Source organism: Ranitomeya imitator, chromosome 6, assembly GCF_032444005.1.
Source record: "Ranitomeya imitator isolate aRanImi1 chromosome 6, aRanImi1.pri, whole genome shotgun sequence".
NCBI classification, from domain to species: Eukaryota; Metazoa; Chordata; class Amphibia; order Anura; family Dendrobatidae; genus Ranitomeya; species Ranitomeya imitator.
In genome coordinates, this window is record NC_091287.1 from 18,422,448 (window position 1) to 18,494,536 (window position 72,089).

General features: G+C 46.8%; 1 protein-coding gene and 1 long non-coding RNA gene across 3 annotated transcripts; both read right to left on the reverse strand.

The window, feature by feature from the left end:
* Nucleotides 1–34,867: 34,867 nt before the first annotated feature.
* LOC138641674 (uncharacterized) lies at nucleotides 34,868–50,449 on the reverse strand. Of its 2 annotated transcripts, none has more exons than XM_069729255.1 (7): nucleotides 50,253–50,449; nucleotides 49,371–49,456; nucleotides 47,085–47,153; nucleotides 43,610–43,723; nucleotides 39,099–39,752; nucleotides 37,007–37,069; nucleotides 34,868–35,943 (listed from the first exon to the last, which is right to left on the reverse strand). In XM_069729255.1, exons 2-7 carry the CDS (start codon nucleotides 49,441–49,443, stop codon nucleotides 35,213–35,215), a joined length of 1,704 nt encoding a protein of 567 aa, XP_069585356.1. In that variant the 5' UTR covers nucleotides 49,444–49,456; nucleotides 50,253–50,449; the 3' UTR covers nucleotides 34,868–35,212. The 2 variants fall into 2 exon arrangements, with proteins under 2 accessions (XP_069585356.1, XP_069585358.1); XM_069729257.1 differs by having other exon boundaries at nucleotides 43,610–43,720; nucleotides 50,253–50,386.
* Nucleotides 50,450–61,946: 11,497 nt separating this feature from the next.
* On the reverse strand, nucleotides 61,947–66,286 carry LOC138643541 (uncharacterized). Its single transcript, XR_011314172.1, has 4 exons — nucleotides 65,772–66,286; nucleotides 63,783–63,809; nucleotides 62,676–62,749; nucleotides 61,947–62,269 (listed from the first exon to the last, which is right to left on the reverse strand). It is a non-coding gene; the product is annotated as an uncharacterized lncRNA (long non-coding RNA).
* Between the last annotated feature and the right edge of the window lie 5,803 nt (nucleotides 66,287–72,089).

A 72,089-nucleotide genomic window follows, 5' to 3' on the forward strand; every position in this document is an offset into this window, starting at 1 on the left:
ACAATAAAGGTGAAAAGGTTATGGAGTTATTTCTTCTTGGTCAATTTTTTTTTTTTTTACATGGCAAACCCCTGGCATTATATCAGGGGCGTGAAGACTTTTATATCCACCCACTCGTCACCAAGTCCTGTGCAAAACTGAACTTGGCAGCATCCTTCTTATAATAAGTATTGGCGCTGGCACTATCACATTTATTAGAAAATAAAGTCCATCTACCCCTCCAGTAGATAAATTCTGGGGTCTGTTGGGGGTTCGGGTTGGGTCTGGCATATATCGCTTTTGGCGCCATACGTGACACAACATAATCGCACTAGAAGCAGGTGACCGCTGCCTGGGATCGGTGCACTAGAAGCAGGTGACCGCTGCCTGGGATCGGTGCACTAGAAGCAGGCGACCGCTGCCTGTGATCGGTGCACTAGAAGCAGGTGACCGCTGCCTGTGATCGGTGCACTAGAAGCAGGTGACCGCTGCCTGTAATCGGTGCACTAGAAGCAGGTGACCGCTGCCTGTGATCGGTGCACTAGAAGCAGGTGACCGCTGCCTGTGATCGGTGCACTAGAAGCAGGTGACCGCTGCCTGGGATCGGTGCACTAGAAGCAGGTGACCGCTGCCTGTGATCAGTGCACTAGAAGCAGGCGACCGCTGCCTGTGATCGGTGCACTAGAAGCAGGTGACCGCTGCCTGTGATCGGTGCACTAGAAGCAGGTGACCGCTGCCTGTAATCGGTGCACTAGAAGCAGGTGACCGCTGCCTGTGATCGGTGCACTAGAAGCAGGTGACCGCTGCCTGTGATCGGTGCACTAGAATCAGGTGACCGCTGCCTGTGATCGGTGTACTAGAAGCAGGCGACCGCTGCCTGTGATCAGGGCACTAGAAGCAGGCGACCGCTGCCTGTGATCGGTGTACTAGAAGCAGGCGACCGCTGCCTGTGATCGGTGCACTAGAAGCAGGTGACCGCTGCCTGTAATCGGTGCACTAGAAGCAGGTGACCGCTGCCTGTGATCGGTGCACTAGAAGCAGGTGACCGCTGCCTGTGATCGGTGCATTAGAAGCAGGTGACCGCTGCCTGTGATCGGTGCACTAGAAGCAGGTGACCGCTGCCTGTGATCGGTGCACTAGAAGCAGGTGACCGCTGCCTGTGATCAGTGTACTAGAAGCAGGTGACCGCTGCCTGTGATCGGTGCACTAGAAGCAGGTGACCGCTGCCTGTGATCGATGCATTAGAAGCAGGTGACCGCTGCCTGTGATCAGTGTACTAGAAGCAGGTGACCGCTGCCTGTGATCAGTGTACTAGAAGCAGGTGACCGCTGCCTGTGATCGGTGCACTAGAAGCAGGTGACCGCTGCCTGTGATCGGTGCACTAGAAGCAGGTGACCGCTGCCTGTGATCGGTGCATTAGAAGCAGGTGACTGCTGCCTGTGATCGGTGCACTAGAAGCAGGTGACCGCTACCTGTGATCGGTGCACTAGAAGCAGGTGACCGCTGCCTGTGATCGGTGCACTAGAAGCAGGTGACCGCTGCCTGTGATCGGTGTACTAGAAGCAGGTGACCGCTGCCTGTGATCGGTGCATTAGAAGCAGGTGACCGCTGCCTGTGATCGGTGCACTAGAAGCAGGTGACCGCTGCCTGTGATCGGTGGGATCCGGAGATCATTACATTCCCTTCCCACTATGGAAATACTTGGCCAGCAGAGAAAGGAACTTTCCCCTTTAAGAAGACCCCCATTCACCCCCTAAGAGTTATGCACAAGGAGAAGTAACGCAGGTAAGATTTGCGCTGTCAATATGCCATTCTACTAACATGTGACAGTGTTTGGAGGGCGATGAAGGGCACACCGTGCGTTGGATGTGTCTACAGCAGGCGATGGAGCGTCTCTTGTCAGCGCCCCCCACGGGACCACCACACCTGTCATCGCTAATATGTCTCATGTTAGAGGGGATGAAGCGGAAAAGATGAAACCTGGCACAACCCAAACAGCGAGTCTGCGTTTCGCACCCGTGTCCATCCCATGTATCGGAATTCTGATATATTCTTCTTCTTCAAATAAGGGAATTGCATCTCGAGCAATTCCCAAATACAAAGATTTATATCAAAATACATCTAAATCTGACATCCGCAGCCCTGAAGGTTTATCCATGCAGTCGCTCAGACTGCAATTCCCTAACATATAAATTAAAGGGACAGTCCGATTAAATCTCATTCATTGCATAATAAAATGATTTTTATATTTTTTAAGATCTGTTTGCCGTCATTGGAAGGAATAAATTGATACATTGTTCCTCTTCATACATGCGTCCTCTCATGGAAATTTTGGTAAAGTCCTTTTAAAAAAAAAAAGGGCTCTGTCCTTCGCTTTTGTCAAGGATTAGCCAAGGTTCCATCCTTTTTTTTTCCAGGAACCTCCACATGTGCATGTGAGTGCGTGCAGGGTGCATGCGCCACATCCATCCATGAGTTGTTTCTGATCTTGCAGCCTGTTTATACCTCACACAACCTGTGGACGGGGGTGGCGCTGTTGAGACCGATTAAAAGTCTGCACTAAGAAAGGACGGGAAATATTGTTTAAGCTATAGAGCCCTGTTTCTATGGTGCGCAACCAAGGAAAACGGGAAAATTTCCCTTGACGGACACTGTCAATCACTGAAGTCCCCCGTAACACTGACGCCAAAACTGTGGGTCTGTGGAAAACAATGGAAACACTTTATGATTTATGAGGGTCTGACATCTGGAACCCCCGCCGATCCTGAGAATTAAGCTAGCCATCCAGATTGGACTGACCTCCGAGGAACACACTGATGTACTATTAAAAGATTAACTGAAATACCCGTTATATAGATTTTTTTTTTAATTTAGTCCAGCATGGAAAGTTTTGAAACTTTTAAAAACTTTTAAATCACTTTATTTGGAGATTTGTCTGAATTCCTGTGAAAAAACGTGCACGTAAGTACCGTTCACCCCCCGAGCCCGGGTATTTGCTGCCGTCTGCTGCATTCCTAGATCCTGCTCATTTGGAGTACAGGTGATGGGTCGCCCCGTGTTTTCCTCTGGATGTTGTGCTTAGCAGAGCCGTGTCCTGCAGAGTCAGGCTACTTTCACACTAGCGTCGTTTTCAATACGTCGCAATGCGTCGTTTAGGGGGAAAAAAACGCAAAATTGTTTGCAGGATGCGTTTTTGCCCCATAGAGTAACATTACCGACGCATCGCGACGTATTGACACACGTCGCAACTGTCGTGCGACGGTTGCGCCGTGATGAGGGGGACCGCCGGGAGCAAAAAACATTAAATGTAACGTTTTTTGCTGCCGACGGACCGCTTTTTCCGACCGCGCATGCACGGCCGGAACACCGCCCCCCCGTCTTCCCCGCACCTCACAATTGGGCAGCGGATGCGCCGGAGAAATGCATCCGCTGCCTCAGTTGTGCGGCGCAACAAACGCTAGCGTCGGAATCTCGGCCCGACGCAATGCGACGCTAGTGTGAAAGTAGCCTCAGTGACCAAGGCGCTGAGCTGACCCATCACTGCCATTATCTGTACTCCCAATAGACCGGGGATTAGCCGGAGATTGGAAACCGCTTACATGCAGTTTTGTTTTTTACAGGAATGACAGCAACTCCCTTAATAAAGTGATTTGTAAATTGTCATAACTTCCCATGCTTCAGAAAACTATAAAAAAAAAAAAAAAAAAGTTTAGTTACTTCTTAATGTATGCGAGGGTGTCCTGGCAATTCCTTGTTAGATAATGTAAAAAAAAAAAAATAAGGTTCAGGCATGTTGACTTTGCTTGGAAAGACCAGGAGCAGCCTGATATATCTGCATTCAGAATAAATGCACGCTCAGACAAAATGAGCATGCATGTGTATGGGTGGGATGGGGCTGTCAGAACAAGCGACTCAGTAATTAAAGGGAAAGTGGCGGCATTTGATCTATGGAATATTGAAACGGTCATAGCACTGTACCAAGTCCCTCATTGCTTAGCACAGCGCCATACATTTGGTAGTGGTGGTTCCAGGTATTGCAGTTCACAGCTGCCTAGTCCTAGTTCTGTACATAGGACAGTGCAGCAGCACCAGACACAGTCACACAGAAAAGTACAGGCCTGGTAAATGATGAGGGGGACATGACAATGCCCCCCATATATATGGCTTATCCTTGTCGTCGTCACTAATATTAAGCAATCAGGCCCCAATCAGTCATTTCTTGGTATTTGTGGGCACCAGATGTAGGTAATTCTGTTCCAGAAGGATTCGTTGTGGTGTGTGCGGTGACTGTCCGCCCCGTCCCCAGCGCCTCTCGCTGAGTTATTATTGTCTCCTCCGATGTTCCCAGCACTTTCACACTTTTTGTATTAGGCCTCACTTACACCGACCTTGTTGTGCATGAGAACTTCTCCCCGAGAGCGCAGCCGCTCCCTCCTGGCAGCAGCCATTATACTGGGAGAAGCTGCACAAATATTTTATTTCAGAGACACCTTAATGAGCAAAATCTCCATAAATTACACAAATCCTCAGTCCCTGAGTGTTAGGGCTAGCGGAACGCACCAAATAATAAGATAGGTAGAATAAGGTGCGTTCGCAGCCCGGGGTCCACCGTGCAGAGATGGAACCTGCTGCCAAGTAATGACGGACTATATGGCGGTACAATGTGAATACACACGGGTTAACTTCACCCTGTGTGAAGGAAGCGAACCCTGTTAAGTCACAGGGCCGCGGTACCGCACACAAGAGCACAAGCAAGGAGTCTCCGAGCTCAGTCCTAAGACTTGGGATCTGAGTCTGTGAAGACTACTTGCGGTCGACACCGCAACTGGGGTGTCAGCGTAACCAAAATAATAACAAAGGAATGCATGAGAGTGCGTGCGGTGCCGCACTGCCGGACGCCACTAACCACCCAGGCTTGGGTCAGGAAAGCGCTGTGAAAGCGCACGGCACCACACTGGCGGACACAGCAACTAGACGATGTATTACTGTGTGTTACGTGCTGTTGGATAAGTCGGGCGCTAGATAGCAAACATACACCTTCCGCGAACAGTCATCCAATAGGGAGGGTTATTTAAAGAGCGACTTTCACTCACAACACACACACACATTTACAAATGTACACTAGCGCATGGCCGTGCGGCAATGCGAGCCTTAAATAGCTGCAGCACGTACAGGACCCTTCAAAGAAGGACCAATGGAATTGATGCAGTACCTGAGCATGTGACCCTAGATCTCCACTGAGAGATCTTGCCCTGGGCATGCTCAGTGTGTGCAAAGTAGGACTTAGCCCCAGAAGCGTCTGCTCGCCGCTGCCCAGCACTAGCTTCAATGGCAGAAGCTGGAAAAGCAGCAGTAACTCTATACACAGAGTGAGACTGAGCAAGACGCTGGGACTGACGTCCTTGCTGAGTAGACTCCACTGCGGCTGGAGAAGAATGGGAGACCGCAGCAGAGATTCCCCCTGTGCAGAGGCGGGAACTCGACTTCTAACACTGAGTTTAGTAACTTTTTCTAATTACGCTGGGCTTAACTATTACATCTCCAGCATCGGCTGCCACCCATCTTTCCCAAATCAACAGCTATAGAGTCCTGCAGTTCAATAGCGTGGCTCTAGGGCGCGCACTCATCCAAACACCACAAAACATCAGGATTTGTAAAGAATCTCCCCACCCCCTCTTTAAAGGACCATGACTGTTGTCAAATATATGTGACATGAGGACAATGGGGAACTGTGGCTGTTGGAGTTAACAACAGCTGCAGGCTTATGTTGTGCAGGGACTAGTGATGAGCTAATATACTCGTTGCTCGGGTTTTTCTGAGCACGCTTGGGTGATATCCGAGTATTTGTTAGAGTCCGGAGATTTAGTTTTCATTGCAGCAGCTGAATGATTTACAGCGATTAGCCAGGGTGAGTACATGTGGGGGTTGCCTGGTTGCTAGGGAATCCCCACATGTATTCAAGCTAAATAGTATGCCGGGATGAAAACTAAATGTCTGAGCAGTCATAAATACTCGGAGACCACCCGAGCAACGAGTATACTCGATCATCACTAGCAGGGAATAGTTTTAGATAGTGATGAGCGAGTGAGTCGCCCCACCAGGGACGTGGGGTACTCGGTACCAGGTCCGGTCTTAAAGGGGATGTCACAGTGGCTGCGACCCGGTCCATGGCCATGGGACTCAATTAAAGGGGAACGGTCTTTAAAGGGGATTTATGAATAAAGTCTATTGCTCGTGACGCCACCTGTGGTTCTCGGTCATTAAGAACCGACGCCGCTTAAAAGGGGTCCTCTGGGGAGATGGTATGTCGGCTGGATGGTGATACTTCCCACAGGTGAAGCGGGTTCCCCAGGGCTCCCAAGGTGTGTGGCAAGCATGTTGTATGCCGACAAATAAGTGGAGGACACAAGTTGTAAAGTCTTTACCTGGTTTACTGGTAGTAGTTCCAACAAGGACATGCAATGTGTGAGACGTGTCTATCCTACAAGGACATGCAGAGAGAGACGCATCTATACTACAAGGACATGCAGCATGTGAGACGTGACTATCCTACAAGGACATGCAGCGTGTGAGACGTGACTATCCTACAAGGACATGCAGCGTGTGAGACACCACTATCCTACAAGGACATGCTGCTGTGATGCCCACAGGGTGTGACAAGGTATAGTGGACTCACTAACCCACTGATGGTGCAGTGGCGGCTGTATACCCAATACTCAAAAGACAGGAGAGTGGATCTCATAAACCAAAATATATTTATTATCAAGGTAAAAACAAAAAGGAAAACGGTGTCAGAGGGAAAGAACCTCTGGATCACAACACTGTAGCACGTAGTGGAGCACCGGGTATGGTGTACCCCTATACAGGGATTCCCCCGTCACAACACCGGGTGGCCTGAATGGAGGAACGCCACAAAGCTGCAGGCAGAGGGCCCCAGGCAGGGGTGGGATCCTGTCGGAGGCCTAGCACGAGACAGAAAGACACGGAGCTGCCCCTGCAACCCAGGAGGCAGCATCCTAAGGAAGGACAAGAAAGGAATTGTATTGTAGAAAGTGAGACACGAAGTCATAGCACAAGGAGAAAACCAGAAGGACTTCTGCCCTGAGAGAGGCTGCCTCCTTCTGAGGCGCGTAGCCGGTGGCCGGAACACTGAGGGAGTAATAGACTCTACACTTTACTTCAGAGACCGGCATTACAGTCAATTCCAAGTTGGCTGCCCGACCTAAATACCTAGGAAGACACAGTGGCAAATTGTGGGGGTCGGGGCATCTCTAGGGTCCCTATAAACAAGCCTTAGGCCATCAGTCATACGGGTTGTCCTATCCACATCATCTGGGGGACAGAGAGGAAGAAATAACATCTAGAACATCTACAACAGTTGTGAGGACCTTACCGAGAAGCTCAGCAGGGAGGTACTACAACACACAGGCGCTAGAGGAAGGCTACTGAATTCCACATGGATAAGGGGACTCTGAATGTGCCTTCAGACCGTCCGGACTCTGCCTACCCTGTGGTCCGGTGTCCAGGACTGTGGAAGTTGAAGCCTTCAGCAAAGGTAAAGAGACTGGAACGTTGTGTCCTCGTTATTCACTGCGCCTTACATTATCCATCATCTACCAACTAAACTCTGGGAAGCCCTGGGGACACACTTCACCTGTGGGAAGGTATACCATCTAGCTGCCATTCCATCACCCCAGCGGACCCTTAAGCAGCGTCGGTCACCCTGACCGAATACCACAGGTGGCGTCACGAACCTTATTCTATAAACTCAAAGGGCCACGGACCGGGTCTAGCCACCGTGACATCCCCACTGAGAACCGAAGGGCCCGGATCCGAGCACCCCATTGCCCTACTCTGGGGGCGATCCACTAGCAACACTGTAGAATACTTGGGCCTGCTGGTGGAGAGAATCCCAGAAGCTCCATGAAATCCAGAAAGGTTGATCCCACCGGTAGCAGGGTCTGGAGGGTTCCGTGAGGAGAGGCAAGACAACTAGGAGTGGGAACGGGAGAGACCAGAGGAGTCCAGGATGGGAATCGCCAGAAGAGGACTCTGAAAATAGAGGTATAAGTAAAGTGAGTGTGGTCTAAAGCTGGGGCAACAATCCAGAGAATGAACACGTTGCCCAGGCACCTCCCTTAAGGGGAGGATGCTTTTTATGCACAGAGCATCATAACACAGACAGCCCTAATAGCGAACAGGTGCCCTGCTGTTTCAAGTATGTGCAGTAATCGGGTCGCGGTTCCTAATTTCCAGAAGACCTGCCAAGAGAATGCAGGTTCTTAGTAGAGAAAGGAGCTGCTGATCGTCTAGAGCCACGGACAGGGTGAGTAAGGCTGTGTGATAGGCGCCGGTCTCCCTGCGCAGTGGAAACCGGACCTGCGGCTGAGGGCATGACAGCAGCGTGTGAGATGCATCTATCCTACAAGGACATGCAGCATGTGAGACACATCTATCCTACAAGGACATGCAGCATGTGAGACGCATCTATCCTACAAGGACATGCAGCATGTGAGACGTGACTATCCTACAAGGGCATGCAGCATGTGAGACTCATCTATCCTACAAGGACATGCAGCATGTGAGACGTGACTATCCTACAAGGACATGCAGCTTGTGAGACGCATCTATCCTACAAGGACATGCAGCGTGTGAGACGTGACTATCCTACAAGGACATGCAGCTTGTGAGACGCATCTATCCTACAAGGACATGCAGCATGTGAGACGTGACTATCCTACAAGGACATGCAGCGTGTGAGACGCATCTATCCTACAAGGACATGCAGCGTGTGAGACGCATCTATCCTACAAGGACATGCAGCATGTGAGACGCATCTATCCTACAAGGACATGCAGCATGTGAGACACATCTATCCTACAAGGACATGCAGCGTGTGAGACGCATCTATCCTACAAGGACATGCAGCGTGTGAGACGCATCTATCCTACAAGGACATGCAGCGTGTGAGACGCATCTATCCTACAAGGACATGCAGCATGTGAGACGCATCTATCCTACAAGGACATGCAGCATGTGAGACGTGACTATCCTACAAGGACATGCAGCGTGTGAGACGCATCTATCCTACAAGGACATGCAGCATGTGAGACGCATCTATCCTACAAGGACATGCAGCATGTGAGACGTGACTATCCTACAAGGACATGCAGCGTGTGAGACGCATCTATCCTACAAGGACATGCAGCATGTGACACGTGACTATCCTACAAGGACATGCAGCGTGTGAGACGTTTATCCTACAAAGACATGCAGCGTGTGAGACACATCTATCCTACAAGGACATGCAGCGTGAAACGCGTCTATCCTACAAGGACATGCAGCGTGTGAGACGCGTTTATCCTACAAGGACATGCAGCGTGTGAGACGCGTTTATCCTACAAGGACATGCAGCATGTGAGACGTGACTATCCTACAAGGACATGCAGCGTGTGAGACGCATCTATCCTACAAGGACATGCAGCATGTGACACGTGACTATCCTACAAGGACATGCAGCGTGTGAGACGTTTATCCTACAAAGACATGCAGCGTGTGAGACACATCTATCCTACAAGGACATGCAGCGTGAAACGCGTCTATCCTACAAGGACATGCAGCATGTGAGACGCGTTTATCCTACAAGGACATGCAGCGTGTGAGACGCATCTATCCTACAAGGACATGCAGCATGTGAGACGCATCTATCCTACAAGTACATGCAGCTTGTGAGACGCATCTATCCTACAAGGACATGCAGCGTGTGAGTCATCTCTATCCTACAAGGACATGCAGTGTGTGAGACGCGTTTATCCTACAAGGACATGCAGCGTGAGACGCGTCTATCCTACAAGGACATGTAGTGTGTGAGACACGTCTATCCCACAAGGACATACAGTGTGAGACGCGTCTATCCTATAAAGACATGCAGCGTGTGACACGTTTATCCTATAAGGACATGCAGCGTGAGATGCGTCTATCCTACAAGGACATGCAGTGTGTGAGACACAACTATCCTACAAGGACATGCAGCGTGTGAGACGCATCTATCCTACAAGGACATGCAGCGTGTGAGACACCACTATCCTACAAGGACATGCAGCGTGTGAGACACGACTATCCTACAAGGACATGCAGCGTGTGAGACACGACTATCCTACAAGGACATGCACCGTGTGAGACGCGACTATCCTACAAGGACATGCAGCGTGTGAGACACCACTATCCTACAAGGACTTGCAGCGTGTGAGACACCACTATCCTACAAGGACTTGCAGCGTGTGAGACCCGTCTATCCTATAAGGGCATGCAGTGTGTGAGACGCATCTATCCTACAAGGACATGCAGCATGTGAGACACGACTATCCTACAAGGACATGCAGCGTGTGAGACACGACTATCCTACAAGGACATGCAGCGTGTGAGACACGACTATCCTACAAGGACATGCAGCGTGTGAGACACGACTATCCTACAAGGACATGCAGCGTGTGAGACACGACTATCCTACAAGGACATGCACCGTGTGAGACACGACTATCCTACAAGGACATGCAGCGTGTGAGACACGACTATCCTACAAGGACATGCAGCGTGTGAGACACGACTATCCTACAAGGACATGCAGCGTGTGAGACACGACTATCCTACAAGGACATGCACCGTGTGAGACACGACTATCCTACAAGGACATGCAGCGTGTGAGACACCACTATCCTACAAGGACTTGCAGCGTGTGAGACACCACTATCCTACAAGGACTTGCAGCGTGTGAGACACGACTATCCTACAAGGACATGCAGCGTGTGAGACACGACTATCCTACAAGGACATGCACCGTGTGAGACACGACTATCCTACAAGGACATGCAGCGTGTGAGACACCACTATCCTACAAGGACTTGCAGCGTGTGAGACACCACTATCCTACAAGGACATGCAGCGTGTGAGACACGACTATCCTACAAGGACATGCAGCGTGTGAGACACGACTATCCTACAAGGACATGCAGCGTGTGAGACACGACTATCCTACAAGGACATGCACCGTGTGAGACGCGACTATCCTACAAGGGCATGCACCGTGTGAGACGCGACTATCCTACAAGGGCATGCAGCGTGTGCAGCGTGTGAGACGCATCTATCCTACAAGGACATGCAGCGTGTGAGACACGACTATCCTACAAGGACATGCAGCGTGTGAGACGCGACTATCCTACAAGGACATCATTAAATACTGAAACAATACTGCTGTAAGGATAGTGACTGAGCGTGTGCGACCACCAGCTCTCAGCTCCCTAGGTGGACATGCACATACCTATACTTTGAGAACACCAGGTGGCGCCATACTATATAAACAAATGGCAGAACTCTCCTCTCACCGTAGCCTTGGTCTGCCATACTGACTGGAAATAAATCTTCTGTTTGGAAAAAAAAATGATTTCTGAAAACAATGAAAAAATTCAAAGAATTAAACATATTTGAAATATTATTTTTCCAAGTTTCTGACCTGAGAATAGTTTGTATGGGTAGAAATCTACAGCCTCGAATGATCAATAGGGAGCAGGTTATCATTACTGTTGGGCTGGGTTAATTACAGCACCGTACGTCGCTTGTCGAATAATCAGGGGGAAAAAACTATAATTTGTGTAAATATATTCATGGATTCTCAGAATTCAGTTTTTTCTTTATTTTCGTCTTCGCCGATACCAATCTCCATGTCTATTTATCTCTGTGTGCTCTGACTCTCTCCAGATTATGGCTCAATTATTCATCTTTCATCCATGCGAGTCTGGCGCTAACACCGATATTAACCCTGCTGCTGCAAAAGGAAGGCCAGGGGGACCAGCAACGAGGAAACACGCAGGCCGGGGGGAATCAGCAATGAGAACACATGCAGGGCAGAGTGGATCAGCAACGAGGACACGCGCAGGCCAGGGTGGATCAGCAATGAGGACATGCACAGGCCCCCCCGCAACCAGGACACGCGCAGGCCAGGGTGGATCCGCAACCAGGACACGCGCAGGCCAGGGTGGATCAGCAATGAGGACATGCACAGGCCCCCCCGCAACCAGGACACGCGCAGGCCAGGGTGGATCCGCAACCAGGACACGCGCAGGCCAGGGTGGATCAGCAACAAGGACACGCGCAGGCCGGGGGGGGAATCAGCAACAAGGACACGCGCAGGCCGGGGGGATCCGCAACAAGGACACGGGCAGGCCAGGGTGGATCAGCAACGAGGACACACGCAGGCCGGGGGGGGAATCAGCAACAAGGACACGCGCAGGCCGGGGGGATCCGCAACAAGGACACGGGCAGGCCAGGGTGGATCAGCAACGAGGACACACACAGGCCGGAGTGGACACACGCAGGCCGGTGGGGGGATCAGCAACGAGGACATGCGCAGGCCGGAGTGGATCAGCAACAAGGACACATGCAGGCCGGGGGGAATCAGCAACGAGCACACTCGCAGGCCGGAGTGGATCAGCAACAAGGACACACGCAAGCCGGGGTGGATCAGCAACGAGGATATGCGCAGGGTGGAGAGGTTCAGCAAGGAGGACAAGTGCAGGCCGGGTTGGATCAGCAACAAGGACATGTGCAGGTCGGGGGGATCAGCAACGAAGATACGCGCAGGGCAGAGAGGTTCAGCAAGGAGGACACGTGCAGGCCGGGGTGGATCAGCAATGAGGATACGTGCAGGCCGGGGGTGATCAGCAATGAGGACACACGCAGAACAGGGGGGATCACAGCAATGAGGACACGCGCAGGGTGGAGAAGATCAGCAATGAGGACAAGCGCAGGCCAGGGGAATCAGCAATGAGGACACGCGCAGGCCGGAGGGGATCAGCAACGAAGACACGCGCAGGCTGGGGGGGATCAGCAACGAGGACACGTGCAGGCCGGAGGGGATCAGCAATGGGGACACGTGCAGGCCAGAGGGGATCAGCAATGAGGACACGCGCAGGCTGGGGGGATCAGCAATGAGGACACGCGCAGGCTGGGGGGATCAGCAATGAGGACACGTGCAGGCTGGGGGGATCAGCAATGAGGACACGTGCAGGCTGGGGGGATCAGCAGTAAGGACATGTGCAGACAGGGGGAACAGCAATGGGGACATGCGCAGGCCAGGGGAATTAGCAACTAGTACACACGCAGCCCAGGTGGGATCTGCAAAGAGGACACATCCCGTCCCTTGTTTGGATCAGCAACAAGGACTTGTGCAGGCCAGGAGGGATCAGCAAAGAGGAAATGCGCAGTACAGAGGGTAGGGATCAGCAACAAGGACATGCTCAAGTTGGGGAGGGAATCAGCAACGAGGACATGCGCAGGCCGGGGGGGTTCACCAATGCAGACACTCGCAGCCTGGCGAGATCAGCAACAAGGGCACGCTGACTGTGCTAGGTGACCGGATGGTTGCAACCTGGCTTCTCCAAGCATCTCCATGGAGCCAAGTGACTGGATGGTCCCAACCAGGATTCTCTGAACGAATCCATGGGGGATCAGGTGACCGGAGGGTCACAATCCTAGCTTACCTAAAGGTATTCATGGATTCAGTGATATTCAATAGAGCAGATTTGTGTACCTCCAGCTGCGGCTGTGGTCCCCTTAGCTGACATCCTGTACAAAGTTGAATCTGTGTCCCTCTTCATGGAGCCATGTTGTCCTGGCAACTGTTCTGTCAAGTCTCTTGATTCTTCTTACAGAGATCTATTTTTATACCCACATCTATGGCTCAGGTAATTATCCACAGGTCAGGGGGAGGTGGGATGAGTTTTAACTCACATTGTTTGAGTATTTAATAAATCTGCATAGTTTGTCCTTCGCACAGGTCAACAAACTAGCTGCCCTGGTACAATGTGTAATCAGCATATTAACAAACATCTATTGTTCCGTGACCCTGCGTCCCTGTCCTCCAGAGATAACAGACAATTAGTTACAACAAATATCAACTCAAGTGTCAACATTCAGACAATAGTCCACATTTCCTGACCAACTGTAGAAAAATATATAAATTTAAAAGTCAACATAAAGATCATAGCCTATGTCTCTGGGCCTACTTAATTTACATCTGGATAAATACTGCTGTGTCCTCAAACCATCTACAATTTTATATATTTTCTCTTGAAATATTTCCACATTCTTTTTTTCTTCTTCTATTTTATAATGTTATTAATGAAGTGTTTCTATGTTTTCATTTTATTTTAACTAAAGGGGTTGTCAGGTCCTAATCGACAAGTCTACAGTCACTCTGTGTGACTGCAGTCTTATGAATCCCCCAGTGCATGCACTGTCTGCTGTGAGGGATTTGGCATTTTCTGAGCTGGGACTGGAGGGTTTGTATGCGTTATACATTGTCCAGGCCAGGGCCTGTCTGGTGGGCGTGGCCTCGTTCCATACACTTGTATTGAGTAAGGCCGATCCCTAACTAGTGACGCTGCAGTCCGGTGGGCGTGGCTGACTTCAGGGCGTGGCCTTGCTTCAGATGAGTGTATGGAGCGAGGCCGCGCCCACTGGATAAGTCCTGGCCGGGAATATGTATAACTCATACATACTCTCCGTTTCCGGCTCAGAACCCGTTGAATCCTTGCTGCGCACAGTGTGTATGCTGGGGGGGATTCACAAGTCTGCAGTCACACAGAGTGACTGCAGACTTATCAATTTGGACCCGACAGCCCCTTTAAATGTGTGATCACGCCATACAAACAGTTGGCACTCATAGAACTTGTCCTCCCCACCATCCGGAGGATGTACTTTGCACTCCCATGAAGACCACCCACGGGCTTCAAAAGAATTCCTGTATACTGTGAAACTGCATTATTACAGTATATAGAACAAGCGATCAAATAATCGCAGGATGAAGATCCCTAAGGGACTAAGAGTAAGAAAACATGTATATAAAACTATAAATAACAAAAAATGTCACAGCTTTAATCAGAAAAAAAAAAACATACATACAGGTCCTTCTCAAAAAATTAGCATATAGTGTTAAATTTCATTATTTACCATAATGTAATGATTACAATTAAACTTTCATATATTATAGATTCATTATCCACCAACTGAAATTTGTCAGGTCTTTTGTTGTTTTAATACTGATGATTTTGGCATACAACTCCTGATAACCCAAAAAACCGGTCTCAATAAATTAGCATATTTCACCCATCCAATCAAATAAAAGTGTTTTTTAATAACAAACAAAAAAACCATCAAATAATAATGTTCAGTTATGCACTCAATACTTGGTGGGGAATCCTTTGGCAGAAATGACTGCTTCAATGCGGCGTGGCATGGAGGCAATCAGCCTGTGACACTGCTGAGATGTTATGGAGGCCCAGGATGCTTCAATAGCGGCCTTAAGCTCATCCAGAGTGTTGGGTCTTGCGTCTCTCAACTTTCTCTTCACAATATCCCACAGATTCTCTATGGGGTTCAGGTCAGGAGAGTTGGCAGGCCAATTGAGCACAGTAATACCATGGTCAGTAAACCATTTACCAGTGGTTTTGGCACTGTGAGCAGGTGCCAGGTCGTGCTGAAAAATGAAATCTTCATCTCCATAAAGCATTTCAGCCGATGGAAGCATGAAGTGCTCCAAAATCTCCTCATAGCTAGCTGCATTGACCCTGCCCTTGATGAAACACAGTGGACCAACACCAGCAGCTGACATGGCACCCCACACCATCACTGACTGTGGGTACTTGACACTGGACTTCAGGCATTTTGGCATTTCCTTCTCCCCAGTCTTCCTCCAGACTCTGGCACCTTGATTTCCGAATGACATGCAAAATTTGCTTTCATCAGAAAAAAGTACTTGGGACCACTTAGCAACAGTCCAGTGCTGCTTCTCTGTAGCCCAGGTCAGGCGCCTCTGCCGCTGTTTATGGTTCAAAAGTGGCTTTACCTGGGGAATGCGGCACCTGTAGCCCATTTCCTGCACACGCCTGTGCACGGTGGCTCTGGATGTTTCCACACCAGACTCAGTCCACTGCTTCCTCAGGTTCCCCAAGGTCTGGAATCGGTCCTTCTCCACAATCTTCCTCAGGGTCCGGTCTCCTCTTCTCGTTGTACAGCGTTTTCTGCCACATTGTTTCCTTCCAACAGACTTACCATTGAGGTGCCTTGATACAGCACTCTGGGAACAGCCTATTTGTTGAGAAATTTCTTTCTGGGTCTTACCCTCTTGCTTGAGGGTGTCAATGATGGCCTTCTTGACATCTGTCAGGTCGCTAGTCTTACCCATGATGGGGGTTTTGAGTAATGAACCAGGCAGGGAGTTTATAAAAGCCTCAGGTATCTTTTGCATGTGATTAGAGTTAATTAGTTGATTCAGAAGATTAGGGTAATAGGTCGTTTAGAGAACCTTTTCTTGATATGCTAATTTATTGAGACAGGTTTTTTGGGTTATCAGGAGTTGTATGCCAAAATCATCAGTATTAAAACAATAAAAGACCTGACAAATTTCAGTTGGTGGATAATGAATCTATAATATATGAAAGTTTAATTGTAATCATTACATTATGGTAAATAATGAAATTTAACACTATATGCTAATTTTTTGAGAAGGACCTGTAGATAATGCTCCCATAAAAGTCTGATTTATCAATATAAAATGAATTATGCCATTTGGTAAAGAGGAAAAAAAATAACACCTGTCCATAAAAGAAAAAAAGAAAAAGGTTACGGATCTTGTTAAATAACGACAGAAACATAAAGTCGTCCAGCCGGGAACGGGTTAAAGACAAACTGTTTCCAAACTTTTCTTCCACATTCCGGTCTTGTACAATGCAGATTTCCTGAGATTTTTTTTTCAGACTATTTTTGCAGATAGAACAGTCGTCATTTACGATTGAATCAGAGCCGACATGTCCAATAACGCTTCCTATCAATAATAAGTGGAAATTAGAAGAGATGACAGCGCGGAGAGCCGGCACCGCGCCACAGCTGGCACCGTGTCAGCCCCGCACACTGAGGACCTCCACCTGCGCCGGTGTCACACCGGCCTCTTAATAGCTGTGATTTCCATTAACAGGTACAGGGAAAAAACACAATTTTACAGTCTCAGCCAGACAGGATTTTCCCCAGCGTCCTGTCAACTATCGAGCCGCCTTCTGCCAACTGCACGTTTATTCTGCAGCCGCCTCCTGCTTTATGGCTTCCAACCTGACACTGACTTTATTAGGAATTCACCCTGTTAAATAACGTCTGCGGCAGAGATCTTCATAAATGTCATAGGGAAAGAGACGATAGATCTATAGAGAAGAATAAATACGAATATAGGATAATGGACACATTGTAATAAAACACGGCCCAGCTGATGAAGAACCTCTTTTTAAAGTGACATTTTTAAGTTTCATATAAATTGTTCAATTATATACTCGAAAGATGTACAAGAATCAGGGGCGGTTTTAGGCTATGTGCACACGTTGCGGATTTGACGCTGTGGATTTGCAGCTGTTTTCCATGCGTTGTACAGTACCATGTAAACCTATGGGAAACCAAATCCGCAGTGCACATGCTGCAGAAAATACCACGCGGAAACGCAGCGCTGTTTATTCTGCAGCATGTCAATTCTTTGTGCGGATTCCGCAGCGGTTTACACCTGCTCCTCAATAGGAATACGCAAGTGTAAAACCGCAGGTTTAATCCGCACGAAAACCGTGGTAAATCCGCAGGTAATCCGCAGTGCGGTTTACCTACGGATTTTGCAAAAACAGTTTGGGAAAAAACGCACACCAATCTGCAACGTGTACACATAGCCTAAGACAAAGTGGGGCCCTGGGCAAAAGTTTAATGTGGGGCCCCAAATGCTAACATATCGCACCATCACACAAATATTTCAGTTGCATTTACAAGTGCTGGGTTCAGGCCATTACACGAGTGCGATCGACAATATTGAAGTCATTCGACCCTTGTTTCCCATCCTCTTTACACCGGCTGAGGAAGAATGCTGGGCACAGAACGATCACTAATAGATTAATCTGTCCCCATACAGTATCATGTTATCAGCAGCACACATATAGTATGATGCAGCCCCCTCATAGAATATAATGCAGCCCCCTCATAGAATATAATGTAGCCCCCCATACAATATAATGCAGCCCCCTCATACAATATAATGCAGCCCCCTCATAGAATATAATGTAGCCCCCCATACAATATAATGCAGCCCCCTCATAGAATTTAATGTAGCCCCCTCATACAATATAATGCAGCCCCCTCATAGAATTTAATGCAGCCATCATAAAATATAATGCATCCTCCCCATATAGTATAATAGAGCCCCCAATATAGTATAATGCAGCCCCCCATAGAATGTAATGCAGCCCCCCCTTAGAATATAATGCAGCCCCCTCATAGAATATAATGCAGCCCCCTCATAGAATATAATGTAGCCCCCCCATACAATATAATGCAGCCCCCTCATAGAATTTAATGTAGCCCCCTCATACAATATAATGCAGCCCCCTCATAGAATTTAATGCAGCCATCATAAAATATAATGCATCCTCCCCATATAGTATAATAGAGCCCCCGATATAGTATAATGCAGCCCCCCGTAGAATATAATGCAGCCCCCTCATACAATATAATGTAGCCCCCTCATAGAATATAATGCAGCCTCCCTCATAGAATATAATGTAGCCCCCTCATAGAATTTAATGCAGCCTCCCTCATAGAATATAATGTAGCCCCCTCATAGAATTTAATGCAGCCACCATGTTGTTAGTTTAGTAAGTGACAAGGAGTCATGTCATGAAGCGACGCCGCCACAACATGGAGGACGATTACGGTGATTTACCGCTCTGCAGCTTTTATCCCAGATGAAACAAACAAGCGCAGTCCCCGGCAGCAGCTCGTAAAGCCGGTAATCTGCTGCATATTGCTGCCGGTAATCAGCCGCCTCTGGTGAGACGAGAATTTTTTCAGCTCCAATTCCTTTAATTTTCTTGCGCCGTTTTCTTCTCTCTGAGGAGTCGGAGGCCGCAGACGTCTTGATTACCTGCGGAGCGCAGCGGCGCGTGTTTACAGCCCCCGGATTATTTTGCTCTCTACATTAACCCCTTTATGGCCTTGTCAACTGGCAAAAAAGAAGAAGGGAAGATAAAGAGCAAAAGGAATGGACTGAATTCTTAAGGATTCTTAATCCATCTTTTGTTACCTTGTATCAGTTTCTCGAAAACTGGGTGGTCCTAAGGCGGGCAACCTGTCCGACTATTAATTGCAAATAGTCAATGTATGGCGGTATTCCTCAGTCCCTGCGCTATTAGATAAGTTAGTGCCTGAACCTTTAACCCCTTCTGTACATGGCGCAGGCTCAGGAGCCAGTATCTTCCTCTAGCAGCAGCGACTGGAGCTCAGCTCCGATTGCTGCTGTAAACCCCTTAAATGCTGCAGTCAATTTCTGGCAGTGGCCTATAAGGTGCGCTGCCAATGGATCTGCCATGTCAGTAGTGCTGCTATATTCATTCACAGGCTGGAACAAAATGATCAAAATGTCGCTTGGGTCCCAAAATGGTACCAATAAAAACTACCACTCATCCTGCAATTAAAAAAAAACAAACAACAAGTCCTCGCACAGCTCCATCGATAAAACAAGTTACTCTCAGAAAATGGCACAGGGATCCTGAAAAAAGAGTAAAAGTCTTGGACCCACTTGAAAAAGCATAAAAGCTCTTGTAATCCAGGTTTTTGATGCCAGAAGAGTCCAGAAGGCGGAGCTTATATGTCAAAGGGCAGTGAATGGGTAAGGAGTAGGTGCGGTCTGTATAAAGGGTAGGGTTACACTTTTTATCACATTCTCCTCCATCAGTCCTCCGGACCCTAGAAAGGTAGAGGAGGGGGAATGTTATAACTGGTGGAGACCAACATCTGGCTTGTGGGGGTCTTGTAGACTGGGCAATGAAAAATGGCATGCCAAGATGAATATATCGCATCCTGATCTAATTCTTCACACAGCTGAGGGTCTGGTACAATGTATCAGTCTGGACACTCCTGTGCACAGAGAAGCTGTGAAGCACAAGTTGCAAGGGTGAACATTTGTAGTGAACTTGCATTTGGCTTTGCTATGTCATTTTTGTCTGTGCACCCTTAAAGATATAGACACCTGTGGGAGACATTTTTTTTTACTTAAATGCATATATTTTGGACTATAAAAAAAACATTTTTTCTCCCCTCCCTTCCCCCTCCCCTAACCCTCGTCCCCCATTTTGATTTTGATTTTGTTTTTGCTGCTGTATTTGTCTTTTGTTTTGACTCGTGTTAAGTTTATTGCTAGTTTATCGGAACATAAATGACGGACAGTTACCCCTTCTTTATGGTGCAATGTACTATATGATAATATCAATGTTCCTTCTTTTCCTGTACCATATTTGCAAACTTCAATACAAATTTATTGCTATAAAAAAAAAACATTTTTGAAATTGTAATTTATTAAAAATATTCCATATACTCATTCTCCAGCCACCAAAAGACGGTGCAAAGCAAAGGCTATAGAAGGAAAGGAGTGCAAAATGTTGAATGAACCCTAATTGCAAAAATGATTTTTAGCCTGAAGCACATTGTCGCCAAAGGTGTCCATATTGTTTAAACACGAAACGATTCGCTTTTTGCAATAATTGAAGTTTTTACATAAAGAGTAAAATGTGCTCGTCTGCAGGAGAATAGACGGAAATATAGAAAACTCATCAGCCCTAGAATAATTGAGAGTGAAATATTGAGACATCGGGTTAGTATTTCGCCTGCAGTACCACTGTTCACCACCGCGTTCTTATCACTTGTCCTTATCATTAATTCCAGTGCAACAGCGCCACCATCTGTTATCCTGCACAAAACAAACATCTTAAATAAGGTGCAATAAATTTGAGAAATATTGACAAGTCGATCCAGTCTGACGGAATTCTGGGATTTTTATGTACTGGAGACACTTAGGCCATGTTCACACAGTGCGTTTTTTACTGCGGAACCGCAGCGTTTTTGCCGCTGCGGTTCCGCAGCTGTTTTCCATGCAGGGTACAGTATAATGTACCCTATGGAAAACAGGAACCGCTGTGCACATGATCCTGAATTTCAAAAAAAAAGCCGCGCTGAATAGCTGCGGGAAAAAAGAAGGAGCATGTCACTTCTTTTTTCGGAGCCGCAGCGGTTCTGCACCCATAGACCTCCATTGTGAGGTCAAACCCGCAGTAAAACCCGCAGATCAAAAATATATCTGCGGGTTTTATTGCGGTTTGTGGTGCCGAACCGCTGCAGCAGGAAGTGCGGGGAAGCGGGCGGAAGTGCGTGGGCGGAGTGTGGCTGCCCCGATCCCACCCCCCCATGCTCCGATGCCCCACCCCCGTGCTCCGATGCCCACCCCCCGTGCTCCGATGCCCACCCCCCGTGCTCCGATGCCCCCCCCCCGTGCTCCGATGCCCCCCCGTGCCCTAATCTCCCCCCCTTATACTTACCCGGCCTCCCGGTGTCCGTCCAGCCGTCTTCTCCCTGGGCGCCGCCATCTTGCAAAATGGCGGGCGCATGCGCAGTGCGCCCGCCGAATCTGCCGGCCGGCAGATTCGTTCCAAAGTGCATTTTAATCACGGAGATATAACCTATCTCAGTGATCAAAATAAAAAAATAGTAAATGACACCCCCCCCCCCTTTGTCACCCCCATAGGTAGGGACAATAAAAAAATTAAGAATTTTTTTTTTTCCCCACTAAGGTTAGAATAGGGTTAGGGTTAGGGTTAGGGTTAGGGGTAGGGTTAGGGTTAGGGGTAGGGTTAGGGTATTTTCAGCCATTTTAACCCTAAAAAACTTCCTAGAAAACACACAGACTCTGCATAGAAAACTGCATAAAAAAAAGGATCAAAAAACGCATCAAAAAACGCACCAAAAAAGCACAAAAAAAGGACCTGCGTTTTCTGCCAAGAGCTGCGGTTTCAGTCCTGAAAAAAAGGGATGGAAATCAGGAACGTGTGAACATACCCTTAGAGTTTGAAGGGAAAATATCCTTTAAGAATTACATTTTTCATTTAATATAAGGTACTTGGGACCCTATGTAAAATCTTTATTGGAGCCCCCCAAGGGAGACCCTACTATTCACAGCACCACTTCTTGTTTGGTACAACGTGGGGCCTCCCCGCCCCGGTGCGCTGTGGCCTCTTCTCTATAAACACCCACGGAATATATAAACATGTCGTCCGCATCACATGACCATAGAACAAGACGCGCCGCGCTCCATGATGTTTTTTATTAATGATGTAAACAATGTATCGCAGCATATGGCGAGATCATGTTGTTCCATGTTTTACTCCCAACACATCCCACTGTGAGCGTGAACTGTGCGCCGGGGTCTCGCATAACATCACATATACATAGAACTGACGCCTCTAATGTCTCCAGGGATTGTAATGATGATATCTCGGAGCCATCTGCTAATGAGGAGCAAGGCGGGGGGGAACATAAACTTCTGATGGAGAAAGTGAATTCTCCAATCAATTTATTACAAATGACATTGATGTAAATCACTCATCTCACGATTCTCTGAGCTCGATGGCAATCAGCAAAAGGCCAGAGATTTCATTTAGAAAGGCCTAATGCTCATCACCGGGGAGGATTGAGGGTAATTGATTGGAACAGGTCGCATTAGAGGCGTCTGATGGCTTTCGCCGCCCATGCTGGTGGGTCACGTGGAGTTATTGGCATGGCTTCAGCTACAGTCATTGTCCAAGTGGAGGGAGTAAGAAAAACTCCACCAGCGATGTACTTCTAAGACCTTATGGTAACACTGCTTGTTTTGGGTTTTCTTACTTCAGTGCTTTAGTACGGACACAGCACAGATCCCAGTCACAGATTTAATTATAGGCAGTTTGGGTGGCTGATCAAAGCCCTACAGGGCCTTGACCACCCAACGTAGTCATGAACACTCAATATACCAATGACTACTCAACATTCCCATAACCACTCAACGCACCCACAACCATCCAACATGTCCATGATTACTCAACATTCCCATAACCACTCAATGCACCCCCAACCATCCAACATGTCCATGATTACTCCACATTCCCATAACCACTCAACGCACCCACAACCATCCAACATGTCCATGATTACTCAACATTCCCATAACCACTCAACGCACCCACAACCATCCAACATGTCCATGATTATTCAACATTCCCATAACCACTCAACGCACCCACAACCATCTAACATGTCAATGATTACTCAGTATTCCCATAACCACTCAACGCACCCACAACCATCCAACATGTCCATGATTACTCAACATTCCCATAACCACTCAACGCACCCACAACCATCCAACATGTCCCTGATTACTCAACATTCCCATAACCACTCAACGCTCCCACAACCATCTAACAATGTTCATGATTACTCAACATTCCCATAACCACTCAACGCACCCACAACCATCAAACATGTCAATGATTACTCAGCATTCCCATGAGTACCAAATGTGCTCATGACCATCCAAAATGCCCATTATCAACCAACGTTTCCTTGATTAACCAACGAACTCATGAAAACTCAATGTACCCATGGTTGCTCAACATTTCCATAACCACTCAACGCGCCCATGTCCATCCAAAATGTCCATGATTAATCAGCATTCCCATGACCACCGAACGTACTCATGACCAAAAACGTGCCCTTAACCAACCAACTTGGCCATGATTATGCAATATGCTCATGAACACTCAATGTACCCATGATTACTCAATATGCCCATGATTATTCAATGTGCCATGACCACCCAATTTGATCAAGACAACTCAACGTGCCTAGACCAATCTGCCATAACTACTCAATGTGCCCTTGACAACCCAACATGGCTATGATTTATTAGCATACCTATGATTACTCAATGTTCCCATTACTCAACGTGCCCATAGAGTGTGCCCATGACTACTCAACGTGCTCATGATCATCCAATGTTTTCATTTCATTTCAAACTCAATGTACCCATGATTAGTAAACATTTTCATCACAACCCAATGTCTCATGATCACTCAACATGCCCATGACTACTTAATGTGGCATGACCACCCAATGTTCCCAAGACCACTCAACGTGCCTATAGAGTGTGCCTATGACTGAACATGTCCATGATTACTCGATGTTCCTATGATCACCTAAAGTGACCTTGACCACCCAACATGCCAATCCTCAAATCTCATAATTGCCAATTTTCCTGGAACATTTGGAAGGTTCCTGATAAAAAGATAGATGGACACCTTGCATGCAGAACCATATAAAATATCTATAGAAGTTCCTTCTAGATCATGAGCAGATCCCTTATTCTTCTCATTCCAATCACTACAGTCTTTCATTTTGAAGTTGACATACACTTGGCTTTCAATTTGGAAAAATAATGGACAAAGAACAGAAGTGTCCGTTCCTTTATTGATTTTGCCCTTTGGCACCCGCTGCGAACTGTAAGTTCTAAAGAGCAGTGATACATTCTCCCTTACAAAGCTGCAGTGTTGGAAGGAACGGTTTCTTGAGAATCCGTCTGATGTATCCAGGGGAAAATTGTCAGAGACACAACAAACGACGGCTCTGCAGAAAAGCAAAAATAGTCTAACGGTTTTTATAGCACCACGCGGTGATCATTTGCTTCTCATGAGTTACATATTCACAAAACCACTTGGAGAAAGTGGCAATTCTTGAGTTTTATACACAGAAAAATAATAGTACCAGGCAAAAAAAGTTCTTAAACTTTGCAGTGGTCACGTGAGCATGGATGGCGCATTATAACTGCAGGATCCAAGCTCCAGTGGAGCGTCCGTGGGGAGAGTATAGGTTACTTCCGTATAAAAAAAAAAAAAAAATCATCATGAAAGTTTGAATCATTCCCTTTTCCCCATCCAAAAATTAAGAAATGCAAAAAAAAAAAAAAAAAATTATATATATATATATATATATATATATATATATATATATATATATATATATATATATATATATATATATATATATATATTTTTATTTTTTGCATTTCTTAATTTTTGGATGGGGAAAAGGGAATGATTCAAACTTTCATGATGATTTTTTTTTTTTTTTTATATATATATTTTATTTTTTTTTATATATATATATATATATATATATATTTGGTATCGCTGTCTCTATAAAACGTCAATCTGTGAAAATATACAGTGTCAAAGAAGAAATCAAAACGTCAGAATTGCTGCAAATCTCCCAAAAAATACAATAGAAAGCGATAAAACTCATCCTATTTGCACCAAAAAGGCATAGGTTTACATTGTACTGTAAACTCATGGGAAACTGCTGCGGATCCGCAGCAAAATCCGCATTGTGTGCACATAGCCTTAAGGTTCAAATGGGGGAGGTTGGGGGGGGGGGTGCGCCAAACTGATCCTTCGCCCCGGGTGCAGGAAAGGCTAGATACACCTCTGGATTGTGTCATCCCATCAGTAACTTCAGCTTCTCTGGGGCCGTGAGATGGAAACTCTTCTGTCATGTATTAATGAAGCATTTAAGCAAAGTATCCACAACAGTCTCATCCCATGAATTATTCATCAGTCCAACAACGTCTCGTCATATATCAAAGAGCGCAGCTCCCGACAATTCATCATAATCATTACTGACAATGTATCATGGCGACTGGTGGCGGGAAATCACATCAGGTGCGCTACAGAATTGTCCAAGATAGCAAAAAAAAAAAGTGAAGCAATCTATAGAAATATACAAAACAGATTAATGATTGTGCTCAGTATGGACAGAATTAAATAGCATGGGTTACATCCCACATTATACTCTAGAGCTGCACTCACTATTCTGCTGGTGCAGTCACTGTGTACATACATTACATTACTGATCCTGAGTTACCTCCTGTATTATACTCCAGAGCTGCGCTCACTATTCTGCTGGTGCAGTCACTGTGTACATACATTACATTACTGATCCTGAGTTACCTCCTGTATTATACTCCAGAGCTGCGCTCACTATTCTGCTGGTGCAGTCACTGTGTACATAGATTACATTACTGATCCTGAGTTACATCCTGTATTATACTCCAGAGCTGCACTCACTATTCTGCTGGTGCAGTCACTGTGTACATACATTACTGATCCTGAGTTACATCCTGTATTATACTCCAGAGCTGCACTCACTATTCTGCTGGTGTAGTCACTGTGTACATACATTACATTACTGATCCTGAGTTACATCCTGTATTATACCCCAGAGCTGCACTCACTATTCTGCTGGTGCAGTCACTGTGTACATACATTACTGATCCTGAGTTACATCCTGTATTATACTCCAGAGCTGCACTCACTATTCTGCTGGTGCAGTCACTGTGTACATACATTACATTACTGATCCTGAGTTATATCCTGTATTATACTCCAGAGCTGCACTCACTATTCTGCTGGTGCAGTCACTGTGTACATACATTACTGATCCTGAGTTACATCCTGTATTATACTCCAGAGCTGCACTCACTATTCTGCTGGTGCAGTCACTGTGTACATACATTACATTACTGATCCTGAGTTATATCTTGAATTATACTCCAGAGCTGCACTCACTATTCTGCTGGTGCAGTCACTGTGTACATACATTACATTACTGATCCTGAGTTATATCCTGCATTATACTCCAGAGCTGCACTCACTATTCTGCTGGTGCAGTCACTGTGTACATACATTACATTACTGATCCTGAGTTACATCCTGTATTATACTCCAGAGCTGCACTCACTATTCTGCTGGTGCAGTCACTGTGTACATACATTACATTACTGATCCTGAGTTATATCCTGTATTATACTCCAGAGCTGCACTCACTATTCTGCTGGTGCAGTCACTGTGTACATACATTACATTACTGATCCTGAGATACATCCTGTATTATGCCCCAGAGCTGCACTCACTATTCTGCTGGTGCAGTCACTGTGTACATACATTACTGATCCTGAGTTACATCCTGTATTATACTCCAGAGCTGCACTCACTATTCTGCTGGTGCAGTCACTGTGTACATACATTACATTACTGATCCTGAGTTACATCCTGTATTATACCCCAGAGCTGCACTCACTATTCCGCTGGTGCAGTCACTGTGTACATACATTACATTACTGATCCTGAGTTACGTCCTGTATTATACCCAAGAGCTGCACTCACTATTCTGCTGGTGCAGTCACTGTGTACATACATTACATTCCTGATCCTGAGTTACATCCTGTATTATACTCCAGAGCTGCACTCACTATTCTGCTGGTGCAGTCACTGTGTACATACATTACATTACTGATCCTGAGTTACATCCTGTATTATACTCCAGAGCTGCACTCACTATTCTGCTGGTGCAGTCACTGTATACATACATTACATTACTGATCCTGAGTTACCTCCTGTATTATACTCCAGAGCTGCACTCACTATTCTGCTGGTGCAGTCACTATGTACATACATTACATTACTGATCCTGAGATACATCCTGTATTATACCCCAGAGCTGCACTCACTATTCTGCTGGTGCAGTCACTGTGTACATACATTACATTACTGATCCTGTATTATACTCCAGAGCTGCACTCACTATTCTTCTGGTGCAGTCACTGTGTATATACATTACATTACTGATCCTGAGTTACATCCTGTATTATACCCCAGAGCTGCACTCACTATTCTGCTGGTGCAGTCACTGTGTACATACATTACATTACTGATCCTGAGTTACGTCCTGTATTATACCCCAGAGCTGCACTCACTATTCTGCTGGTGCAGTCACTGTGTACATACATTACATTACTGATCCTGAGTTACATCCTGTATTATACCCCAGAGCTGCACTCACTATTCTGCTGGTGCAGTCACTGTGTACATACATTACATTACTGATCCTGAGCTACATCCTGTATTATACTCCAGAGCTGCACTCACTATTCTGCTGGTGCAGTCACTGTGTACATGCATTACATTACTGATCCTGAGATACATCCTGTATTATACCCCAGAGCTGCACTCACTATTCTGCTGGTGCAGTCACTGTGTACATACATTACATTACTGATCCTGAGTTACATCCTGTATTATACTCCAGAGCTGCACTCACTATTCTGCTGGTGCAGTCACTGTGTACATACATTACATTACTGATCCTGAGTTACATCCTGTATTATACCCCAGAGCTGCACTCACTATTCTGCTGGTGCAGTCACTGTGTACATACATTACATTACTGATCCTGAGTTACGTCCTGTATTATACCCCAGAGCTGCACTCACTATTCTGCTGGTGCAGTCACTGTGTACATACATTACATTACTGATCCTGAGTTACGTCCTGTATTATACCCCAGAGCTGCACTCACTATTCTGCTGGTGTAGTCACTGTGTACATACATTACATTACTGATCCTGAGTTACATCCTGTATTATACTCCAGAGCTGCACTCACTATTCTGCTGGAGCAGTCACTGTGTACACACATTACATTACTGATCTTGTATTATACCCCAGAGCTGCACTCATTATTCTGCAGGTGCAGTCACTGTGTACATACATTACATTACTGATCCTGAGTTACATCCTGTATTATACTCCAGAGCTGCACTCACTATTCTGCTGGTGCAGTCACTGTGTACATACATTACATTACTGATCCTGTATTATACTCCAGAGCTGCACTCACTATTCTTCTGGTGCAGTCACTGTGTATATACATTACATTACTGATCCTGAGTTACCTCCTGTATTATACTCCAGAGCTGCGCTCAATATTCTGCTGGTGCAGTCACTGTGTACATACATTACATTACTGATCCTGAGTTACATCCTGTATTATACTCCAGAGCTGCACTCACTATTCTGCTGGTGCAGTCACTGTGTACATACATTACATTACTGACCCTGAGTTACATCCTGTATTATACTCCAGAGCTGCACTCACTATTCTGCTGGTGCAGTCACTGTGTACACACATTACATTACTGATCCTGAGTTACATCCTGTATTATACCCCAGAGCTGCGCTCAATATTCTGCTGGTGCAGTCACTGTGTACATACATTACATTACTGATCCTGAGTTACCTCCTGTATTATACCCCAGAGCTGCACTCACTATTCTGCTGGTGCAGTCACTGTGTACATACATTACATTACTGATCCTGAGTTACATCCTGTATTATACTCCAGAGCTGCACTCACTATTCTGCTGGTGCAGTCACTGTGTACACACATTACATTACTGATCCTGAGTTACATCCTGTATTATACCCCAGAGCTGCGCTCAATATTCTGCTGGTGCAGTCACTGTGTACATACATTACATTACTGATCCTGAGTTACCTCCTGTATTATACCCCAGAGCTGCACTCACTATTCTGCTGGTGCAGTCACTGTGTACATACATTACATTACTGATCCTGAGTTACATCCTGTATTATACTCCAGAGCTGCACTCACTATTCTGCTGGTGCAGTCACTGTGTACATACATTACATTACTGATCCTGAGTTACATCCTGTATTATACCCCAGAGCTGCACTCACTATTCTGCTGGTGGAGTCACTGTGTACATACATTACATTACTGATCCTGAGTTACATCTTGTATTATACTCCAGAGCTGCACTCACTATTCTGCTGGTGCAGTCACTGTGTACATACATTACATTACTGATTCTGAGTTACATCCTGTATTATACCCCAGAGCTGCACTCACTATTCTGCTGGTGCAGTCACTGAGTACACACATTACATTACTGATCCTGAGTTACATCTTGTATTATACTCCAGAGCTGCACTCACTATTCTGCTGGTGCAGTCACTGTGTACATACATTACATTACTGATCCTGATTTACATCTTGTATTATACTCCAGAGCTGCACTCACTATTCTGCTGGTGCAGTCACTGTGTACATACATTACATTACTGATCCTGATTTACATCTTGTATTATACTCCAGAGCTGCACTCACTATTCTGCTGGTGCAGTCACTGTGTACATACATTACATTACTGATCCTGATTTACATCTTGTATTATACTCCAGAGCTGCACTCACTATTCTGCTGGTGCAGTCACTGTGTACATACATTACATTACTGATCCTGATTTACATCTTGTATTATACTCCAGAGCTGCACTCACTATTCTGCTGGTGCAGTCACTGTGTACACATTACATTACTGATCCTGAGTTACGTCCTGTATTATACCCCAGAGCTGCACTCACTATTCTGCTGGTGCAGTCACTGTGTACTTACATTACTGATCCTGAGTTACATCCTGTATTATACCCCAGAGCTGCACTCACTATTCTGCTGGTGCAGTCACTGTGTACATACATTACATTACTGATCCTGAGTTACATCCTGTATTATACCCCAGAGCTGCACTCACTATTCTGCTGGTGCAGTCACTGTGTACATACATTACATTACTGATCCTGAGTTACATCCTGTATTATACTCCAGAGCTGCACTCACTATTCTGCAGGCTTTGGAGGTGGGATCTCCCTGTTTCTTCAGCACCTGGGCATGGCATGTTCTGGTTTGTTACATTTTGGGAAGTATCTAGTGATGTAACAATAACTAATTTCCCCCATGTTAGGGAAGCACAGTTGTCTGTCCACATGTTTGCTGTTTCTTATGAAATAACTGCTATTGTGACGGCAGCTCGGGTCCAGTGTATCCTATAGTTCTATTGATCAACTATAAAATGTTTATTGATGAATATCTTTTATAGTTGTAATGAATTTTCCTAATTTGTGCGAAGTCTTGCAGTACTGTAAGTCTTTCACTTGCCTATAGCGCCACCACATGGAAAACAAAGCAATTCACCGACCCATTCGTACCGTTGAACAGCAAAGGACACTGCAATACCGACCTCCAGCACTAGATGGCGCTCCAGCAGAAGCCACTGACTGCACAATTCAGATGACGGCAATGTGTCCGCACATGTCTGTATGTCACTTATAGACAAACTGGAAATAAGAAACCAATAACGTAAGGATGAGAGGACGGGTCACTGATCAGAGAGGCGACTGCCCCCCTTCACCGGAAATCTCTGGAAGACGGGCCATTTAGAGTTGAGGACGGGGCCGGTTCGTCATTCTCCATCTTTGCGGCCTTCTCTGGCCCCGAGTTGTGGAGACCTCGATGTTGCCATGGAGCCTCGTCCTGCACAACATTCCCGGCTTTCTGGACACCTGCAGACATTTCTCTGCTCCTCTGCTGGAAAAAAGTGTCTTCTACTCACCGGCAGGAGGTTTGGGGGGTGATTGTGGTCCATTGAGCCTCTGTAATAACTCCGGCCTAAAGCAGCGACCACCTCCACCTCGCTGGTGTCTGAGGGGAAGTGGAAGTCTGTGCCCGGTACTGTCCAGCCCCGGCCGTCCATCTGCTTCATCCAGTCATCTCATCCATAAAACCTGGGAACAATCTGTATCAGATATTTCTTGAGGCAGTCATGACGCTTCCATTTCTATGTCTTGCTCAGTGGTGGTCGGGCTCGGCCTCCTCACCTCGGCCGTGTCTCTGAGCACCTTGTACTTCTGTGTCTTGCTCAGTGGTGGTCGGGCTCGGCCTCCTCACCTCGGCCGTGTCTCTGAGCACCTTGTACTTCTGTGTCTTGCTCAGTGGTGGTCGGGCTCGGCCTCCTCACCTCGGCCGTGTCTCTGAGCACCTTGTACTTCTGTGTCTTGCTCAGTGGTGGCCGGGCTCGGCCTCCTCACCTCGGCCGTGTCTCTGAGCACCTTGTACTTCTGTGTCTTGCTCAGTGGTGGTCGGGCTCGGCCTCCTCACCTCGGCCGTGTCTCTGAGCACCTTGTACTTCTGTGTCTTGCTCAGTGGTGGTCGGGCTCGGCCTCCTCACCTCGGCCGTGTCTCTGAGCACCTTGTACTTCTGTGTCTTGCTCAGTGGTGGTCGGGCTCGGCCTCCTCACCTCGGCCGTGTCTCTGAGCACCTTGTACTTCTGTGTCTTGCTCAGTGGTGGCTGGTGCGCAAACCTCATCAACTACAAAAACGTCTGACTGCTGGGCTTTCCAACAAGGGTTTTGCCACCAAGTATTAACCCCTTTCTGACATTAGACGTACTAGCCCGTCGAGGTGGGGTGGGCCTGAATGACCACCGACGGGATAGTACGTCATATGCGATCAGCCGCACTCACAGCTCTGCGTTATAAACTGTAGTGAAACACTTGAGGTACCTTCACACATAACGATATTGTTAACGATATCGTTGCTATTTGTGACGTAGCAACGATATCGTTAATGAAATCGTTATGTGTGACAGCGACCAACGATCAGGCCCCTGCTGGGAGATCGTTGGTCGCTGAATAAAGTCCAGAACTTTATTTCGTCGCTGGACTCCCTGGAGACATCGCTGGATCGGCGTGTGTGACACCGATCCAGCGATGTCTTCACTGGTAACCAGGGTAAACATCGGGTAACTAAGCGCAGGGCCGCGCTTAGTAACTCGATGTTTACCCTGGTTACCATGCTAAAAGTAAAAAAAAAACAAACACTAGATACTTACCTACAGCCGTCTGTCCTCCAGCGCTGCGCTCTGCACTCCTCCTGTACTGGCTGTGAGCCGGAAAGCAGAGCGGTGACGTCACAGCCAGTACAGGAGGAGAGCAGAGAAGCAGAGCACAGCGCTGGAGGACAGACGGCTGTAGGTAAGTATCTAGTGTTTGTTTTTTTTTACTTTTAGCATGGTAACCAGGGTAAACATCGGGTTACTAAGCGCGGCCCTGCGCTTAGTTACCCGATGTTTACCCTGGTTACCGGCATCGTTGGTCGCTGGAGAGCTGTCTGTGTGACAGCTCTCCAGCGACGCTGCAGCGATCCGGATCGTTGTCGGTATCGCTGCAGCGTCGCTAAATGTGAAGGGGCCTTAGGTGGGTCAAAGCTCTCACCACACATCTAGATAAGTTCCTTAGGGGGTCTACTTTCCACAATGGTGTCACTTGTGGGAGGTTTCAATGTTTAGGCACACAGGGTCTCTCCAAACGCAACATGGCGTCCAATCTCAATTCCAGTCAATTTTGCATTGAAAAGTCAAATGGCGCTCCTTCTCTTCCGAACTCTGCCGTGCGCCCAAACAGTGATTTACCCCCACATATGGGGTATCGGTGTACTCAGGACAAATTGTACAACAATGTTTGGGGTCCATTTTCTCCTGTTACCCTTGGTAAAATAAAACAAATTGGAGCTGAAGTAAATTTTTTGTGAAAAAAAGTTAAATGTTAATTTTTATTTACAGGAAAGAAATATATCTTGGTACCGTGTTCGCCAGTGGATAGAAAAATATTTAGAATTGAGAGTCCTCAGTGGTTGATACCTTTTAATGGCTAACTGAAAAGATGGGAACAAATTGCAGCTTTCGAGACTGCACAGGTCTCTTCATCAGGCAAAGACTAAAACAAATTCAGAATTTCTTTTAGTCTTTGCCTGATGAAGAGACCTGTGTAGTCTCGAAAGCTTGCAATTTGTTACCATCTTTTCAGTTAGCCATTAAAAGGTATCAACCACTGAGGACTCTCAATTCTAAATATTTTTATTTAAACATTCCAAAAATTCCTGTAAAACACCTGAAGGGTTAATAAACTTCTTGAATGTGGTTTTGAGCACCTTGAGGGGTGTAGTTTTTAGAATGGTGTCACACTTGGTTATTTTCTATCATATAGACCCCTCAAAATGACTTCAAACGTGATGTGGTCCCTAAACAAAATGGTGTTGTAAAAATGAGAAATTGCTGGTCAAATTTTAACCCTTCTAACTCCCTAACAAAAAAAAATTTTGGTTCCAAAATTGTGCTGATGTAAAGTAGACATGTGGGAAATGTTACTTATTAAGTATTTTATGTGACATATCTCTGATTTAATTTCATAAAAATTCAAAGTTGGAAAATTGCGAAATTTTCAAAATTTTCGCCAATTTTCCGTTTTTTCACAAATAAACACAGGTGTTACCACTATCATGAAGTACAATATGTCCCGAGAAAACATTGTCAGAATCACCGGGATCCATTGAAGCGTTCCAGAGTTATAACCTCATAAAGGGACAGTGGTCAGAATTGTAAAAATTGGCCATGTCATTAACGTGCAAATCACCCTTGGGGGTAAAGGGGTTAAGTCTTGTTTGCCAGAGGGATCAAATACTTATTTCTCACTGCAAAATGCAAATAAATTTATAGAACTTATACAATGTGATTTTCTGCATTTTATTTTTGATATTCTATCTCTCATTGTTAAAATTAACCTTCCCTTACAATTATAGACTGTTCATGTCTTTGTCAGTGGGCAAACGTACAAAATCAGCAAGGGGTCATGGTCAATATGGCAATACTGGTGTTTGGATCTTTTTATTTAGTGATATGCCATAAGGGTTAAATAATTTTCGATTTCCATTGATCAGACTTTTATAGATGCAGCGATATCGAATTTACTTTTTGTTGTTACTTTCTCTATTTTTTACTGGGATAAGGAGGGGGGGGGATTCAAACTTTTATACCTTATTCAAAATAAAAAAATAAATTTTTTTTTTTTCTTGCTGTATTTCTCAGTTCAATGAAAAGCTTTGAACCTGCGATCGTTTGATGGCATGTCCCATACACTGTGATGGTGAGAATCACGGTCCTCTATGATGCCCTGCTAGGGGCTGACTGCACAGGTGTACCAAGATGGCTCCCCGCGAGAATCCTGTGATTGAATGGGAGAAGGGGGGAGCTGGTGGGCACCAGAAAGGTCACATGACGGAACTGAAGGGTTATAGGTAGTGTTCTCCCACCCACGTTATATTATGCCATATCATTAAGGGGGGGGGGTGAAATAAAGTAATTTCCTCAAGAAAAATCCAAGGAAGCGAGTCAATATCAGCACCAACATCCTTAGACTCGAGGAGGCACGTTACAGATTTATTAGCGATCAGCTTCGATGATAATAAAGACATGAAGAAGCCGCGTTCCTCCGACGTGACACTACATCGCCACATTTGGGTAGCAATAGCCGGCGCCGTCTTGTCTCTGCTACATTTGGACATTACTGACTCCGGCTCGGCTGTGCTGCCCGCTGGAGTCTGAGGTAGTCTAAAATTCACCCGATTTCTCATCACATGATCAGATTGTTGCTGTGTCCCGCACACATACTTTACACTGCAGCTCTGCTTTTCCAGACTGGCTGCTGGAATACCATCAACTCCCCCGCAGGTACGGAGCTGCCGTAATGGTCAGATAGGCAACGTCTGGATCAATGTTTTTTCCGAGGCCGGGATTGGAAAGCCGCGGCCGCTCTCCGTCTTCGTCTACTTGGGTTGAACTCCGAAGCGGTGGACGAAGCAGACGCTGGTTCCGCAGAACCTGCCGGAGACATTGAGGTGGAGTCAAACATGGCCGCCGCCTCCAATATTTGGCTGGGGTTGGATTGGGCTGCAGGGTATTTAGGCGATGATGCAGGCGACGCCATAGGGCTTACAGTCGGGGCCGGCTGCAGGGCTTTTATGGCTTGCACGATGGCCCCGTAGAACTGTTTGGTGTCGCTCATATAGTTCTGGAACATGTGATTGAAATGCGTTTGGTTCATGTGCATCTGCTGCACGTGAGCGTTTAGCTCTCGCACCTCCGACGCCAGCCCCTCCAGCTGCTGCGCCATCCTGGCGTTTCCTTCCACCACGTTTTCTCGTAACTTGTGCAGTTCGGCATTGCCGGCCTGTTTCAGGTGGTGGAGGATGCGGGCACGGTCTTCCTGCAGCTGGTAATGCTGCTCGCTGACTGACGGCTCGGGGCCGTGTGTGATGTCCAGGGGGGCAGGTAATTTGTACTCAGGCTGCAGTTCAGCACCATTCATTGCCTCATGGGCGGCTGGGGTACAAGGGGCTTCTTCCTCCGACCATTCACCGATAAGGTGGATGTCCGCCGGGGAGGAAATCTCGTCATAGTCAGAGACGGGCTCACACGTCAGGGCTTGGGTCATCTGCGGAGCTGCAGAGAACAAGGAAAAGATATAACTAAATCAATGTCCGCCCAAAATGCAGATCACCCCCAATACTTGGTGATTGACCCTAGTGGATCCCAACCTATTAAAATGGATCTCCAAATGTGTAAGTTCTCTGCTCCATCAGGGTACAACTATGCTCAATGACTCCAGCTTACACTGCATTGCCTGTGGGCGGTCTGGACTCCGTCCCGATAAATGGATTATTTTATTGTTCATTAATCTTGGATTATAAGGAACATTCTGTAACAACACTTCAGCTCTGCTATATCCTAGGGGCCTGTGTAGGAATTATTGCGAGGGAGATATCTTGAAATTCTGAAATTGCTATGTATTAAAATAATAATACATTAAGAAGACTTTTTCTCCACCATCAAATGTGGGTGAACTCAGTTCTCACTGAAACTAGGGGCTTTTTTTTTTAACTTGCCAGCTGCAGAATGAGTCCTCTGAAAATCAGTCAGTGAGATCATTCTGGTGGATAGTTTGTAACTCTCTTGTCTGTCTTCCGCTGAGCGCCTCTGTGCAGCTTTATGACCACATGAAGGCTACGTTTTCCTTTGGTGTGTTCATAAATCAGCTGAGACTAGATCAGGGAAAGGCAGATAAAAGCATAAAAGCATTACTTTTCATTAGTCTGAGCTCACTGATGAAATACCAGTTAACTCAGCCAGTGGCAGACAGTGCAAGACTGAGGCTATAGGAAGCAAGTACTGCAAAATTATTTATAAAACCCAAATGCAGAAAATATTTTTTGACCCAAATACATTAATTTAGATAAGAAAAAAAGTATTTTCTTGAAGGTGTCCACAGCCTTTAAGTATATTCAGTTCTGTGCAAAAGTTTTAGGTAGGTGTGTAAATAGTGATGATATTAATATTATTATTAATAGTATCTGGTGACCGCCCGTCGCCTCCATCATCATCATCTGGTGACCACCCATCACCTCCACCATTTTCTATGCATGTTCCACACCTGCCTAAGACTTTTGCACAATGTTTTACCTTCGGAATCAGTTCAAAACATAAGATTTTATAATGGGGGTCTCACCTGAGGTATCGATGATGGGGGTCCAGGATGAACACTGCTGAGGTGTTGATGGAGAAATGGAATCTGAAAAAATGAAATCCGTATTTTTCGGGAGAAGCTCTGCTGTGATCACTGGAGGACGGGGGGCTGTAATGTCACTACATGAAGAATCGGGGCATTGCTGAACATCATGGGGAGAAGGAGCACTGCTATAACTACTGGGGGGCTAATGTCAGAAGTGCCAGGCATGCTGTGATTACTGGGGCACGAGGGGTCTGCTGTGACTACTAGGAGTATAGGACAGGACCAGGGATAGTAGGGGAGGGCACTGTATACTGGGGAAGTGGGGCAATAAGGGGAGTAAGAGCTGGTACAAGAGGAGCCCAACACTGGCTGGGAATGGGCAGGGGTCAGCTGTGACCACTAGGGGAAAAGAAACAGAGGGACTGGGGGAATTACAGGGAAGGAAAGAAATGAACTGCTGAATCTACTGGAGTAAAAAAAAAAAAAAAGAGAGGCTTCCCATGACTATGGGGGAAACAAAGAGTCTGCCTGTCCAGACTGGTGGGGAAGGAAAGGGAGGGCTTGTTGTCATTACAAGTGGAAATAATGGGGGTCTGATGTGTAGAAAGAAAGATGGGTTGATCATGGGAAAAGGAAAGAGAGAGCCTGCTGTGGCTACTGGAAAAAGAAAGGGAGGGTCTGCTGTGACTACTGAGGAAAGGATAGGGAGGGTCTGCTGTGACTACTGAGGAAAGGATAGGGAGGGTCTGCTGTGACTACTGGGTAAAAGAAAGGGATAGCCTGCCTTGACTACTGGAAGAAAGGGAGGATCTGCTGTGACTACTGGGTAAAAGAAATGGAAAGCCTGCCTTGACTACTGGAAGAAAGGGAGGATCTGCTGGGACTACTGGGTAAAATAAAGAGAGGGCCTGCTGTGACTACTGAGGGAAGGAAAGAGGGCCTGCTGTGGCTACTGGAAAAAGAAAGGCAGGCCCTGCTGTGACTACTGGGTAAAAGAAAGGCAGGATCTGCTGTGACTACTGGGTAAAAGAAAGGGAGGGTCTGCTGTGACTACTGAGGAAAGGATAGGGAGGGTCTGCTGTGACTACTGGGTAAAAGAAAGGGATAGACTGCTGTGACTACTGGAAGAAAGGGAGGATCTGCTGGGACTACTGGGTAAAATAAAGAGAGGGCCTGCTGTGACTACTGAGGGAAGGAAAGAGAGGGCCTGCTGTGGCTACTGAAAAAAAGAAAGGGAGGCCCTGCTGTGACTACTGGGTAAAAGAAAGGGAAGGTCTGATGTGACTACTGAGGGAGAGATAGGGAGGGTATTCTGTGACTACTGGGTAAAAGAAAGGGAGGCCCTGCTGTGACTACTGGGGGAAGGATATAGAGGGCCGGCTATGATTACTGGGTAAAAGAAAAGGAGGCCCTGCTATGACTACTGAGAGAAGGATAGGGAGGGCCTGCTGTGACTACTGAGGGAAGGATAGAGAAGGCCTGCTGTGACTACTGAGAGGATAGGGAGGGCCTGCTGTGACTACTGAGGGAAGGATAGGGAGGGCCTGCTGTGACTACTGAGGGAAGGATAGGGAGGGCCTGCTATGACTACTGAGAGAAGGATAGAGAGGGCCTGCTGTGACTACTGAGGGAAGGATAGGGAGGGCCTGCTGTGACTACTGAGGGAAGGATAGGGAGGACCTGCTGTGACTACTGAGGGAAGGATAGGGAGGTCCTGCTGTGACTACTGAGGGAAGGATAGGGAGGTCCTGCTGTGACTACTGAGGGAAGGATAGGGAGGTCCTGCTGTGACTACTGAGGGAAGGAGGGGTATGCTATGACTATTGGTAGAAAGAGGGGCCTGTTGTGTCTACTGGAGAAGGAGGGATCTGCTGTAAATACTGGAGAAGGAGGGATCTGCTGTAAATACTGGGGAAAGGACGAGTCTGCTGTGACTACTGGGGAAAGGACGACTCTGCTGTGACTACGGGGGAAGGAGGTTGGGGCTGCTCATACTTCTGGAGGAAGAAGCGTACATTACAAGTTGTGCCGTAGCTTATTTCCCTATATTCCATGCTGTGACCGTTAGTCCCCCCATCGTTGCACTCACCGGGGTCCTCCAGGCTGGAGGGCTTGCATGTGTCCAGTACACGCTGTGCTGCATTCATGGTCACAGAAACGATCTTCTGCCGCAATTTTTCCTCCCAGTGATTGAACCTGATCTGCTCCGGTGGGCCGATCCCCCCCATGGCCTGATGTTCCAGAGCCGCCATCTTGACTTTCACAGCTCGCTTGCAGTCCCCGTAGCGCTTCTTGCACACCTCGATAGTCCTGTAAGTGGCCCCGATACTGTTGACCTTATTAACCACTTCCTGCCAGAGACGTTTCTTCCTGGAGGCGCTGCCTTTCAGGGCGGAGTACCCGCAGAGCTCCTTGTAGTGGCTGAGCACACTCTCTACCAGCACCTTGTTCTCCTCTTCACTGAACCTCTGTCCCCGCTGCCGCTCCTCCTCCACATAGGCGGCACTGTGGATCTTCATCTTTCGGTCAAATTGCTGCCGGTCCCTAAACACATACTGGCGCCAGCCGCCCCTCTTCCTCCGTCCAGAGTTCCTCCCAATCTGCCTGGACAGCCCGTTACACCCCGGTCTGGTGGCCGCCTTCCCCGGCTCCCCGTTACCTCCGGGCTTTGCAGGTGCCGTCTCCCGATGATATTCTACACTGTCTTCTGCCCCCTGGCACCCGATGCCAGCGTCTGTGCCAGCTGAATGCCCACAGGAATAGACAGGAAAAGTGGAGAAGAGAAAAAAAATGGTTATTATATTTACCAAATAAACCAATATTTCGGGTTTATGGGTCAGGAGCGCTGCATGGGGACCTGTCATAACATCCGGGACCCAAGAGGCAGCAAAGGGCCCCGGAACTATCTGGGCCCCAGAGTTGGCCACTATTTTGCCTACTTTGTCTTTTTACAAAAAATATCAAGATCTCCGCTTGCCATCAGTGAAGGGAAACATCCCTGTCGACCTCCCCTGGTCAAAAACCTGAACAGACCTAATACTTCCCACAACTGAGGGTTGGATACAATTGTATCAAATCTAACAATACACTTCTGTTACTTTGCTGCAATGTATCAGTCCAGGCTGTCTCCTGCTGTAGGCAGATAAACTTCAGCTGCACTTTCAGTGACCATTTGCAGTACCTCTGCTTGCTGCGGTGAACAGATGTGCACAGGGCGAGAATGAGGCCAAAGACCGGGAATTACAGCTGAACGGTGGATACAGCAATAACACAAGAGGCTCATAAAAAGATTGGACATATTGGAAGAAACCTTATACCCGACAGTGAGGATGTAAGTGACTGCTAACACCCCGATAATGGTGCTGTCGCCATGAGGCCGGCGTCACACTAGAGAGTTTTACAGACGTATGAGAGGCGCAAAAACTACGCATTGCACACGGACCAATGATTCTCCATGTGGCAGCTCCTATCTGCCGTATATTTCTCAGCCGTATTTTACAGGCGTAGAAAATCGCAGCATGCTGTCAGCGTATTGCGCAAAAAATCCGCCAATGAAAGTCTATGGGGGCGAGAAAAATACAGATTACACACGGACCAGCAGTGTGACTTGCGATAAATACGCAGCGCTGTTCTACAGAAAAGCCGGTAATTCAGTGCGGTGTACAGTAAAATCACACTGACAGGTTAGAATAGAATAGATAGAATAAATGTCTACACATAGAATAGGTGTATATATATGTCATTGAGACACACATATCTATAATATAAGGCTGGGAGCGTCATTCTGTCCGAAGCCTTTATAGACTGCACAAGCGCAAGCGCCGGCGCAGTCTGGACTCCACAGAGTGACGCTCCCAGAAGATTGCGGTATGCGTAAGCACTGAACGCACACCACGATCTCCAACGGAGAAGCAGGGCCGCGCCAGGAGGGTGAGTATGAGCTATATTCACCTGTCCAGAACGGGGGCGCAGGATGGAAGCAGCACATGACAGAACAGGGGAGCAGGATGGGTGCAGCACATGTCAGAATGAAGGTGCAGGATGGGGGCAGCACATGACAGGATGGGGACGCAGGATGGAGCAGCACATGACAGGATGGGGACGCAGGATGGAGCAGCACATGACAGGATGGGGACGCAGGATGGAGCAGCACATGACAGGATGGGGACGCAGGATGGAGCAGCACATGACAGGATGGGGACGCAGGATGGAGCAGCACATGACAGGATGGGGACACAGGATGGAGCAGCACATGACAGAATGGGGGCACAGGATGGAGCAGCACATGACAGGATGGGGGCGCAGGATGGAGCACACATGACAGGATGGGGACGCAGGATGGAGCAGCACATGACAGGATGGGGACACAGGATGGAGCAGCACATGACAGGATGGGGGCGCAGGATGGAGCAGCACATGACAGGATGGGGACACAGGATGGAGCAGCACATGACAGAATGGGGGCACAGGATGGAGCAGCACATGACAGGATGGGGGCACAGGATGGAGCACACATGACAGGATGGGGACGCAGGATGGAGCAGCACATGACAGGATGGGACGCAGGATGCAGCAGCATATGACAGGATGGAGGCGCAGGATGGAGCAGCGCATGACAGGATGGGGACGCAGGATGGAGCAGCACATGACAGGATGGGGACGCAGGATGGAGCAGCACATGACAGGATGGGGACGCAGGATGGAGCAGCACATGACAGGATGGGGACGCAGGATGGAGCAGCACATACCAGGATGGAGACCATATACCAATATAAATGCTCGCCACCCGGGCGTAGAACGGGTTCAACAGCTAATATACATATATATATATATATATATATATATATATATATATATATATATATATATATATATATATATATATAATACAGCGCTAGATAGAATAAAAGCCGGTAATATTCAATTGCCGGCTTTTGCTATCTCCTTCCCAAATCTGACACGATATGAGACATGGTTACATACAGTAAACCATTTCATATCCTTTTTTATTTATTTTTTACATATTCCTCACTAATAATGTTCGAAGTGTCTGTGTGCAAAACTTTGTGGCTCTACCTGTTAAAATAAAGGGTTAAATCATGGAAAAAATTGGGGTGGGCTCCCGCGCAATATTCTCCGCCAGAGTGGTAAAGCCAGTGACTGAGGGCAGATATTAATAGCCTGGAGAGGGTCCACGGTTATTGCTCCCCCCCGGCTAAAAACATCTGCCCCCAGCCACCCCAGAAAAGGCACATCTGTAGGATGCGCTTATTCTGGCACTTAGCCCCTCTCTTCCCATTCCAGTGTAGCGGTGGGATATGGGTAATAAAGAGTTAATGTCACCTTGCTTGCTATCGTAAGGTGACATTAAGCCTGGTTAATAATGGACACCTATCCATTATTAATCCAATAGAAGTAAAGGGTTAAAAAACACATTTGGAAAAAAGTATTTTAATGAAATAAATACACAGGTTGTTGGAATAGTTTATTAAATGCTCAATCCAATTGAAGACCCTCGTCACCTGAAACAAAGTTAAAATAAAAAAACAACAATATCCCATACCTTTCCGGTGACCAGTCATGTCCCACGCTGTAAATCCATCTGAAGGGGTTAAATAATTTTACAAGCAGGAGCTCTGCTAGTGCAGCTGTGCTCCTGCCTATAAAAACTGGGGAATGAATGGAATGCAGGGGAACGTAGCATGGTATCGTAGACTTGCGGTGCTGCGCCCCTGCTGGCATGAACTCATATGAACTCTAGCGTGGGAATTTTTCTGAATATTTTCTCACGCTCAAGTTCATATGAGGTTATGCCAGCAGGGGGCGCAACACCGCAAATCTAGGTAGCTACGTTCCCCTGCTTTCCATTCACTCCCCAGTTTTTACAGTCAGGAGTACAGCTGCATTAGCAGCGCTCCTGCTTGTAAAATTATTTAACCCTTCTGATGGATTTACAGTGTGGGACATGACTGTAGCGGCGGAGAGGTATGGGATATTGTTGTTTGTTTTTTTTACCTTTTTTACAGAAGACACGGGTCATCATTTGGATTGAGCGTATAATAAACATATTACAACACCCTGTGTATTTATTTCATTAAAATCCTTTATTCAAAATAAATTATTAATATAGGATTAATAATGGATAGGCGTTTTATTGATGCCTCTCCATTATTAACCAGGCTTAATGTCACCTTACATTAGCAAGGTGACATTAACTCTTCATTACCCCATATCCCACCGCTACACGGGAATGGGAAGAGAGTGGCCAAGTGCCAGAATAGGCGCATCTTCCAGATGTGCCTTTTCTGGGGTGGCTGGGGGCAGATGTTTTTAGCCAGTGGGGGGGCAATAACCATGGACCCTCTCCAGGCTATTAATATCTGCCCTCAGTCACTGGCAGATATATATATATATTTGAGAAAGGCCCATGTTATACGGCCGAAATGTTACTATTGTTTCAATTTTCTTATAAATAAAAGTATATTTGTCCTGAGTGCCGTGAACATCACATAATTACTGATGCTGGAGCGGCAGCCATTGTGGGCGGTCGGGGCGACGGCCATTCATTTCCTATCCACATAATGATAAGAGGACACTGACCCGGGCTGCAGCAGGGAGCAGCGGCGCTCTCCTCCGGGGGATCACGCTTCTCCGTCTTCCACTCCTTCTCAGATTTAACCTGACGTTCCCCTACAATTGGCACCTCCTTTCCTGCTGGAAGTAGAAAGAACAGAACGGGTCAGTCCCCCTATATTACAGATCAGTCCCTCTATATTACAGATCAGTCCCCCTATATTACAGATCAGTCCCTCTATATTACAGATCAGTCCCCCTATATTACAGCTCAGCCCCTCTATATTACAGCTCAGCCCCTCTATATTACAGATCAGTCCCTCTATATTACAGATCAGCCCCTCTATATTACAGATCAGCCCCTCTATATTACAGCTCAGCCCCTCTATATTACAGATCAGCCCCTCTATATTACAGATCAGCCCCTCTATATTACAGCTCAGCCCCTCTATATTACAGCTCAGCCCCTCTCTATTACAGATCATTCTCTCTATATCGCAGACCAGTCCCTCTATATTACAGATCAGCCCCTCTCTATTAAAGATCAGTCCCTCTCTATTATAGATCAGTCCCTTTATATTACAGACCAGTTCTTATATATTACGCTCAGTCCCTCTATATTACAGATCAGTCCCTCTATATTACGCTCAGTCCCTCTATATTACGCTCAGTCCCTCTATATTACAGATCAGTCCCTCTATATTACAGATCAGTCCCTCTATATTACAGATCAGCCCCTCTCTATTACAGATCAGTCCCTCTCTATTACAGATCAGTCCCTCTATATTACAGATCAGTCCCTCTATATTACGCTCAGTCCCTCTATATTACAGATCAGTCCCTCTCTATTACAGATCAGTCCCTCTATATTACAGGTCAGTCCCTCTATATTACAGATCAGTCCCTCTATATTACAGCTCAGTCCCTCTATATTACAGATCAGTCTCTCTATATTACAGATCGGTCCTTCTAGATTATGCTCAGTCCCTCTATATTACAGATCAGTCCCTCTATATTATGGTCAGTCCCTCTATATTACAGGTCAGTCCCTCTATATTACAGATCAGTCCCTCTCTATTACAGATCAGTCCCTCTCTATTACAGATCAGTCCCTCTAAATTACAGATCAGTCCCTCTAAATTACAGATCAGTCCCTCTAAATTACAGATCAGTCCCTCTAAATTACAGATCAGTCCCTCTAAATTACAGATCAGTCCCTCTAAATTACAGATCAGTCCCTCTAAATTACAGATCAGTCCCTCTAAATTACAGATCAGTCCCTCTAAATTACAGATCAGTCCCTCTAAATTACAGATCAGTCCCTTTATATTACGCTCAGTCCCTCTCTATTACAGATCAGTCCCTCTCTATTACAGACCAGTCCTTCTATATTACGCTCAGTCCCTCTATATTACGCTCAGTCCCTCTCTATTACAGATCAGTCCCTCTCTATTACAGATCAGTCCCTCTCTATTACAGATCAGTCCCTCTCTATTACAGATCAGTCCCTCTCTATTACAGATCAGTCCCTCTCTATTACAGATCAGTCCCTCTCTATTACAGATCAGTCCCTCTCTATTACAGATCAGTCCCTCTCTATTACAGATCAGTCCCTCTCTATTACAGACCAGTCCCTCTCTATTACAGACCAGTTCTTCTATATTACAGCTCAGTCCCTCTATATTACAGATCAGTCTCTCTATATTACAGATCGGTCCTTCTATATTATGCTCAGTCCCTCAATATTACAGATCAGTCCCTCTCTATTACAGATCAGTCCCTCTCTATTACAGATCAGTCCCTCTCTATTACAGATCAGTCCCTCTCTATTACAGATCAGTCCCTCTCTATTACAGATCAGTCCCTCTCTATTACAGATCAGTACCTCTCTATTACAGATCAGTCCCTCTCTATTACAGATCGGTCCTTCTATATTATGCTCAGTCCCTCTCTATTACAGACCAGTCCTTCTACATTATAGATCAGTCCCTCTCTATTACAGATCAGCCCCCCTCTATTACAGATCAGTCCCTCTCTATTACAGATCCGTCCCTCTATATTACAGACCAGTCCTTCTACATTATAGATCAGTCCCTCTCTATTACAGATCAGTCCCTCTCTATTACAGATCCGTCCCTCTATATTACAGACCAGTCCTTCTACATTATAGATCAGTCCCTCTCTATTACAGATCAGCCCCTCTCTATTACAGATCAGCCCCTCTCTATTACAGATCAGCCCCTCTCTATTACAGATCAGCCCCTCTCTATTACAGATCAGTCCCTCTCTATTACAGATCAGTCCCTCTCTATTACAGATCAGTCCCTCTCTATTACAGATCAGTCCCTCTCTATTACAGATCAGTCCCTCTCTATTACAGATCAGTCCCTCTCTATTACAGATCAGTCCCTCTCTATTACAGATCAGTCCCTCTCTATTACAGATCAGTCCCTCTCTATTACAGATCAGTCCCTCTCTATTACAGATCAGTCCCTCTCTATTACAGATCAGTCCCTCTCTATTACAGATCGGTCCTTCTATATTATGCTCAGTCCCTCTCTATTACAGACCAGTCCTTCTACATTATAGATCAGTCCCTCTCTATTACAGATCAGCCCCCCTCTATTACAGATCAGTCCCTCTCTATTACAGATCCGTCCCTCTATATTACAGACCAGTCCTTCTACATTATAGATCAGTCCCTCTCTATTACAGATCAGCCCCTCTCTATTACAGATCAGTCCCTCTCTATTACAGATCCGTCCCTCTATATTACAGACCAGTCCTTCTACATTATAGATCAGTCCCTCTCTATTACAGATCAGTCCCTCTCTATTACAGATCCGTCCCTCTATATTACAGACCAGTCCTTCTACATTATAGATCAGCCCCTCTCTATTACAGATCAGTCCCTCTATATTACAGACCAGTCCTTCTATATTACAGACCAGTCCTTCTATATTATAGATCAGACCTCTGTGCAGGGACAATATAAGGGTCCTTTGCAGTCCAATATCTCCTCACTCCTCACAGTTCCACCTGCTTTAGGCCGGTGCCCACAATCCGTAAGTAGCAGCGCTCTGGACGCAGTGTATATTCGCTGCCATCTACTGAACGCAGGTGACTCCTCTGTGATCACTGAACCGTGCGGATTCACCGCGTCCAATACATTACATTAATGTCATTTCTGTTGTGGAGACTCGCGTGTCCAGAAGACAAATAGATGTGCTGCGGTCTGGGAAGACGCGCCGCATGTCCGTCTCCACGAGTGAGCCGCGACGTGGTATGAGGTTTCTTGAACTCACATCCAGTGTGCTGTAACATCTGGACGCTGCGCGTTGGATGTTTAACAAATACACAGCATCCAACCAGCACGGTTTACTGATCGCGGGCACATTCCCTGTGATAGGGGCCACCTTACATCTGGGCTGCACAGGTTGCACCAATGATGTCTCTGCCCCGGGTCACTATGTCTCCCCCATATTACAGGTCAGTCACTCACCTGCTGCTTTAATCGGGGGATCGTCCTCTATCTTCACCTCAATTCTCTCCAATACGACCTCGGGGATTCCTGCAATATGTGAACAGTGAACACAGAAGCAGATGAAGCAGAGCCGACTATGTCATTTCAGGGGAAGTGTCATCATTTCTCCCCCTAAACTGCTGTCATAACAGAATGAAAAATTTTTAAGTGAAAAATAGCATCAAACAGCATAGCATGGAAATGAACCTGTATGCAAGGAAATGGTGATGTGTCCAGTGGGCGGTCCTTCATCTATTAAGAGTCCTGTCATAGCGTCAGCAGCCCGTCCCATCTGTATCATCTGATGTCCTCTGACCACATGAGATGGTTTAGCGAGGGGTTACTGCAGGTAACAAAGGACCAGGCGACAAACAAAGGACCAAGCTGCAGATGCTTCACAGACAAAAGACCACCCAGAGGACACTTCACAGACAAAAGACCACCCAGAGGACACTTCTCAGATGAAGGGTCCGCACAGTGCACACTTCACAGATGAAGGACCACCCAGAGGACACTTCACAGATGATGGACCTCCCAGAGGACACTTCTCAGATGAAGGACCGCCCAGAGGACACTTCTCAGATGATGGACCTCCCAGAGAACACTTCACAGATGAAGGACCGCCCAGAGGACACTTCACAGATGAAGGACCGCCCAGAGGACACTTCACAGATGAAGGACCGCCCAGAGGACACTTCACAGATGAAGGACCGCCCAGAGGACACTTCACAGATGAAGGGTCCGCACAGTGCACACTTCACAGATAATGGACCTCCCAGAGAACACTTCACAGATGATGGACCTCCCAGAGGACACTTCACAGATGATGGACCTCCCAGAGGACACTTCACAGATAAAAGACCACCCAGGGGACACTTCTCAGATGAAGGGTCCGCACAGTGCACACTTCACAGATGATGGACCTCCCAGAGGACACTTCACAGATGAAGGACCTCCCAGAGGACACTTCACAGATGATGGACCTCCCAGAGGACACTTCACACATGAAGGACCTCCCAGAGGACACTTCACACATGAAGGACCTCCCAGAGGACACTTCACAGATGAAGGACCTCCCAGAGGACACTTCACAGATGATGGACCTCCCAGAGGACACTTCACACATGAAGGACCTCCCAGAGGACACTTCACACATGAAGGACCTCCCAGAGGACACTTCACACATGAAGGACCTCCCAGAGGACACTTCACAAATGAAGGACTGCCCAGAGGACACTTCACAGATGATGGACCTCCCAGAGGACACTTCACAGATGAAGGACCTCCCAGAGGACACTTCACAGATGATGGACCTCCCAGAGGACACTTCACAGATGAAGGACCTCCCAGAGGACACTTCACAGATGAAGGACCTCCCAGAGGACACTTCACAGATGAAGGACCTCCCAGAGGACACTTCACAGATGAAGGACCTCCCAGAGGACACTTCACAGATGATGGACCTCCCAGAGGACACTTCACAGATGATGGACCTCCCAGAGGACACTTCACAGATGATGGACCTCCCAGAGGACACTTCACAGATGAAGGACCTCCCAGAGGACACTTCACACATGAAGGACCTCCCAGAGGACACTTCACAGATGAAGGACTGCCCAGAGGACACTTCACAGATGATGGACCTCCCAGAGGACACTTCACAGATGATGGACCTCCCAGAGGACACTGCACAGATGAAGGACCTCCCAGAGGACACTTCACACATGAAGGACCTCCCAGAGGACACTTCACAGATGAAGGACTGCCCAGAGGACACTTCACAGATGATGGACCTCCCAGAGGACACTTCACAGATGATGGACCTCCCAGAGGACACTGCACAGATGAAGGACCTCCCAGAGGACACTTCACACATGAAGGACCTCCCAGAGGACACTTCACAGATGAAGGACTGCCCAGAGGACACTTCACAGATGATGGACCTCCCAGAGGACACTTCACAGATGATGGACCTCCCAGAGGACACTTCAATGATGAAGGACCTCCCAGAGGACACTTCAATGATGAAGGACCGCCCAGAGGATACTTCAATGATGAAGGACCGCCAAGCTGACACTTTTGGAGTCATTTGCACACAGTGCTAGAATGATTTTAAGCAGTGAGATACCACAGGTCATATACCGTGCTCAGCAAGACAACCAGCACCTATATATTAGTCTGTGTATAGTTCTAAGCTCTGCTACACCGGCTCACACTACTACCATGTGTATATGCAGCAGTTGGTGCTGTGCTCCGTACACTCACGTAACAGGTTGGGGTCCATGCTGATGAAGGCCTGCGCTCCCCTGATCCTGCTGAGATACGAGTGTTTCTGCATGATGGCTGCTCACCTGAAAAACAAGAATATAGATCTAATGTGGAGACACAGAACCTGCGAGGATCAGCTCTTACCATGGGTGTAACCTTCAGGGGCCACAAAGACACGGGGCCAAATCCTGATATCCTCAATTCTTACTGATAAGAAGAACCCACAAATGTGTGTCCCAGAGACACGATAAATAGAATACATAATGGATAGATAATAGATAGATGATAGAAATAGATAGAATATATAAAAGATAGATAATAGATAGATGTGGGCCTAATAAAGTCCACGGTTACCATTGAAAACCTTGGAGTGCTGCTTCCTATCTTTATATATTTGGTAAATATATGGATTATTGCCGGGAGACCTGTGCACCATCTAACTGAATGTGCTGCGCCAGTTTTCTCTAACTAGATAGATAGATGATAGATAATAGATAGATGATAAATAATAAATAGATGATAAATAAATAGATAGATGATAAATAATAGAAAATAGATAGGTAAGAGACAGATAGATAAATGATAGATAATAAATAATAGATAGATATGAGATAGGTAAGCAAATCTAATATTCCAAGAAAAAATAAAAAGTATTCCGATGCAATTAGACCTTCAGTTGTGGTTGATATTTGCATCTTTCTCATACAATCCATTTTATATCTTCCGATTATTCTTAGAATCATATTTTACAGATGCATCAACACTATATACATCCTTCCTATACATTTCTATGCACACATTGTGTATACCGGTCCTTCCGTTCTCTCATGGAAGGGTTAATAGAATGGGGAGGGCTTTGCCTGCAGTAAAGTGACTCACCCAGGGACACAGGAGGGAGGCGCTGGGTGCAGAGAATAGAAGAAGGCAGTGGGGTCTGCAGGATGCCGGGGGTCCGTGCTGTGGCCCTTCCTCCGCTCCTCCCGGGGGCCCGTGCATCTGATGTCTGTACAGCGAGGAACCGATCATCCGGGAACAGCCAGATCCCCCTGCTGCTGATACAAAGGAAGCACTTCCAGTGGGAGGAGCTACAGAGTGCAGGGGGTGGGGCCTCACAGAGATACATTGTATCAGCACCAGCGACACTGGATATCCTGCGAATGCAACAAAGTAACACATAAGTCTGCTGTGTATACCCACAACACTGATCATCCTGTCCACCTCAACATACACCCCACAAATCATACTGTCCACCCCAACATACACCCCACTGATCCTCCTGTCCACCCTCAACATATACCCCACTGATCCTTCTTTGCACCTCAACATGCACCCCTACATACACCCCACTGATTCTGTTAACAAAAATCACACTGATTATCCTGTGTATCCCAATATACACCCCACTGATCATCCTGTACACCCCCGACATACACCCCACTGATCATCCTGTACACCCCCGACATACACCCCACTGATCATCCTGTACACCCCCGACATACACCACACTGATCATCCTGTACACCCCCGACATACACCCCACTGATCATCCTGTACACCTCCGACATACACCCCACTGATCATCCTGTACACCCCCGACATACACCCCACTGATCATCCTGTACACCCCCGACATACACCACACTGATCATCCTGTACACCCCCGACATACACCACACTGATCATCCTGTCCACCCCATCTAACACCCGACTGATCCTCCTGTGCACCCCAACATACACCCACTGATCCTCTTGTGCACCCCAACTTACATCCCACTGATTCTCCTGTGCACTCACCACATACACCCCACTGATTATCATGTCCACCCACAAAATACACCGTACTGTGTAGACACGGGGGGTCAGTGGGTGCTCAGTCTGCTGGCCCGAGACTGCATGGATCAAGGATCATCCCACTGAACCCCCGCTCTCCTTTTACCATGGGTATAAAACTACTCTGAACAGTCTCAACCCTCTGCTGACTCGCCGGGATTAAAGCAGCTGCAACTTCCATGGCAAACTACCTCCACTTGTGGCACGCACAGAGAGGAGGTGACGACAAGCTTAGAAAGGTGACAGTGCTTTGAGGTACAAGGCCAGGTGACCGGAGGGTCACAACCTGGCTTCTCCAAACATCTCCATGAAGTCAGGTGAGTCCCAGGTGACCGGTGGTTCCAAATCCTGACTTCCCCATGCGTATGCATGGGTTCAGTGATGGTCAATGGAGCAGATCTGTATTCTTTCAGCTGAGGCCGTGGTCCTCTAAGCTGGTGTCCTGTAGAATGTCAAATTTGTGTTGCTTGTGATGGAGCCATGATATTCTGGCTGCTGTCTTGTAGAGTGTTCCTGGCTGTGGTTTTGTAAAGAGTCTCTGGATCTCTTGTTACCGAGGCATATCCTCTTTACATAGTTCACAACTGTTGTCCTTCAAGCCATCATCCACAGGTCAAGAAAAAGGTGTGATGACATTAACTCACATTGTTTGAGTATTTAATCAAATTGCACAGTTTGTCCTTCTCTGTTTTGCAGGTCAAGAAACTAGCTTGCCTGGACAATGACTAGTCAACATATTAATAAAGCATGTATTTTTCAATTATCATGCATCTCTGTCATCCAGGATAACAACACAATATGTTACAACAAACATCAATGTAAAAGTCAATATTACGGGCTCATACGAACAATAGTCTATGTTTTCTTGACCAACCAAAGCAAAGCACATAAATTCAAAAGTCAACATATAGATAACTGTCTACGCCTCCTGGCCTACTAAAAATACAGGGTGGGCCATATATGGGGATAAACTTGGGTGGGCCATGTATATGGATACACCTAAATAAAATGGGAATGGTTGGTGATATCACCTTACAGATTGTGGTACTTTAGTATATGGGAGGGTGAAAACTTTTCAAGATGGGTGGTGACCATAGCGACCATTTTGTAGTCGGCCATATTGGATGTATCTTTATAAATGGCCTACCCAGGTGTATCCATATAAATGGCCCACCCTCTATATGTCTGGATAATTAAGATAAAATGCTGTGTCATCACATTGCTCCCTCATTTTAATAAGCCAAACTTGATAGGTTTCCCATCATCCTCCACTTGTCAGGGACAGTCCATCAGCATGTCTAAGCACAGACACGAATGTAACAGGTATCACCTTCATGAGAACAAAACTTTGTATCATCCAGTTTCCTCATAGCATATTTGTGTCTTCCAATAGACTCCACACATAATTGAGAACTGACTCATATCCGTTCCGTCCACACATGGCGTCCTCCACACCCCGTGGTGCCTGGATTAAATCCACTGGAGGGTCAGTGGCCTGGTATTCAATCCGAAAAAGCTCCTGTAGTTGCCGATGCTTGTTGCGGTTATTCATCCACTCTGTTCCAGGGCTGGTGGAGTTGGACATACACCATGTTCCAAATTATTATGCAAATGACATTTTTCTCGGATTTTCCTAAATGGTCGGTGCAAATGACAGTCAGGCTAATAAAAGTCATCACCCGTTATGAGTTTTCATCGAATTTTATTGAAGAAACCTCCCAATGATAACAGTATAATCTCCAAAATGAATAAAACCCCACAATGCACTGTTCCAAATTATTAGGCCCAGTAGAATTTCTATACATTTGATATAAAGACCTGAAAATGCTTATTTGTGGAATTTGCAGCATTAGGAGGTCACATTCATTGAGCAAAAAAGCTATTTATCTCCAAAACCTCCTAACAGCCAAGTTACATGTAACATCGGACCCTTCTTTGCTGTCACCTTCACAATTCTTGCCTCCATTGAACTTGTGAGTTTTTGGAGAGTTTCTGCTCGTATTTCTTTGCCTCCCAGAGCTGCTGTTTTGAGGTGATCGGCCTCCCACCCTCATAGATCTTTTTCTTGATGATTCTCCAAAGGTTCTCTATAGGGTTGAGGTCAGGGGAAGATGGCGGCCGCACCATGAGTTTATCTCCTTTTATGCCCATAGCAGCCAATGACTCAGATTCTTTGCAGCATGAGATGGGGCATTGTCAGCATGAAGAGGATTTTGCTCCTGGTTTCTGCTTTTTATACCATGGAAGAAAGTTGTCGGTCAGAAACTCTATATACTTTGCAGAGGTCATTTTCACACCTTCAGGAACATTAAAGGGCCCTACTAGCTGTTTCCCCGTGATTCCGGCCCAAAACATGACTCCTCCACCTCCTTGCTGACGTCGCAGCCTTGTTGGGACATGGTGGCCATCCACCAACCATCCACTACTGCATCCATCTGGACCATCCAGGGTTGCTCGACACTCATCAGGAAACAAGACTGTTTGGTAATTAGTCTTCATGTATGTCTGGGCCCACTGCAACCATTTCTGCTTGTGAACACTGTTTAGGGGTGGCCGAATAGTAGGTTTATGCACCACAGCAAGCCTTTGAAGCATCCTACACCTTGAGGTTTGAGGAACTCCAGTGGCACCAGCAGCTTCAAATAACTGTTTGCTGCTTTGTAATGGTATTTTGGCAGCTGCTCTCTTAATCTAATGAATTTGTCTGGCAGAAACCTTCCTCATTCTGCCTTTATCTGCATGAACTCTGTCTGTGCTCTGTTTGGCCGGCGTCACACTTGCGAGTTTTACGGACGTAAGAGCGCAGAAACTACGTCCGTAAAACTCACAAAAAATATGGCACAATTATTCTCTATGCCCCTGCTCCTATCTGCCGTATTTTACTGATCAGTATTATACGGCTTTCTACGGCCGTAGAAAATCGCAGCATGCTGCGTTTGTCACCGTATTGCGCAAATAAAACGCCAATGAAAGTCTATGGAATCCCCAAAAATACGGATTACACACGGACCAGCAGTGTGACTTGCGAGAAATACGCAGCGCTGTTACAGAGAAAAGCCGGTAATTCAGTGCGGTGTACAGTAAAATCACACTGACAGCTTACAGTAGAATAGGTAGAATAAATGTGTACACATAGAATAGGTATATATATATATATATATATATGTCAGTGCGACACATATATGTATATATATTCTTACTTCATACAGGCGCGATATAGCAAAAAGCCGGTAATTCAATTACTGGCTCTTGCTTTCTCCTTCCTAAAACCCGACATGATTTGAGACATGGTTTACATACAGTAAACCATCTCATATCCCCATTTTTTTTGCATAATCCACACTACTAATGTTAGTAGTGTGTATCTGCAAAATTTGGCCGTTCTAGCTCTTAAAATAAAGGGTTAAATGGCGGAAAAAATTGGCGTGGGCTCCCGCGCAATTTTCTCCGCCAGAGTAGTAAAGCCAGTGACTGAGGGCAGATATTAATAGCCTGGAGAGGGTCCATGGTTATTGCCCCCCCCCCCTGGCTAAAAACACCTGCCCCCAGCCACCCCAGAACAGGCACATCTGGAAGATGCGCCTATTCTGGCACTTGGCCACTCTCTTCCCATTCCCGTGTTGCGGTGGGATATGGGGTAATGAAGGGTTAATGCCACCTTGCTATTGTAAGGTGACATTAAGCCTAATTAATAATGGAGAGGCGTCAATTATGACACCTATCCATTATTAATCCAATTGAATGAAAGGGTTAAAAAAAACACACACACATTATTAAAAATTATTTTAATGAAATAAAAACAAAGGTTGTTGTAATATTTTATTTAACACCCAATCCAATCACTGAAGACCCTCGTTCTGGAAAAGAAAAAACATAATAAACCAACAATATACTTACCTTCCGCAGATCTGTAAAGTCCAACGATGTAAATTGCTTCAGGAGGCTAATTTGCATATTCCAGGTGCCTTCTGGGAGAAGCGAAGTCTCCCTAAGCTAGAAGATCGTTGGGTACAGCCGGGACCAGCTGCTTCGAAAGCATCACCAAACCAGGGATTCAAGCTTCAGGAGGCTAATTTGCATATTCCAGGTGCCTTCTGGGAGAAGCGAAGTCTCCCTAAGCTAGAAGATCGTTGGGTACAGCCGGGACCAGCTGCTTCGAAAGCATCACCAAACCAGGGATTCAAGCTTCAGGAGGCTAATTTGCATATTCCAGGTGCCTTCTGGGAGAAGCGAAGTCTCCCTAAGCTAGAAGATCGTTGGGTACAGCCGGGACCAGCTGCTTCGAAAGCATCACCAAACCAGGGATTCAAGCTTCAGGAGGCTAATTTGCATATTCCAGGTGCCTTCTGGGAGAAGCGAAGTCTCCCTAAGCTAGAAGATCGTTGGGTACAGCCGGGACCAGCTGCTTCGAAAGCATCACCAAACCAGGGATTCAAGCTTCAGGAGGCTAATTTGCATATTCCAGGTGCCTTCTGGGAGAAGCGAAGTCTCCCTAAGCTAGAAGATCGTTGGGTACAGCCGGGACCAGCTGCTTCGAAAGCATCACCAAACCAGGGATTCAAGCTTCAGGAGGCTAATTTGCATATTCCAGGTGCCTTCTGGGAGAAGCGAAGTCTCCCTAAGCTAGAAGATCGTTGGGTACAGCCGGGACCAGCTGCTTCGAAAGCATCACCAAACCGCGCGCCTTACGGCGCGCAAATTTTTGCCTGTAGGACATTATTGCAAGAGAGCTTGGCTGAGTAGATTACACAAGAAGGAAAACACACAGCAAGTCAGCAGGATCTAGGAGCAACATGGCAGATGTGACAACCTACATGGTGAGCTGCAGCATGTGCTACATGTTCACAGATCGACCAGAAGAAGAATCCAATTTCACCTGTCAGAAGTGTAGACTAGTGGCCCTTTTAGAAGAAAAGGTGCGGGGTCTGGAAGAAAGAATAGCAACTTTGAAACTCATCAAAGAGAATGAAGACTTTCTAGACAGAACAGAAGCATCTCTACTGGTCACAGAAGGTGAAAAAAGTGTCAGAGAACCTCCAAAAGCAGATGAGTGGAAGCATGTGACCAAAAGAAGCAAGAAGACCATGGAGAAATCACCAACCACACAACTGAAGAACCGATATCAAATCTTTGTAGAGGATGAAGATGGCACACCTAAGAATGAAGCAATACCAGCAAGCAAAAAAGAAAAGGGCACACAGCAACAAGTGACAGCAAAAAGTACAGCCAAGAAGCAACGAAGAGTGGTGGTGGTGGGAGACTCACTACTGAGAGGCACCGAAGCAGCCATCTGCAGACCGGACATAACTGCAAGAGAAGTATGCTGCCTTCCAGGTGCGATGATCAAGGATGTGACCGATAGGATACCAAAGCTCTTCAGCTCCAAGGACGTCCACCCATTTCTTCTGATACATGTTGGCACCAATGACACGGCAAGGAAGGACCTACCGACAATCTGCAAGGACTTTGAAGAGTTGGGGAAGAAAGTAAAGGAACTGGATGCACAGGTAGTTTTTTCTTCTATCCTTCCAGTAGACGGGCATGGCACCAGGAGATGGAACAGGATCCTTGATGCAAACAACTGGCTAAGACGATGGTGCAGACAACAAGGATTTGGATTCCTGGACCACGGTGTGAATTACTGGTATGATGGACTCCTCGCCAGAGACGGACTACACCTCAACAAACCTGGGAAACACACATTCGCCAGAAGACTCGCTACACTTATCAGGAGGGCGTTAAACTAGAAGAAGAGGGGACGGGAAGAAAAACATTAGACTCGAACAAAGACGACCCAGGAAAACATACTCAGAAGGGAGGTAAGAACATTTCTAAAACAATCCACAGTGAGGAGATTGGAACAAAACAAAATCCTCTAAACTGCATGCTCGCAAACGCCAGAAGCCTGACAAACAAGATGGAAGAACTAGAAGCAGAAATATCTACAGGTAACTTTGACATAGTGGGAATAACCGAGACATGGTTAGATGAAAGCTATGACTGGGCAGTTAACTTACAGGGTTACAGTCTGTTTAGAAAGGATCGTAAAAATCGGAGAGGAGGAGGGGTTTGTCTCTATGTAAAGTCTTGTCTAAAGTCCACTTTAAGGGAGGATATTAGCGAAGGGAATGAGGATGTCGAGTCCATATGGGTTGAAATTCATGGAGGGAAAAATGGTAACAAAATTCTCATTGGGGTCTGTTACAAACCCCCAAATATAACAGAAAGCATGGAAAGTCTACTTCTAAAGCAGATAGATGAAGCTGCAACCCATAATGAGGTCCTGGTTATGGGGGACTTTAACTACCCGGATATTAACTGGGAAACAGAAACCTGTGAAACCCATAAAGGCAACAGGTTTCTGCTAATAACCAAGAAAAATTATCTTTCACAATTGGTGCAGAATCCAACCAGAGGAGCAGCACTTTTAGACCTAATACTATCTAATAGACCTGACAGAATAACAAATCTGCAGGTGGTTGGGCATTTAGGAAATAGCGACCACAATATTGTGCAGTTTCACCTGTCTTTCACTAGGGGGACTTGTCAGAGAGTCACAAAAACATTGAACTTTAGGAAGGCAAAGTTTGAACAGCTTAGAGATGCCCTTAATCTGGTAGACTGGGACAATATCCTCAGAAATGAGAATACAGATAATAAATGGGAAATGTTTAAGAACATCCTAAATAGGCACGGTAAGTGGTTTATACCTTGTGGGAATAAAAGGACTAGAAATAGGAAAAACCCAATGTGGCTAAACAAAGAAGTAAGACAGGCAATTAACAGTAAAAAGAAAGCATTTGCACTACTAAAGCAGGATGGCACCATTGAAGCTCTAAAAAACTATAGGGAGAAAAATACTTTATCTAAAAAACTAATTAAAGCTGCCAAAAAGGAAACAGAGAAGCACATTGCTAAGGAGAGTAAAACTAATCCCAAACTGTTCTTCAACTATATCAATAGTAAAAGAATAAAAACTGAAAATGTAGGCCCCTTAAAAAATAGTGAGGAAAGAATGGTTGTAGATGACGAGGAAAAAGCTAACATATTAAACACCTTCTTCTCCACGGTATTCACGGTGGAAAATGAAATGCTAGGTGAAATCCCAAGAAACAATGAAAACCCTATATTAAGGGTCACCAATCTAACCCAAGAAGAGGTGCGAAACCGGCTAAATAAGATTAAAATAGATAAATCTCCGGGTCCGGATGGCATACACCCACGAGTACTAAGAGAACTAAGTAATGTAATAGATAAACCATTATTTCTTATTTTTAGTGACTCTATAGCGACAGGGTCTGTTCCGCAGGACTGGCGCATAGCAAATGTGGTGCCAATATTCAAAAAGGGCTCTAAAAGTGAACCTGGAAATTATAGGCCAGTAAGTCTAACCTCTATTGTTGGTAAAATATTTGAAGGGTTTCTGAGGGATGTTATTCTGGATTATCTCAATGAGAATAACTGTTTAACTCCATATCAGCATGGGTTTATGAGAAATCGCTCCTGTCAAACCAATCTAATCAGTTTTTATGAAGAGGTAAGCTATAGACTGGACCACGGTGAGTCATTGGACGTGGTATATCTCGATTTTTCCAAAGCGTTTGATACCGTGCCGCACAAGAGGTTGGTACACAAAATGAGAATGCTTGGTCTGGGGGAAAATGTGTGTAAATGGGTTAGTAACTGGCTTAGTGATAGAAAGCAGAGGGTGGTTATAAATGGTATAGTCTCTAACTGGGTCGCTGTGACCAGTGGGGTACCGCAGGAGTCAGTATTGGGACCTGTTCTCTTCAACATATTCATTAATGATCTGGTAGAAGGTTTACACAGTAAAATATCGATATTTGCAGATGATACAAAACTATGTAAAGCAGTTAATACAAGAGAAGATAGTATTCTGCTACAGATGGATCTGGATAAGTTGGAAACTTGGGCTGAAAGGTGGCAGATGAGGTTTAACAATGATAAATGTAAGGTTATACACATGGGAAGAGGGAATCAATATCACCATTACACACTGAACGGGAAACCACTGGGTAAATCTGACAGGGAGAAGGACTTGGGGATCCTAGTTAATGATAAACTTACCTGGAGCAGCCAGTGCCAGGCAGCAGCTGCCAAGGCAAACAGGATCATGGGGTGCATTAAAAGAGGTCTGGATACACATGATGAGAGCATTATACTGCCTCTGTACAAATCCCTAGTTAGACCGCACATGGAGTACTGTGTCCAGTTTTGGGCACCGGTGCTCAGGAAGGATATAATGGAACTAGAGAGAGTACAAAGGAGGGCAACAAAATTAATAAAGGGGATGGGAGAACTACAATACCCAGATAGATTAGCGAAATTAGGATTATTTAGTCTAGAAAAAAGACGACTGAGGGGCGATCTAATAACCATGTATAAGTATATAAGGGGACAATACAAATATCTCGCTGAGGATCTGTTTATACCAAGGAAGGTGACGGGCACAAGGGGGCATTCTTTGCGTCTGGAGGAGAGAAGGTTTTTCCACCAACATAGAAGAGGATTCTTTACTGTTAGGGCAGTGAGAATCTGGAATTGCTTGCCTGAGGAGGTGGTGATGGCGAACTCAGTCGAGGGGTTCAAGAGAGGCCTGGATGTCTTCCTGGAGCAGAACAATATTGTATCATACAATTATTAGGTTCTGTAGAAGGACGTAGATCTGGGTATTTATTATGATGGAATATAGGCTGAACTGGATGGACAAATGTCTTTTTTCGGCCTTACTAACTATGTAACTATGTTACTAAATCCTTCTGAAAGGGTTAAAACATTTTGCAGCAAGGAGTTCCGCTAATGCACGCTGCTCCTCGCTGCAAAACCCCAGGGAATGAAGGTAAAGTAGGTCAATGACCTATATTTAGCTTCATTTGCGGTGAGGCGCCCTCTGCTGGCTGTTCATAGATCGTGGGAACTTTCCTAGAAAGCCTGGGAGCTTTCAAGGTAAGTTCCCACGATCTATGAACAGCCAGCAGAGGGCGCCTCACCGCAAATGAAGCTAAATATAGATCATTGACCTATATTTAGCTTCATTCCCCGGGGTTTTGCAGCAAGGAGCAGCCTGCATTAGCGGAACTCCTTGCTGCAAAATGTTTTAACCCCTTCAGAAGGATTTACATCGTTGGACTTTACAGATCTGCGGAAGGTAAGTATATTGTTGGTTTATTATGTTTTTTCTTTTCCAGAACGAGGGTCTTCAGTGATTGGATTGGGCGCTAAATAAAATATTACAACAACCTTTGTTTTTATTTCATTAAAATAATTTTTAATAATGTGTGTTTTTTTAACCCTTTGATTCAATTGGATTAATAATGGATAGGTGTCATAATTGACGCCTCTCCATTATTAATTAGGCTTAATGTCACCTTACAATAGCAAGGTGGCATTAACCCTTCATTACCTCATATCCCACCGCTACACGGGAATGGGAAGAGAGTGGCCAAGTGCCAGAATAGGCGCATCTTCCAGATGTGCCTGTTCTGGGGTGGCTGGGGGCAGATGTTTTTAGCCAGGGGGGGGGGGGCAATAACCGTGGACCCTCTCCAGGCTATTAATATCTGCCCTCAGTCACTGGCTTTACTACTCTGGCGGAGAAAATTGCGCGGGAGCCCACGCCAATTTTTTCCGCAATTTAACCCTTTATTTTAAGAGCTAGAACTGCCAAATTTTGCAGATACACACTACTGACATTAGTAGTGTGGAATATGCAAAAAAAATGGTGATATGAGATGATTTACTGTATGTAAACCATGTCTCATATCATGTCGGGTTTGGGAAGGAGAAAGCAAAAGCCGGTAATTGAATTACCGGCTTTTTGCTATCTCGCGCTGTATGAAGGAATAATATATATATATATATGTCTACTGACATATATATATATATATATATATATATATAGACAGTATATATGTTTTTATTTTTTTTTAACACATGGATCCCTTGTATAGGCGTATGTCGGTTTGGCAAGCCTGCGATAAAAACACGCAGTACGGCTGCCATACGGATTACATACGGAGGATGCCATGCGCAAAAAACGGTGACACACCCTGCCTACAGAGGAGCTACGGACCACTATTTTCGGGACTTTTCAGCGTATTACGGCCGTAATATACGGACCGTATTTGCATACGCTGAGTGTGAAGCCGGCCTTTCAGTCACAAATCTCTTCACAGTACGATGATCACTCTTATTTATTTTAAATATCTAATGTTTTCATACCTTGTCCAAGGCATTGCACTATTTAATGCTCTTCAGCAGCAGAGAGATCCTTTTTATTTCCCATATTGCTTGAAATCTGTGGCCTGTTTAATAATCTGGAACATCATTTTTAAGTAGTTTTCCTTTAATTAGAATCACCTGGAAAACTAATTATCACACGTGTTTAAGATTGATTTCAGTGATCCATATTGAACCCTGAGACACAGAACCATCCACGAGTTTATTTGAAAAACAAAACAATTAAGGCTATGTGCACACGTTGCGGATTTTGCTGCAGATCCGCAGCAGATCTGCAGCTGCGGGTCCGCAGCAGCTTTCCGTGCATTTACAAACCTATGGAAAACGCAATCCGCAGTGCCCATGCTGCAGAAAAAAACACGCGGAAACGCTGCAGGTTACATTCCGCAGCATGTCAATTCTTTGTACAGATTCCGCTGCTGTTTACACCTGCTCCATAATATAAAACTGCAGGTGTAAAACCGCAGGTGGAATCCGCACAAATCCGCATAAAAACCGCTGTAAATCTGTGGTAAATCCGCAGGTAAAACGCAGTGCCTTTTACCTGTGGATTTCTAAAATCCACTGTGGAACAATCCGCAGAGCTCCTTTCTACATGTGCACATAGCCTTAATCTTTATGACACTTAAATCCAAAATGCATGATAATTTGGAACATGGTGTAGTCAAGAGAAATTCACTGCACTCTCATTATTTCAGTGGTGCAAAAAGTTTATTCGTGGGAGCAGATAAATGCAAAAATATGGCTCTGGGTAGAACGACAAAGTTAGACGTTTCGACCCTATTAGGGTCTTTTTCACTAAGTCGCTGCAAAAAGAAGAGGATAATATAAGTTAACATATAGATGCAAACATAAAACATAATGAGCAAAATATAGCGATGTGTTATGGTAACCCAAATGGTACAGTATATATATTCAGGACACGTGCTGTACAAATTTTATATACATTAAATAAAAATATAACCTAACCCGAAGCAAATAACAAGTAAGGTAATATATAACAGGACAAAAGTGCAATCAGGTCACCAGCCTGATGGGTGGAATAGAGGGAAGCACAAGGTGCCGCGCTGTGGTCCTGTATAACAATAGCATAATGGAACGATATAAAAGCATCACATCAGGACTGGATGCAGAAAGCAGGGATTACGTAACAGTGGCTTTATAGCATATACAGTAGCTCCAGTGTGGGTCAGTATAGGAGAGGAGGCTTACTTTTCAGTTGCTGGAGCAAGACAATAAGAGGTTTCACAGTAGTGGCATACTGCGCAGGCATGTGCGGTAAGGTGCTGTAATGGAAGGACAATATGTCAATAATAGCAAGGAAGCTCAGAGTTACAGATGACACATTGGTGGATCAGTGCAGTTACCTATTGTCACGGTACATATTGTGACCCAACGGGTGGTCAGTCAGCGGACGGAGCAACACACACGGAATGGGATGGTATTGGGGAGAAGGCCCTACAGATAGGGAAATGGGGGATGCTCACCACCTGAGCTCAAACCTTAGCCTGTCCCTGCACTCCCCTAACGCCCTAAGTGGGTCCTTCCCCCCGCTGTCGTCACGAACCTAAGTCCTTTGCTGTAACCTAATACTGCCCTGGCTAGTGCACTAGCAGGCAAGGGGCACTAGCCTCACCACTGCAGATAATACCACACAGGGGACAGTGACAAACACCAAAGGGACAAGGTGAAAATACAGCACTTAGCTTCCAGACGCCGCTGCCAAGCTCCACACCACAGATAATACAACAAGAGTACGCAGCAAGAAGGTCCTGGGTGTCCACATGTGTGCGGTCGTTGCCATGCAAGCTAGGACGCTCCCCTGGGTTGGAGGCCTTGCGGATTGCGCATGTGTGTTTGCCTAGCATCTGCGGCACGAGTAAAGAAGGATTTAAGTGCAGCTTTGATCAACGAGCATGGTTAATCATGTATTGAAGTGGTTATAATGAAAGGAACATGGGCACTGCTATGTCAAAGGGCATGGTAAAATAAATGGACAATAAATGTACAATAAAGGTGTCATAATTACTAGTGAGGAGGTGAAATTCCCATTCTGCAGAAATGTGTAAATAATAGTAGCATTAGGAGCAAAGGCGCGACATACTGAGATTAATGTCCAGTGCTAAAACACACGGATACTGTATGTAACCCAGAAGTAGGGGATGGAGGGGGAGGAATATACAGAAAATGTAGTCACTTAGAATTCTATAAATATTAGGGGAACTTTGTGGGGATTGTTTCTGGCGGCATTGATAGTGTTAGGTGCCCCCTGTGAATGAGTCGTGGGGCTGGATCATCAGTATGTCTGGGTGCACTTACCGAGGTGATGGTGTAAAATCAACGGATCTGTGGGGAACAAAGACATATAAAACATAATGAGCAGAATATAGCGATGTGTTATGGTAACCCAAATGGTAGATATATTCAGGACACATTCTGTACAAATTCTGTATACATTAAATAAAGATAGAACCTAACCCGAAGCAAATAACAAGTAAGGCTACTTTTACACTAGTGTTTTTTTTTTCAATACGTCGCAATGCGTCGTTTAGGGGAAAAAACACATCATGCGAAGTTGTCTGCAGGATGCGTTTTTGCCCCATAGACTAACATTAGCGACGCATTGAGACGCATTGACACATGTTGGAACCGTCATGCGACGGTTGCGCCGTGTTGTGGCGGACTGCCGGGAGCAAAAAACGTTACATGTAACGTTTTTTGCTTCCGACGGTCCGCCATTTCCGACCGCGCATGTGCGGCTGGAACTCCGCCCCCACCTCCCCGCACCTCACAACGGGGCAGCGGATGAGCTGGAAAAATGCATCCGCTGCCCCCGTTGTGCGGCGCATTCCTGCTAGCGTCAGTAACCTCGGCCCGACGCACTGCGACGGGCCGAGCCCGACGCTAGTGTGAAAGTAGCCTAAGGTAATATACAACAGGACAAAAGTGCAATCAGGTCACCAGGCTGATGGTTGGAATAGAGGGAAGCACAAGGTGGCGCGCTGTGGTCCTGTATAACAATAGCATAATGGAACGATATAAAGGCAGCACATCAAGGCAGGATGCAGAAAGCAGGGATTGTTTGGAGCAAGAGGAAAAGAGGTTTCTCAGTAGTGGCATACTGCACAGGGCATGTGCGGTAAGGTGCAGTAATGGAAGGACAATATGTCAATGATAGCAAGGAATCTCAACGTTACAAATGACACCTGCTGTGCGTGCCTCATCAATGGTCTGCTGGATCTGTCTATATGCCTCCCTGCTTGTGGAGCCCTGGACGGTGTTTACAAGCACCAGTCCCCTGCAGCTCATCCGGATCCATCGGGCTCAATAGTATCCCACTACTGGCACCATAATGTGGAGACACAGGTGATCAGCAGGCGCCCCGGGTCCGCTGGCTCATGACCGTATGGACCAGGGCTCATCCCACTGAATGCTCGCTCTCCTTTTACCGCGGGCATAACACTACTCAGACAACACAGGGTGAGAGTAAAACAGTATGGCAACACTTTATTGAACCACGAACAGACAATAACACATAGAACAGTCTCAGTAAAATACCCAAGATGGTGCATGTCAGGATTCCCCTGACCGCTGTCACCACTGGGTCAGGATTCACACCGTGACCGTCACCCCTACGTCAGGGTGACTTTAGGCCAACAGACGGCTATCACATGTGCAGGGGGGCTTATCTTAGTTATCCCTCCACTGCTAACAATGTGATGAAAAACCACACACAAGGCTATTGACCTCTTAGTTTACAGCAGGGGCTTATTCTAGGTATCCCACTGCTTTTCTATATACCACGAACTGCAGGGATTTATGTATATCCCGCTTACAGTTCCACTTAACACTTGCAGCTCTCTGGCGCCCCCTTACTCTCAGGTCAGATTAGGTACTGCACCCTGGGTAATTAGTCGCCAGAAAGGCTGCCTGCTATGTACTGGCTATTGGGCACGCTGCAGCGACGCGATAACTACTCCCACACAGGCAGGAACAATAATTATCAAACCCGCAGTTGCTTCAGCATAATCCAACCGTCAGCACACTTTCGCTGCCACCAGCTTCGATTAAACGGGTCCGAAGCTAACCCAACACAACAGTAACAGTAGCGTATTTTCCCTTCAAGAGACTTAGGGTACGGTTTAGAGCAGGAGAACGAACTAATATATAATAGTATATCCCATTCAAAATAACTAGGCAGTGCGTTATTAAAAATAGTTTATAAAGATGTTATACATGAGACAATTGCAAATATGTACAAGGGTAATTATAACATAAAGGGAATAAATGAGAAAAGATAACACTCACATATTAAAAGCATTGCAGGCATCCAGGCTAGTGCAGTTTCCATACATCCCAGTCCATGGGATGTACCAGCTCTTCCAGGACAATAGGACAAAGCAGTCCAGAGGGAGAAATCAGCAAAAAGTGACTCCTCAGAGCCTGCCAGACACTTAAAACATTAAGGCTGTGACATCACAGAAAGGCTGGCTTATCCAGACCCTCCTCTCTCTACATTCTGCCTAAACTTTAAACTATTCTCTCTGATTTCTATAACTTCACTACAAAACATGTCAGCGTCCTAAAAAACCCATCAACCATCTCGGATTAACGTGAGCATTCTAATGAGATCAAATATGTCCTATCTGGGATACATATTTACAGAGAAAACCCTACTTCTTTACCAGATGGAGTTAGAAACTCGTGTTTCGCGGGTTGTGTAGATACACCGAGTGAGAATAAAAATATATATTTTCGTATTTCTAGCTTAAATCGTTTGCCTAATATCTAACAAAAACTAAACAAAGAATCTTTCCTGAATCTTGGAGCCACTTTTCCAGTTTGAACTAGAGAATGTGGGAGGGGTGAGGGACTTTCCTCTGAGCCTGGAATTTACGACCCCAGAGCAATAAAACCTCTCTTCCCCCATACTCTCAGAGAAGGAAAGCCAGGAATTTGCAGCTACAAACTGTTGCTCCAAGAAGGGGGGCTTAGCCCACACAGGCTAGAGAACTACTTATGATATTTCATACCATATCGTGACACCTCCCCCTTTTGGTGTGCGCTAGGGAGGCAGGACCTGATGGTTCTCCTCCATGCGCACCTCAGCAGGTTCACCCTGGTGGGCCAACCCATCACCATTGCCATGATCTGGCTCCATGGTGCCTTCGCCTACCCGGTTTCCCAGGTAGTGAACCTCCCTCATGCCCATCTGACACTTTCCCGGCTTGATAGTCAGTCCTGCTTGGTGAATTCGCCTGAGCACCTCCTCGAGATGCTGCAGGTGTTCCTTCCAGGAGGGACTGAAGATGGCAATGTCATCCAAGTACGCCACGGCGTACGTCTCCAGTCCCTGAAGCAGGAGGTTGACCATCCGCTGGAAAGTGGCAGGGGCATTCTTCATGCCGAAGGGCATGACCGTGGACTCGTACAGTCCAAAGGGTGTGATAAAGGCGGACTTTTCCTGCGCCTCGGGGCTCAGGGGAATCTGCCAGTATCCTCGACTCAGATCCATTATTGTTAGGTAATCGGCGCCAGCTAACTTCTCAAGCAGCTCCTCCATGCGCGGCATTGGGTGCGCCTCCGAGGCTGTGATGGCGTTGAGCCCCCTGTAGTCCACGCAGAACCGGGTGGTCCGGTCCTTCTTTGGCACGAGAACTACAGGTGATGCCCACGCGCTCTTTGACCGCCGAATCACCCCCAGCTGTAACATCTCATCGATCTCTTGGCGCATAGTCTGCTGCACCTGGTCAGAGATTCGATAGGGTGTTCGCCGTAGTGGGGCGCGATTCCCGGTGTCCACCTCGTGGACGGCTAACTCAGTCCTCCCAGGTCGGTTAGAGAACACGACCCGGAAAGGTTCCAGTGTGGTTTGCAACTGCACCCGCTGGGGTTCAGTTAACGAGGCGCTTACCTCCACATCCTCGATGGACCCATTGGCCTTGGCTTGGGCCAGCATGTCCAGGAGGGTGTCTTCCTCACCGTCTTCGGGCAAGCTGCAGACCGGGAGGACGAAAGGTTCACGTTCGTGATGAGCCTTCATCATGTTGACGTGAAAGGCCTTTCGCCTACCCCGAGCGTGGTCAAGCGTGACCACGTAAGTGACCGGGTTGAGCTGTTGGTGGACGACGTACGGGCCCTCCCAGGCTGCCTGAAGCTTATCCGTTGGTACGGGGACCAGCACCCACACCTTTTGACCCACGTGGTAGGTCCGCTCCCGGGCGTTCTGGTCGTACCAGTGCTTCTGATCAGCCTGAGCCTGCGTCATGTTGTCATGCACCAACTGCGTCAAGGTCTGCATCTTGTCACGGAAGCGCATGACATACTCCACTATGGACACTTCAGAAGGGTTCGGCTCCTCTTCCCAGGATTCTCTTACCAACCCAAGGGGTCCCCGGACTCGCCTGCCGTACAGGAGCTCGAAGGGGGAGAACCCCGTCGAGGCCTGTGGAACCTCTCGGTAAGCGAACAGCAGGTGTGGGAGGTACCGCTCCCAGTCGCGCCCTTGAGTCTCAACCAGCATGCGTAGCATCTGTTTGAGGGTACCATTGAAGCGTTCACACAAGCCATTGGTCTGTGGGTGATACGCACTCGATACCAGGTGCTTAACCTGCATTCTCTTACAGAGAGCCTCCATTAGGCGAGACATAAATTGGGTCCCTTGATCAGTAAGCATTTCCCTGGGAAATCCTACACGTGAAAAGATGGCCAACAGGGCATCTGCCACCTTATCTGCCCTAGTTGAGGACAGAGCTACTGCCTCTGGGTACCGGGTAGCGTAGTCTACCACAGTAAGGATGTATTGCTTTCCAGAGCTGCTGGGGACGGCCAGCGGGCCCACAATGTCCACCGCGATCCTCTGGAAAGGCTCCTCTATCACTGGCAAAGGGATCAGGGGAGCCTTAAGAGCAGGCCCCGCCTTCCCCACTCTTTGACAGGTGACACAGGAGCGGCAGTAGTTTGACACATCTGTCCCCATCTTAGGCCAATAGAAGTGTTGAGACAGCCGGGCCTTAGTTTTGCTGATCCCCAAGTGTCCAGCTAGCGGGATCTCATGGGCAATCCGCAACAACTCACCCCGGAATTGCTGCGGGACGACCAGCTGTCTTTCCCTCAACCACTCCTTTTGTGATTCTCCGGGTACTGTCTCCCGGTACAACCTTCCTCGTTCCCAGAACACCTTCTCCTTATCAGTCTCGGAGAAGCGCGTCCCGGCGAGTTGTCTCAAACTCTCTAGGCTCGCATCTGTGTGCAGAGCGGCCTGAAACTCCTGGCTAGGGGAAGCCAGAAGCGACGTCAGGGTCCCTTCCCCACGGGAACCCTCTTGGACCTGCTCTGGGTCCACCTCTGGTTCAGTCACAGTGGGGACTGAGGAGGGTCCGGAAGGCAGACAGTTATCTGCGTTCCGGGCACTCTGACTGCGGGTGACAGCAGCTACGTAGGCTGTCTCCCCGGGGATTTCTACAGGCCCATCAGCCGGCGCTGCTATGGGCTCTACCTCCCCATCCACCCCCAACACTCCAGGGGCTGTGCTACTTATGGGCCAGTTACCTTCCTCGGTGGCACTGGTCACTTTCATGGCGTCACCTTCCTCACGGTTCCCATGCATCTCCCCATTTCCTGTAGCACCGACACTTGCCCCTGTTAGGGGTTCCTCAGCCGTCTCACTCCGCAGAGCGACGTGGCTGGGCACACCTGTACCTATGGACACATTAACCTTCACAGAAAAATCATTATCAGGTTCAGCTGGCACAGGTACAACATTTTCACCATCAATCCTAGGGAAAAAATCATTAGTAGATGCATCAACACAAGATAAAGCATGGTCAGGTAACACATGCGATTTCCCATCATCATCATCATCAGGGTTAACTTTACCCTCATTAGTAGATTGGGGAGGGGTGTCAGGGACGTAGTATGCATACATCCTCCCCAAATCAGTCCCCAACAAAACATCAGTGGGCAAATTATCAGACAGCCCCACTTCCTTCACCCCGCTCCCAGCACCCCAATCAATAAAAACCCGGGCCATCGGTAAGGGACAGCTGATGCCCCCAATCCCAGTGACAGTTAGGGTTTTCCCCGGAATGATTTCTTCAGGGGCCGCCAGTTCGGGTCGGATGAGGGTTCGTTCAGCCCCGGTGTCCTTGAGGCCTGTAGCAACATGGCCTCCCACAGTGACGGGCTGCACGTTGTCACACACCCTCCCAACCACACCACCCACCAAAAGAACTGCTGCATTAGGCCCTGGGGCCTTGGCTGGGGTGTTCTTCGGCCTGTCTGGACAGAAGGTACTGATATGCCCAGGCCGCTTGCAGGTGTGACACGTGCGAGGTTCGGTGGTAGGTCTGGTGCTGTTGGCCACAGGGCCAGGACCTCGGGTGTGCTGGCTGGCAGGGGTACTGGCGTTGGTTGCAGGCTTACCCCCTCTCCAGCTGGTGGTGACTGGCTTCCGCACTTCCGATCTACGGTTGGCCTCATAGGCATCGGCAATCTGCGCTGCTTTCGTCACGTCTTTGGGTTCTCTGTCCATCACGAACTGTCGCACCTCAGCTGGGCAAAGATGAAAGAACTGGTCTTTGATCATCAGGTCTCGCAGCTGCGCAAAGGTGGTCACTGACAGTCCTTGGGTCCACTGGTCAAAGTGGGTCCCCAGTCCATGCACCACATCACTGTAACTGTCGTGTGGGCCACGTTGGAGGGTCCGGAACTTTCTACGGTACACCTCGGGTGTAAGCTGGTACTTGGCTATCAGAGCCTTTTTGATGGCCTCATAGTCACCATCTTGTTCTTGAGGGAGGGCAGCAAACGCCTCCAGAGCTTTACCTTTCAGCCCTGGTGTCAGGTATCGTGCCCATTCATCTGTAGGCAGCTGGTACTGCCTGCAGGCTTTCTCAAAGGCCCGCAGAAAAGTGTCCAAATCTCCGTCCTTCTCCATAACAGGAAAGTGATCAGGCCAGGGCTTCGGTGTCTGAGCGCTGCTAGGCTCACGGTTGGTCTGAGACAACCCCTGCATTTGCAGTCGGGCTAACTGCAGCTGGTACTCCCGCTCAGCTTGCCGCTCGGCTCGCTGGGCCTGTGCCTCTCTCTCAGCTCGGGCCTCTCTCTCAGCTCGGGCCTCTCTCTCGGCTTGCTGGGCCTGGGCCTCCTGCCGGTATTGCTGAATCAGCTGCCGACGTCCCTCATGGTCGTCAATGGGGAATTCTTTCAAGGCCGCCTGCAGGTGGGGGTCCAATTCGCCCGGATTGCAAACAGGGCCAGCATTCAGTGGTTGGACCTCTGCTGCAGCACCATGTTCGCTTGTGCTGGCTTCTGCGGCCTCTGAGCTCTGAGATTGGTCTCGAGCGGCTTCCCATTGCACCAGATCTGCGACCAGTTGGGCTTTGTTTTTGCTTGCAGAGTCAATGTGCTGTGACTTGCATAAGGCGACAAGGGTGTCTCTGGTCTGCTGCTCATAGAAGGTTTCTCCCAGCACAACCATGGTTGCCAAATAAAAGATAGGATAGAAAAACGAAGAGAAAGGGAGGGGATAATTACCAGTACGCAATTGTCTCACAACTAAAAAGCACTGAGTTCGTTCTCCAAACTTATTTGCGCAGAGTCCTCGCAAGAACTTTCTGCAAGTTTTTAGTGAGAGGAATGATTACTCAAACCAAATCACTAATGCTCTAAGATATCCCACCGCCTTGCCACCAATTGTCACGATTCCCCTGACCGCTGTCACCACTGGGTCAGGATTCACACCGTGACCGTCACCCCTACGTCACGGATCAGGGTGACTTTAGGCCAACAGACGGCTATCACATGTGCAGGGGGGCTTATCTTAGTTATCCCTCCACTGCTAACAATGTGATGAAAAACCACACACAAGGCTATTGACCTCTTAGCTTACAGCAGGGGCTTATTCTAGGTATCCCACTGCTTTTCTATATACCACGAACTGCAGGGATTTATGTATATCCCGCTTACAGTTCCACTTAACACTTGCAGCTCTCTGGCGCCCCCTTACTCTCAGGTCAGATTAGGTACTGCACCCTGGGTAATTAGTCGCCAGAAAGGCTGCCTGCTATGTACTGGCTATTGGGCACGCTGCAGCGACGCGATAACTACTCCCACACAGGCAGGAACAATAATTATCAAACCCGCAGTTGCTTCAGCATAATCCAACCGTCAGCACACTTTCGCTGCCACCAGCTTCGATTAAACGGGTCCGAAGCTAACCCAACACAACAGTAACAGTAGCGTATTTTCCCTTCAAGAGACTTAGGGTACGGTTTAGAGCAGGAGAACGAACTAATATATAATAGTATATCCCATTCAAAATAACTAGGCAGTGCATTATTAAAAATAGTTTATAAAGATGTTATACAGGAGACAATTGCAAATATGTACAAGGGTAATTATAACATAAAGGGAATAAATGAGAAAAGATAACACTCACATATTAAAAGCATTGCAGGCATCCAGGCTAGTGCAGTTTCCATACATCCCAGTCCATGGGATGTACCAGCTCTTCCAGGACAATAGGACAAAGCAGTCCAGAGGGAGAAATCAGCAAAAAGTGACTCCTCAGAGCCTGCCAGACACTTAAAACATTAAGGCTGTGACATCACAGAAAGGCTGGCT

Excerpts from the sequence above, each read along its gene's own strand:
- LOC138641674 (XM_069729255.1), bottom strand. The coding sequence starts at position 49,443 with ATGCAGAAACACTCGTATCTCAGCAGGATCAGGGGAGCGCAGGCCTTC. Across the intron at positions 47,154-49,370 it reads CATGGACCCCAACCTGTTAC|GAATCCCCGAGGTCGTATTG; the intron begins GTGAGTGTACGG and ends CACATATTGCAG. Across the intron at positions 39,753-43,609 it reads TGCTCCCTGCTGCAGCCCGG|CTGGCACAGACGCTGGCATC; the intron begins GTCAGTGTCCTC and ends GTGGGCATTCAG.